Source organism: Schistocerca serialis, chromosome 2 (assembly GCF_023864345.2).
Source record: "Schistocerca serialis cubense isolate TAMUIC-IGC-003099 chromosome 2, iqSchSeri2.2, whole genome shotgun sequence".
NCBI lineage: Eukaryota > Metazoa > Arthropoda > Insecta > Orthoptera > Acrididae > Schistocerca > Schistocerca serialis.
Genome location: NC_064639.1, coordinates 514,849,945 through 514,922,033, shown reverse-complemented (window position 1 = coordinate 514,922,033; position 72,089 = coordinate 514,849,945). Strand labels below are relative to the sequence as shown.

The following is a 72,089-nucleotide window of genomic DNA, read 5'->3' as shown; positions in this document are numbered from 1 at the left end:
CCTATTCTGTCTGATTAAATATCAACTGTGCCTTGACAGTGGCACGACAATGTGTCCATAGTCCCGCGGTCATTTAAAGAAGATCATAACTTGGAAAGTACTAGAGATACAGCATAGTGATATGTTGTAAAACGTTTAGAAGCTCTCAAAGTTTTTTCCTGTTATACTACTATTTCAATGTGTGCCCTACTCGTCGCTTGTAGAACATCAACGTGATATTCGAGTTTTGCCCACGTACGAATCAGTGTTTCAGCACAAACTATTCTGAGTGCTTTATTGATTCGTGCAAGACGGGAAGCAATGAAATTCACTGGTGTTCATGCGATCCTTGACGTAACCCCACACAATGATGTGTCATGGTGTGATATCGGAAGAGCGTGGGGCTATGCGACTGGACCATCGAGATCTACCCACGTCTCAAGAAACTTTCATTTAGTACATCCAAACTCCAATATGGGGGTGCAACATCATGCCAGAAGACGATGGACGGCTGCAGCTTTTCGATCTGGGCAGCAAGAACCGTTCGACCAAGTCCAGGCAAACATTTACCATTATCGATTGCTCTGCGAAGAAAAATGGGCCTATCACTCCATCGTTCATTTGGCCACACCAAACATTAAGCTTTCGGCTATCACGAATCTGTTCAAGTGTGTTGTATGGGTTTACGAAGCCCCAAACACTAATGCTGTGGCGATTCACACCTCCAGAAATGAGGAACCTTGCTTCATCTGAAAACAAGAACTTTTTCAGGTAGTCATTCTCAGCATCTGTGGAGGAAAACGCGAATGCTTGCCGGAGAGGACGATCGTTTGACTGCAATGCTTGGACCATTTGCACTTTGTACCGTACACAAAAAGGCGTAACCGCTTATGTAACGCTTTATGGACAGCTGATCTTGTTTCCTGCAATTCACATGTTGCACAACAAATTGCTTCTGGTGACTGAAATGCAGCTTGCACTCTGTTTACTCGTGATTGAGACACAGAGTGACGTGCACTTCGGCGAAAGTCTTTGACACTGTCTATCTCTTTAAAGTTTTCGAACCACCTAGTTATGCTTGTTTTCGCCGGTGGTGCACTCCCATACTGGCGTCGATAATTCCGCAGTACCGTTGTCACAGATTTAGATTCTGCATATCAGGTGACACACTGCGCCTTCTCGTGGTCTGTCGTTGTTTTGATGCACTCCAGATCAAATCCTCAACGAAGAACAAAGAAACAAATCTTTCAGAGCTGCTTAACGTTTAACAACGTACCACGATACGGCATCTCTAATAGCTTCGAAGTTCTGATTTTTTGAAATAATAGCGGGGTTTCAGGGACACCATGATTATCAACACAACATGACCGCAGCCGTAATCTGGATGCACGACGCGTGAGGTACTCAATATCCAAGGTAACACCGCGTCAAGAGTGTACGATGCTTACCTTGATCATGGAAAGCCTCTGCCGCCAGAGTTAGGTGCCGCGGGCAGTAACTTATTGATGACTGTCTGACGTTGATCGTAATGACAAGAAGACGGGATCAGAAACTCAAACTACATTTCAGATTTGGACGAAACGAACTAGTAAACAGTCATTCCATTCACAAACTCCTTCTCATCATGTGTACCAGATCCACCGCCACACACATGCACTATTGTTCATTAAGACTGTAACGTCACGAAGATAACATGGGACAAACTTCAATATGAAGTGTACTACACTTTTACATGTGTAAGTACTCTGACGGAAAAAAGTCGCAACACCAAGAGTTGGGCAACGTAAACGAAAGTTGATAGGCGTATTTCTACATCTGAAAGATGATGTCATTCAAATTTCGCACCAGTCGCATAAGAGTGGCGCTGATAGCGCCACTATAAGGATTCTATAAGATTTGCTTTAAATGCACTCTTTTTAGAGTCGTGAGCGTTAGTTGACTTCGAGATTGGACGTGGTAAGTTGATGTTAGTCAAGAATGCCTTTAAGGCGACAAAGACGCTATTATCAATACCTCATTGAGTTTGAATGAGGCCGTGTTATAGGGCTACTAGGATGTCTCTTCTGCGACATCGCAGGAAGACTTGGGAGGAATGTAGCCACTGCACATGACTACTGGCAGCGGTGGCCACGAGAATGTACGGTCACAACAAAACTGGGTTTCCGACGACATGTAGCACTATCTAGGGGGAAGACCGTCGTGTTCAGCTTATGGCTCTGGCACATCGTAATGCATATGCAGCAGCAGTTTCAGCAGAAGCTGGAACCACAATGACACAACGAACTGTTACAAATCGGTTTCTTGAAGGACAGCTCCGAGCCAGGCGCCCTGTAGTGTGCTTCCCGCCGACCGAAAACCACCGCCATCTGCGGCTTCGGTGGTGTCAAGCAAAGGCTCATTGGAGGGCAGGGTAGAGATGTACCTAATGGAAGATGGTTCTGCCTCGGTGCCAGTAGCGGCTGTGTGTTGGTTTAAAGCAGGCCAGCTGAGGGCCTGCATCCAACCTGTCTGCGTGCTCAGCACACTGGATCTACACTTGAAGCTGTGGTCTGCAGTACAATTTAGTATGACAGCTAGAGCACTCTGTTGGTTATTCCATGCACACTGACTGCAAAATTACACGTCAGTCTGGTGATTCGACCTGTCGTGCTGTCATTCATGAACAGCATTCCAGAGAGTGTTTTCCAACAACATAAACGCCCGCCCACATTCCGCTGTTGTAACCCAAAATACTCTACAGAGTATGGACATGGTGTCTTGGCCTGCTCGACATCATCGGATGCCAACTCCAGCGTCATCCACAAACAATGTTAACAGCGCCTACATAGACCGACCAAGTGCAACATGCATGGCACTCCACCCCACAAACTGACATACAGTACCTATACAACAGAATACACGTTTGAATCCTTGCATTCAAGACTCCGGCGGTTACACTGGTTATTAATGTACCAGCATTTCACATTTGCAATGTCTTATCTCGCTCTTACATTGACCATTAATACTGGAATGTATTTCTGCTTGGAAGAAAACTCAGAACTCGTATTGCTTAGCTAGTAATAAAGTTGTATAGAGTTCCTAAGGACAAAACTAAACTATAGTGTATCTATCAGGTATAACTGTGTATCTCGCATATTTGCAACAAAAATGGTTCAAATGGCTCTGAGCACTAAAAGACTTAACATCCGAGGTCATCAGTCCCCGAGAACTTAGAACTACTTAAACCTAACTAACCTAAGGACATCACACACATCCATGTCCGAGGCAGTTCCAGACTGAAGCGCCTACAACCGCTCGGCCACACCGGCCGGCAGCATATTTGCAACAACAGGCATCTGAGAAACTGAACACTAGCATCACTTCATTTACTAAAATGAATTTATTTAACATTTTGACTATCCATTGATAAGATTTACATGATTGAAAATGAAAAAGACATGATGCGTTACATTTTAAATAATTATGTATTAAACAATATAGCCTTATTCCTTAAATTCTAGGAAACAGTTTACTCTCTTCTTTCGACACAGGTGAACTTACGCTTACTACAGTTGGGCACAGTCTATACCTTATAATTTGGTGTTTTTTATCGTTGCTTGTGTCTGTAACCTGACGCCAATGACATGCCACATCAGTTCGGGTAAACTTTTTTGGAACACGTTTTGTTGAACGCTGTTGCCTCTTGCGTAATTGTTCTGCTTCTATAGTGGCTGAAGACACATTATTTTATACGTCTTCTTTCTGCTTGCAGAGTGGCTCTGCTATTGTTGATTTGAATACTAGTAGATCGTTTTGTTTATTATGGCAATATCGAAAATGTCACAGTCCCCCTCCGCATGTGATACACGAACTTTCAAATCTCCATTTCCATTTAACGGAGCATAAGACCTCAGGGATCCATCGCTAATAATATAAAAGCTTCAGAGTTCTAGAAGTTCTTTTGAATTTACACATCACAATAAAAATGAAATGCAATCAGTTAAAATAGTGTCGAGGCCGCATGTCCGTTTAAATTATTGGAGACTTGCAGTACATTATATATACATAAATAATGAACACAATTGGTTATTGAAGTATACTGGTGCTACATGCCAACTGAAATATTTGCTTTCACTCCGTTTGATTCCGTCTCTTGCAAGTGTCCACAAAGGTACACAAACACCTAATGATGCGTATTTTACACAAAGAGCATTTTCGAATTCATCAGCATGTGCAAAGAGTTTATTACATCATAACGTGATCTGCATCAGTAGGTGCGCTAGGGCGATGCCACGCCGAATCCAAGACGTCAGCTGATGACGCGATTGACGTCATTCAAGATGGCTGCTGTGACTCAGCCGATGATGCGAGTACCGTCATCCAAGATGGCGGCTTTTGGCGGGAAAGTGCCACGCCCCCTTGGCGGGAATTCCGAATTTTGGAGGGAATTTTGCTCTAAGAGCTTACTCTTGGAGCTGAGGGGAATTAGTATGTTGTTTCCCCCACTAGAGGCTGCTCATGATGTCATTCAGTTCGATTTTAATTTGCTTAAATTTGTTTCAATTTGTTTAGAGTTATTATCTACCTACAGCATTAGTGTTTTATTATCGCCACAAAGGCTGAGATATCAGTTGTCGGTGTGGACTGAGCATGATGCCGGACAGGGGGTGTTTTCATATGTGTATAACATGCACTCATTCAGCTGAGTAATGGAAGTGAGCATTAATACTTCAACATATGAAGAGGAAGAATAAGGTCTTGCGAATAAAAGCTTTGCATTACACAATGCATGGAAACATCTGTCTCTGATGGAATTGTCTGTCGTTTCTAAAACCTACATATAAGCTCCCACCACACAAGAGACAACTGCTTCCGATTCACCAGATTAAAGAACTGAGGTAGCTGGCGAATTCATCATTAGAGGGCGCCATGATAGGTCACGTGATCGTGCAGTTCAGTCCATAGGAGCACAGCATCATGATGACATCACGTGTTTTTCTCATCTGCACGTCTATCCCAGCCTCCTCTTTCCCCTGGCGGTCTGGAGGGGAAAATTGGCGGGAAATGGAATCATCCTGTTATGGGCTGCTGGAGAGAGGAATGAGTGTACTTAATTTATTTCTTGAGCAGTTTATTTAGGGACAGATTTCACCTAGTTTATTTATTACACTGATGCAAAACACTCACTCTGATGTGCTTGGAGTCACAATATACATTTCACAGACCTGGAAACTACTCGTAAATAATGCATTAAGCTCATGTGCAGAGACGCAAACAACTCGTAAATTACCGAAGTAATCCAGTACACAGTATACAGACGTGCAAACTACTCGTAGATCACCGAAATACTGCATGCAAACACGCTCACAGCGCTTAAAACACCCGAAAATAATTCAGTGCACGTAAAAAAACGCAACTTACCAGTGACTCAAACCCTGATTCTACTGGATGGAAAGCCTAAGTGCATCCCTCCCTAACACATGGAAACAGTTCAGATGCGGGAGAGGAAGGTTAGGTTAGTGTACTTTATTTATTTTGCTGGGGAAACTGACGCAAATTTCCATCCTAATTATGTAATTAATCACAAAGATCGGCCCTAATTACACAATTGTATGCACATCGCTGCACAAGGACGGCCTAAAATCGCAATATATCGCAAAACCTGACAATACCATACATCCAGTGTTATCCTGCTGGAAAAAAATTTCGTAATACCACTCGAAACAGATCCAGATATCGATCCTAATTACGTAATTAGTCACGAAGATCTGTCCTAATTACACAACTATACGCACAGCACTGCACAAGAACGGCTTAAAATCGCAAAAACTAACTATACCATACAACTGGTCTTATCTTGCTTGAAAAAAAAAATCGCAATACCGCTCCAAACTTACGCAAATATCGATCCTAATTACGTAATTTATCACAAAGATCGGACCTAATTACACCACTATATCCATAGCGCTTCACAAGGACGGCAATACTCCGCCAAAACTGCCGATACCATACAACTGGTGCTATCCCGCTGGAAAAAAAATCTCGCAGTACCACTCGAAACCAGCGACAGAAACACTCAAACTCTAACCTGCACCTACAAGCTACGGAGAAAAAGGCTAGGATGTAAGGTGCAATGTTTATTGTTTTTTGGTGGGAAATGCGTTCAACTGACTAGATGCTGGTGTTGGACAGAAATGAGTTTAAGCAAAGTGTATTACCTGCAAGCATATAGCACCTATCCCTGTTTGATGTCAGAGTTCGCTACACACGTCTACTAAAAATCACCCTACTGGCCAGCTAACCAAAGCCAATACACGCAATCACAGCTGATGGAAATAATGCCTCACAGTTATAATTACGCTTCGAAATTGTCGCGAAAAAAACCAGCACTCGTATTGAACAGGTCATAATGCATCACGTGTACTGGGGGGAAATCGTCATCTTAAAAGATTGCAGTTGAACGTGCGTTCTTTTCCATGTACAATCACAAACCACCGAAAATCAACTTACAAGATGGAGCTACTCAGCTGACAGCCTCGCGGCCCGTGCTGGTCGCCGCCCGCATCGATATGATTGCGCTTCGCCAACACGAAAGCAGGTATAGTTAACTAGGAGGTAAAAGGGTGGCTTTCCCCAAATGCATTTTGCTCGTCTAAAGTATAGTGGCGCAGCCGCCCCTAATGGCTAGGAGGCGCCGGTGTCACAGACTAAACAGGTCCCCATTGTCTCTCGTTCTGAGATGGAAAACACTTTTTTAACGTCACATAGGACACTCCAGCAGGGACCGAGGCAGAACCGCGCGCTCGTAGGGAACTCGCCCGCCGTTCTGCACGCTATTATTTAAAATCAACTCGACTCCTATAGTAAAGCAACTTTTGAAAAAAAAACATTCGCTACGATAATAAATGTCTACTTTCCACGAAAATAGGCGAAGTCCATTTTCATTTAGTTTTGTGAGAAAAATATTCCACATTTGGAGATTGTTTGCTCTAATTTCTGTGGGATGGAGGTGACTGGATACAATCGAGTACAGTGCTATAATACGCCTCCCGATCAGTGCATTGGGGCTAGGTGCTGGCAGCTGTACTACATTTACAAGCATTTTTAGAACACAGAACGATGGGTTACATCGTGATCGCATGGAGAGAACTGACATAAAATCGATAGAATTGCGAAAAATGATGGGGGGATAGGTATAAATTGGCCGAATATACACCGAAATGGTATGGTGTAATGACAACACTGTATTTCGTACAGAATTTTTTGATTAGTTATTTTTCTGTTTCTGCAGTTATGACTACAGTTCATGCTGAACTAAAACAGGACATTTAAAAAATTAAAGCAATCAAGTCAGCCAGTAAAAGATCTGTTATACAGTAACTCTGGCTAAAGATGATGCACTACTAACATTTGACGCTTGAGCTTTAAGCTCGTAAAATACATAAACAGACAAAAAATTTAAAAGTGTTCCAAGGTACAGATGAAAACTTAGCAGGTCACAGTTTCATGAAAATACATGGCTATGGTTGACTTTTCGAAATTATTATTCTGAAAAGTTTACCTTTGTCCCACGTACCTCAACCTGAAGGGCCTAGAGGCCGAACTGCTGTAGTTCGCATTACAACTGTTACACTGAATTTTGTAGATATCAACACTATCGTATTTGTCAATCTCATGTTTTAAGTTCTTATTTAATTTAAATCGTAGCTTCTCTTTAGTTTTAAAAGAGTCTTTAATCTCAAAAGGTTTAAAAATGTTGGCCACTTTCTGAGATAAATGATCGAAATAAAGAATCGTGACTCTCTTAGCATTCTGCATGGCATTCTCATTTACAATTTTGTACTGTTTCTCTTGAGTATTAATACAGGCTGTTTCAAAAAGAATATACCTCTTACAAAGTACTATGTTGTCAAAACTATACATCGCTGCTCCACGGCTCGGTTAATGGAGGAACAAATCCGTTATGTAGTTTATATTCAATGCCACTAGATGTCTGTTGTCTTCTGTTTGCTTGGTTACCGTAAAATGTTGCAAAGCGCCTTCTCCGCAGCAAAAATAATTTTGTGTTCTCGAGTTCGGACGTGTGATATTGTGATTACTGTTAAAGACGTTTCAGATGAGGCAACAAACTAAGACAACTTCATTATTCAACAAGATGGCGCACCCGTCTCTGGAGTCACTGATTACGCGAATATCTGAATGAAATTCTACCGAGCTGTTGGATTGATTAACAAACAACTTAGCACTTCCAGAATGAGATTTTCACTCTACAGCGGAGTGTGCGCTGATATGAAACTTCCTGGCATATTAAAACTGTGTGCCGGACCGAGACTCGAACTCGGGACCTTTGCCTTTCGCGGGCAAGTGCTCTGCCAACTGAGATACCCAAGCACGACTCACGCCCCGTCCTCATAGCTTTACTTCCGCCAGTACCTCGTCTCCTACCTTCCAAATTTTACAGAAGCTCTCCTGCGAACTTTGCAAGACCAGCTGTTTTATGATATTCAGCTCAATAGGTCTGTCTTATTTATTCACAGACCTTTAAATGCTCTCATTAGAAACGCCGAACGGTATATAGCGAGAATTAATATCAAAATATCCCTGTTGTCGGCTTCCTGCTCACTTCAAAGACATTCCTACCCTACTGCTTCATGATACAGAGATCGAGAAATTCCAATTCACTGTTTGTTTCCTATTCTACCGTTAATTCGTTAATATCATAAAACTCATTATATTTATTTGCAATTTCTGTAACTTCCCTTTCCTTTCCATCGATCAAAAGTAGTGTATCATCCACATAGTGCTTATAGTATAAGATTTTATCCCTGGGATATTGCTAATTAATGAGAATTATTTTTTCTAGATGATTGATGAAAACATCTCCTATGGTTCCAGGTGTACTGGAACCAATAGCCAGCCAATTTTTTGCATATAACATTTATTATTAAAAGAAAACAAATTATATTTTAGAAAACGTTATATGAAGTTCAATAAAGTCAATAATATCCTTTTGAGATAATCTTTTTTACTCTATCAAATTTCCTTTAATGACCTCAATGGCCTCATTGACAGGGGCATTCATATAAATATCTTTAACTTCTAAAGGTGTGAGGTGGGAAGTGTTAACCATAGGCTTATTCTTGATCTCTTTAATCAAAGCTGAATTGCTCAGAATTGAAAAACTAACTTCAAAGATGCAAAACTTTTTTAAATATTTTTTTTAGCTTCCTAGCAATTTAACGTAAAAGGCACTTCGTAGAATTGACAATTGGCCTGATCAGGTGATTCTCTTTGAGAATTTTTAATTGGGATCTAATCCGTGGAGCCTTCAGATTCATGACAGAGCAACTTATTTTTTTCTTTCGGTCAGTATTAAGACATTCTTTTTAACAACTTTTTAAACTCTGCTGGTATCTTTTTCATATCCCTAGCAACTTTGGTAATACTGTTTTCCAAAAAGAACTTTAGCGTTTTGTTGGCATACTGCTGTTCACTAACTGTAAGGGTAGTGAAAGGTGTCTGACTCAGCCACCTTTCATAGGAGTATTTTTTGTAACGATTAACTTAGTTTCACCTAGTCAAGTAGATTACTTTTCCGTCTTTTATGCTATTGGCTTATTATGTAAACATGCCTGGAAGAAGGATTGTATGGTTAACCAACCTGATTGATTTTATTTCCTTTTATCTTGTATCAGCATTCTGTGTTAGCTTCCTCTCTTCTCGGGACACGGTCTGTATCCCAGATGCTTACTAAACACACAACAACACACCAAAGATACTTGTGTGGATCACATTGTGTGGGAGTGTGCCATTAGACAAGATGTTACAGACCAGGACAGGAACACATTTGGAAATACAACGGCCTATAATATAATAATGAATGAGGAACTGTGGCATAAGCTGAACTCGCTTTCAGCTAAGATATCAGCTTATGAACTGCAAGCCTACATGGCTGAGAGACAGCCAAGAAGAGGCCTTACGTCATAATAAAAAGACGTGCTGCCACAGAACACCCATCTGCAACGACCTTTTGGAAGCAGTGAGGAGATGAGTCTCAGTGAGGACCAAGAAAGATTTACTGAGACCCTCACTGCCTTGTCCCAATCTCTACACCTTGTGTGGTACAGCAGCACAGCCACTGTCAATCCGAGCTGCACCTCAGAGCGCCAGGGTCTAACCATCCAGACAAATGAGAGTTCCATCTTGTTTCTAAATACCAGGTACAGTAGTGCAATGTAGTGTTGTGTAGTGTAGTGTAGTACTGTGTAGTATAGAGTCGTAGTAGTGTACTCCAGGATTATAAGTTCCAAATTTCTGGTCTACCAGTACTGCACAGTGTAACAGACAAGCAATGAGTGCCTTCTGGATTCCGGATGAACAGATATCTCTGTGCCAAAGGGTAGTATGCAGACTGTTTTAGTTAATATCGTTATTTTTTGTTTTAATGTAGTTGTTCTATGTAGGTCCCCCCCCCCCCCCCTCCATTAAATAGCATAATGGTTAGTTAATACCAACACATCTAAAATTATGTTAAAATATTATGTGCTTTATATATGCCAGTTTATGTGCAACATTCGGTTTTCTAGTTCAAGTAGATAACAGACTAGAAGAATACAGCTAATAAATAAATATATATGTTAACTTTCCCATAATCTAATTATAGTTATCACTGTGATGTAAGAGTGTGTGATTAACGGAGAGGACATTTGCAATAATAGAATCAGTGTAGATTTATTTCTTGGTTCTCATTTAGAAGCCTAGGAACGTCCATTGAATATCAAAGCCGCTTAGTGGCGTGACCGGACTGGAGACAATTGTTTGTCCAGCTCTCTTTAAAAAGTTCGTCATTGAGACCAATGTTTGAAGCGTGGAATTTTCCACTGCACTTCTGTTTGATAAACCGGTGGGAGGCTGAGTAATAGGCTATAGCATTCTTGGAATTCACCCGATTGCGCAAAGCGTCTGGCGGCATGAGGTCTTTTTCGTGACAATTGGCTTGCAGTTAACCCCATTCAGGGAGGCTGCAGCACAGCACAGGACAGTGATGTTTTCGAAAGGGTTTCGTAAGAGTACGAGGTAAGTCACTGTCAGACAGTTTGATGAGTAACACGTGCTGCTCTGGAGCACACTTAGGATAAAATATTTTGGCTGGGAATCTGTTTAGCCGTTTTGTTTGATAATAAAGTTAATTCATGCAGTTAATAAATTCAGTTATCAAGGCAATTATGTAGGTAAAGTAATTAATAAATTGACTTGTCAAGGGAGTTATATATGTAAATTTCACGTGTGTGAATTTTATCGGATTTCAACTTAGTTTTTCTAAGAGAGACATGTTTTTCATTGGCCAGAGTGAATTATCACAAGCCAGGTTTGACGGCAACCTCTCTCAGTTCGTAGGAATTGTTGCTGAGTTCATATTTTAGTGTCTTCCTTGCGCTGCTTGGGTTTTTAATCCATTCACAATAGGAACCATGTCCAATCTTTCTGAATGCGCGATGCTTTGCTGACACAATAACGTCCATAGAATTTGTTAAGAAATCAAGTCTCATAAGAAACTATAATACTGATGTAATTTTTGCTCGTTAAATGATTTCTGAATTCGAGAAGATTGCATGTCACCTTAATAAATGCCCTTTTTCATGGAGTATGATTCGCGAGTCTTCTCGCATAAGTGCTTTCCACCATTACTTTCCACCCCCTGCCGACATGCTAAATTCCCGGGTTCGATTCCCGGCGGGGTCAGGGATTTTCTCTGCCTTGTGATGGCTGGGTGTTGTGTGATGTCCTTAGGTTAGTTAGGTTTAAGTAGTTCTAAGTTCTAGGGGACTGATGACCATAGATGTTAAGTCCCATAGTGCTCAGAGCCATTTGAACCATTTTTGACATGCTAGAAAACGACGTTTTAAATCATCAATGAAATTTGTACCCTGATATCTTAAGCTGAAGACATTTAGTCAGATTCTGCCGTACGTTTTAGATAAATCCTAGAGTCAAATCTCATTATATTCTCAATATTGCAGTGTCTGCATTCCAGTATCGTATTTATCTGCCGATACTAAGCAGTGACTATAAGTTAAAATGTCCTTATCTGCACGGGAACTACATAGCGTGTGTGCGAGTTCAGGTTGAGACGCACGAACGACGACATACGGAAGTTTGGGTCTAGCTATAGGTCGTGCCCGGATAGGCAAAGCGCTAAGGCGGCTGCTCGCATAAAACAGGAAATCGGGGTTCGGGTCTCGGTCCGTGACAATTTTTCACTGTCGTCATTCCCTTATACAGCTGATGGTTGTTTGTATTCGCAACTGAAAATACATTTCTTGCGTTTAACAGCGGCTGTAGTAGCGGCGTGTCTGTTCCTTTAGACATGCATGTGCGCATTGTTCATCTCAACAACACAGGCATTGCAATATCGTATTTATCTACTGACACCAGGCAGCGACTTTCAATTAAAATGTCCTCCCCTGTAAAGGAATTAAATAATGTGTTTACAAATACAGGCTGTGACGTAGAAACGAGAAGATATGGAATATTGTGTCTGCCCGTCGGTCATGCAAGGATAGCCAAAGCGGTTAATGCGATCGCTCACGTAACGCGAGTAATCCGTGTTCGAGTCCCGGTGTGGCACAACTTTTCATTGCCATCATTCTCTTATACAGCTGATGGTTGTTCGTCTTCGCAACTGCGAATACATTTCGTGTATATCATTATAAATTCCATTACTGACTTCAGATGAGATTGCACCTAGTGGAATTTACTAGTGGGAAGGCACTGCCTGCTTTTGATAGGAAGCAAAATAGCTCCACCAAGTCTATTAGATGGTGCGAAAGGTGTATGCCGTATTTGGCATAGAACTTAGGTGAAATCTAATTAAAAGAATGGGCTCTTTTATCTGGTGGTGCTGTAAGGATTTTTCTGATATCACGCTGTTTTTTGTTAGTTATTAAACTTGGTGAAGTATCTAATATGTAAAGTTTCTCTTACAGGACATCACGCAATTCCAAGTGCAGTGTACTGCCTTAGAGGACCTGAAAATGGAAACTAAAGTGCAGAGTACCGGTACTGATTTAGAGAATGGCCAGGGGGAAAGGATTGAGGCACAAATACCAAATTATATGCATATTTTGGCAAAAGCGAGGGCGTCATGGAAGAAACTAGAAATGAGATAAGCAAAGTCAAGAAAGAGTTAGAAACAGTGAATCAGTGGAGTGAAGGCCCTAGCCACACATATGTCTTTTTTCAGTGGAGTGAAGGAGTAAATAAAAAGATAGCTGAGGTGGCAGGAAACCAGGCCAAGGCAGCTGAAGGGATAGAGAACAATACAATAATTTTGGAAGATGAGTTCGATTTGGAAGAGGTTTGCGCTGCTTGATCGAATGCAGTTATATTAAGTCATATGTGAAATCGTCAGAGAACAGACTGAATTGCTAAAGAACTTGTTTCAGCAAGTTCTACAACACGATGATGTGTTAATCCAATGAGGAGGGGAGACAGCAAAAATTTCAGAGAAGGTAGTGTTGCTGACCACCGCCATTGAGCAACTTTGTCACCACACAGATGAGAACTCTGACTGAACTTGTCTCACCGCAGTAGGTGGCAGTGAAAAAGTGCGGTCGATGCTACGATTCAAATAGAATCAAACTCAGATAAATAGAAAGCATAGGGAAAGCAGTGCATAAGCTGCAACGGATCGTGGACCACAATCAAATGTGGGAAGGACAGCACAATGCTGCATTTAGTACAGGAAAAAAGTGAATGTGTAGTGAACCAGAAGAGCTGAATAAATTACAGGAAAGGTTATGTCAACTTTGTGGGTCGTCAGCGCAAACTAAGCCAAAGAAACCACGCAAGTTGACTGATTTGGATGAAGACGAGACCCAATGTCATTTCGTCACGATCCACAAGTACGGATTGTTTCCTGGCCTCATGATTGAGCAACACTTGCATATTTGGCTTGATCACTGTCACAAAGCACTGTCCATGTCGTGGTCCCCTCTAATGAAGATAAATTTCGTCTGTGGGCATTTACAAGAAGAGTCGGTCACTGTAGTGTGATTAATAATGCAAGATTGTAAAACATAGCAACATTTCAAGCACACATTTCTATCTGAGTTCTAGTCTAAGAGTACCCAGGGCCAGGTAAACATGAGTATTCGCATGATGGCAGCGTATAGTGTGTCAGACTATAGTAATTCGATCCAGTATTTGAAGGTAATGATTAAGCGAAATGCATACCTTAATTTGCTGTATGATATGGCAGCAGTAATGAGGATATGCTTGACCAAGCAGCCTCATGGCCTCGAAATGGTCATAGCTGGGAGATGCATGAATGATGTAAGGGCATTTCAGTGTCTCTTACCAGGACCGTCGAAATGAGGAACAAGTGCCAGTACAGCAAGTTGGAAATAATTTGTGTTTGGACCATCGTTGAGAGGGATGGAGAGACTGGCATCCTTGCTGTCAATTGAATAGGATTGATACAAGGATAACTGTAGTCTCAGGAGAGGCCATTGGTCACAAAGAGGCTCTTACAATGATAGTTGTGACTTTGTGATATACGAGAAAGGAGAGGGACGTGAAGCAACACCAGAAATTGTGGAAGTATGGACGGCTGATTTGAGAATGTCGTGAATGAAATCAGTAATGCAAGGAATTGACTGGAGAGGCCTGAGCTGGTTAATAGTGTAAATAATAAGCAGCTACCTGGTTATTGTACGTTTATTACACATTACTTTTGAAGAGATAAGGGAAGTACTGTTAAGAGAGGAGGTTGATATGGAGATACCAGTATATAGTGTACTTGGAGTAAGATTTAGCAGTAAATAAAGGTATCACATCCTGTACACCGGTAGTCAGGTGTCTGTGATGAGCAATAGCGTTGATGAGGACTGTCTTGGGGAGGAAGAATGGCCTGAATTTCCGATGTAGCAGATGTAAGGTAGAGAAGCAGTAACAGTAAAAGCAGTTTAAGTCAAGAGTCAAGCTCAGATCAATGTAGTGTGGCAGTCGTGAGCAGAGTGGGTAAACTTCTAAACTATTTTGTTCATGACAGTAGATGCGATCCTAGGTTTGTACTTTCTAAATTACTACAAAACGAAAATAAACGTTGATATGAGGCTGATCGTGACAGGTACTTACAGTGAGTCATTCATGTCGTATTTTAAGGAGTTTGTGGAAAAGGGCGTTCTAGAAAATGACTGTTCAAAGCCTTCAATTGATGTGGCATGAACCTTACCATTTAGAGAAAACATGTTGTCAGCTGCCTCCATTAGAGGTTTAAACACTGTGAGTCCTGAAAAAGGAATTAATGAGAAGCAGGACTTGATTAAAGTGGTAAATAATAAATTAGGACACCTTGAGTCAGTATTTTGGTAGCACATTGTGACATTTTTTCAGAAATGCCAGGGACTAATTTAATGTTAAATAGCAGCAAAAGCACTTCTTATGTCCATATAGATCCCATTAAAACATAATGGGCTAATCAATGAAGAGGTTTGTGTTATGGCTGCACAGGGCATTATTGAAACTGCGACTAGTTTCTACAGCAATATGTTATTATGTGTACCAAAGAAAGACAGATCAATATGCTTGGTAATTGGCTCATGCCAGATTAATACTATTACAGAATCAGTAATGCCTGTTCAAAAACATTAGAAGAACTGTTACAATGTTTCCATGGTGGGAAGTTACTCACCTCCATGGATTTGAGTCTGAGTTATTGGCAGGTGAAAGTGCAACTGGATTGTCACCGTAATACCACATACCTGTGTTTTGGGCGTTGCTACCAGTTCAAAGAGTTACCGCTGGGACTGATTGTGTTGTCAGCCACCCTCATTACATGTTTAAACACAGTGATTTCTTAAATCTGAGGAAGAAGGTGACAATGGATGTGATCATGTTCTAATCACTGCAAGATCATGGCAAGAGCATAATGAGACCTGAGACTGTTGCTAAAAGCATTCAAAGACCGTGGGATAACTGTCAACCTTGTTAAATTAGAGCTTGAGTATAAGGAAGTCAATTTCCTCAGGCAAATGACTTCATCAGAAGGATTTTGTCCCAACTCAGAGGAGGTCTAGGCCGTTAGCAATTATGTAGTACAAAAAACTAAGTGACAGGTTAGCATCTTTTTTTGGATTAATAAATATCTACAAATGATTCATGTAGATGACCATATCTATGACGAGGCATCACTTCGTAGGAAAGAATACATTTGGAACTGGGATGAAGAAGCACAGTGAGAATTCATGCCATTGAAGGAAGCATTAATCAACACTCCCACATTGGGACATTCTGACAGAGAGAGAGAGAGAGAGTTCTGTTTTCTGTTGAATAGCTCCCATATTGAATTGGTGTTTATCTATTCTAGGAGGTAGAGTGTTATGGTGACTAGATGCTTGCATTTGCAAATAGCATCCTGTCTAAGTCTGAATGAAATTACTTCATTATGGCACTCGAAGTCCTGGCTACTGCGTAGGAATTTATGGGGTTTCTATTCTTCCTGTTCTGTGGCTACAAAAGGCTGCAGTTTTTGATGACTGCCAAGTTGATGCATGGACACTTGGTGCACAGCTCACTATATCTCCAAGAGCTTTGATTTAGAATCATGAAGGTACTAATGATGGACAAGGTGATGGCACATGCAATGTCATGTGCACCCGTAGGACTGACAGTTGAAATCAAAAGAGATCTACATGTGATGTTTGGTGTTGTTCAATAGTAATAACTTTGATTTGTTTTAAATTGGCTTATAGATCATGAGTCGTTATGTATGTAGTTAGGTAGATCTAATAGTTGTTGATTTTTTATATGTTGTAGAGGGTGAAGGATGAAGGATAGTAGTGATGATCATTTAGTGTATTAGACAATTGGTAGTGTAGTTTGTGATATTAGATTGATGTGAAAAATACAATGAAAAGATGATCCACTCTTGCATTAGTGGGAGTCAGGTACACCGCAATGATAGAGCCGGTAGGAAGTTGTGTGGTCTTGTTTTGTGTTTTTGTTTAATGATGAGTCGAATATTAGTGGGACTATGGTGTTGGTCTTTTAAACTACAGAGACCTTTCGTTGTCATAAGTGGAACCTCACTATCCTAAGTGCTGAAGTGTTTGGTTTGTTTAAAAGCTAGGTTTTAGGAACATCATGAAATATTTCTCTTGGAAAGATAATGTTTGTAAATAGTTAAACAGGCGTTTGCCTCTGGTATGTATAACACCAAGAGAGAGAGAAAGAAATGAGAGGCCGCTCAGTTACAGCTTGTAATAAAGTTTGTATATTGTTTGGTATGTAATGAAGACTTATTCTTCTTCTTCAGTTCCCTTATGTTTTCAAGTATCAGAGTAGCCTCTCACTATCCATTTCTCCCATTCTACTCTTGTCTCATACAGTCTCTTCGTTTCCATGATTGTTTTTCCACGCCTTTGAACCAGATTCTCGATGCCTCAGTCACCACATTCATTGGTTTCTTCTGACTGGTCTCCTCTCGTATCCTTTCATTTCTAACTCTGCCTCTTCTGATCTTTCCTACTGCCCTCCTCATGAACCTCATTCCTGTGGCAGTAACTCTACTCAGTTGTTTCTCTTATAGTGCCAAACTCTCCACACCATATGCTATCGCTTGTACCATGATTGCGTGATTGCACTGTAACTTTAGTTTTCATGCTTCCATTCTTCCTTCACTAAATAGTATGTTACTGAGATATTCAGAACTGTCTACATTTCCGAGAGGAATTCCGTTACAGTGTGTATTGAAGTCTTCTTCCTGTTTGTTCTGTTTTGGAACCCACTTTACTTTGCTTTTTTCTGCATTCACTACCATTCCCTTTCTCTTCAGTTCTTCATACCATTCCACTACAGCCTGCTGAAGTCTTTCTGGTGTGTCACCCATCAATAGTGTATCATTTGCGTAAAGCGTAGAGCAATGTTTACAGATAGGCTGGTCTCCACATTCCAAGTTTTGTTCTGTGAGTTCAACCCTTGCGTGTCTTTTCTTCCCCCCCCCCCCCCCCCCCCCTTTTTTTTTTTACTTCATCTCGGACGGCATTAAATAGTACTTGGAGGTGAAGCGAGGTGAAGAGGAGAGTTAGTGGAATGAGAAAAATGCAGGAGGGGTACATTTTAAGGAACTCTGGTGCTGAAATGAATAGTCGAACAGAAGAGAGAGTAGGTATAATTACGTGCCAGCAGCCTGAAATGAAACTGAGAGGATAGGGACCAGTCAATTAAAGAATAACGGTTGTTAATTTGGACTTAGAGATGGAAGTGTCCTACATTCAAGTGCACAAACCAACTGAAGATTCCAACATTACTAGATAAAGAAGAATTCTATGTACCATTACACTGGGGTTGCCAAGTAAACCTCCTCTGGGGCACTTTTGCTAGCCAGAGGTTGCCAAGTAAACCTCCACTGGGACACTTTTACTGGCTGGTAACAGCACTATGCAGTCAATTTATTTCGAGAGAACTTCGATAGAGATATGCCAGCTGGCTAAGGGCAGCTCTTGTGACCTTGGGGCACTGACGGGTCCATACATTCCTGCCGCCATAGGCGCTCCACACAAAGGACTCTCCACTAGGATGACTAAGGATGCCACGTGTCAGGCAGCATCCATACCTCCTTACTGACTGTGAGTTCCATAATGATAACCGGGCTAAGAAGAACTATTTCACAGATTATACACTAGTGGTCAAAAGTAAACGCACACCTCCAAATACATACGTTTTTCATATTAGGTGTATTGTGCTGCCACCTACTGCCAGGTACTCCATATTAGCGACCTCAGTAATCATTAGACATCGTGAGAGAGCAGACTTCGAACGTGGTCAGGTGATTTGGAGTCACTTGTGTCATACAACTGTACGTGAGATTTACACACTCCTAAACATCCCTAGGCTCACTGTTTCCGATGTGATAGTGAAGTGAAAACGTGAAGGGACGCGCACAGCACCAAAGCGTACAGGCCGAACTCGTCTGTTGACTGACAGAGACCGCCGACAGTTGAAGAGGACCGTAATGTGTAATAGGTAGACATCTACCCAGATCATCACACAGGAATTTCAAACTGCATCAGGATCCACTACAAGTATTATGGCAGTTAGACGGGGGGTGAGAAAACTTGGATTTCATGGCCGAGCGGCTGATCACAAGCCACACATCACGCCGGTAAATGTCAAACGACGCCTCGCTTGGGGGTGGGGGTAAGGAGCGTAAACATTGACGATTGAACAGTGGAAAAACGTTGTGCGGAGTGACGAATCACGGTACACAATGTGGCAATCCGATGGCACTGTGTGGGCATGGTGAATGCCCGGTGAACTTCATCTGCCAACGTGTGTAGTATCAACAGTAAAATTCGGAGCCTGTGGTGTTATGGTGTGGTCGTGTTTTTCATGGAGGGGGCTTGCACCCCTTGTTGTTTAGCGTGGAACTATCACAGCGCAGGCCTATATTGATGTTTTAAGCACCTTTTTGCTTCCCACTGTTGAAGAGCAATTCGGGGTTGGCGATTGCATCTTTCAACATGATCAAGCACCTGTTCATAATGCACGGCCTGTGGCGGAGTGGCTACACGACAATAACATCCCTGTAATGGAGTGGGTTGGGTTGTTTGTTGGAAGAGACCAAACAGCGAGGTCATCGGTCTCATAGGATTAGAGAAGGATGGGGAAGGAAGTCGGCCGTGCCCTTTCAAAGGAACCATCCCGGCATTTGCCTAGAGCGATTTAGGGAAATCACGGAAAACCTAAATCAGGATGGCCGGACGCGGGATTGAACCATCGTCCTCCCGAATGCGAGTCCAGTATGCTAACCTCTGCGCCACCTCGCTCAATAGTGTAATGGAGTGGTCTGCACAGAGTCCTTACCTGAATCCTGTAGAACACCTTTGGAATGTTTCGGAACATCGACTTCGTACCAGGCCCCAACAACAGACATCGATACCTCTCCTCAGTGCAGCACTCCGCGAAGAATGGGCTGCCATTCCCCAAGAAACCTTCCAGCGCCTGATTGAACGTATGCCTGAGAGAGTGGAAGCTGTCATCATGGCTAAGGGTGGACCAACACCAAGTTGAATTCCAGCATTACCGATGGAGGGAGCCACAAACTTGTAAGTCATTTTCAGCCAGGTGTTCGGATACTTTTGATCACATAGTGTATGTTGTGCTGGGAAAGCCTTAACTAAATGCCCCATGGACTGGCGCTGGCCTAATGTTCATGGTGTAAACAAGAGACTTATATTGAGATATGCTGAACCTATACTTTTTTTAGATTGACCTCTGATGTGGGTAGTAAGAACAGTAATTGACTATCTGTGCTACCAATTTCTACCGGCTTGGATTTAGTTCATTAAATACAAAAGATACCTTTCATGTAAATCAAGAATGAATTGATTGGTTTCCATTGCCTGTCTAGAGGGAGTAGTGCTTGTGAGTTGAACTTTTCCACGTGGAGCTCATGGACATGACTTTAGTGTGTGGTGGCAGTGTGGAGCCTCTGAGGACACACTTTTTAGTGAAGAGAAGGGGTAGTCCACTGCAAATAGCAAGATTACAGACGTTTATGATCAGCAATTAATGAATCAATATCGAGTAATGGTAGCGACAACTGAAAGACAGCGATGTGTAGTTGATGAAATAATGCTTTCGATCTCGTGTAGCCTGGGTGTGACTTTCTATGGGACTAATGAGACAGACTGTGTGAAAACCACATTTTTACGTCGTTTAACAATCTCTACGTGAAGTATTTCCCAGTACTCATAGTAAGATGTGACGTCATACCTGATAACCATTTCAACGCCCTTGCCCATTTCAGCTCAGTGCGACGTGTGTGAAAGTTGTTGTAATATGAAGAGACTAGGTCATAAACTGCGTTATGCTTCATGATGACTGTAGGGGTTGTGTTGATTCTGTAATGTTCTCTTTCCGTGTTAGGTAAATGAACTTTAATTATGTAGTTAATGATATATTTTCACATTTTTTCCTTGTAAATTCAGTCAAATGAGCACTTTGTACACAAGCATTTAATCCTCATTTTGGGTTAAGTGCTGTAATTTGATCTTTGTGACATCATTCATTGTGTTAGGAGTACGTTTCACCTTGTCGGCATATTTTTTTGCATAACGATGAATGATGAGAGGAACAGACACACGCACATTGATACTGAGTGTCCTTATGTAATCCTCTGAACACAGTTGTAACTGACCATAATTAGTACAATGTTAGACCTATACAGGATAGACATTAATAAAACTGACAAACAGCAGCGAAGGACTCCTGACTGCAAATGGACGGAAAAAGGTCCTATAAACATATGTCTAGAAATTGACAGTATGTATGCAACGACAAGAAATCTTTCCAGGACACAGTAAAGAGCTGCATCGAATCTTTGTCACAACAGATGTTCAAAGTGGCCTCCATGTGATGCAATGCACACGTTCACACGTCGCATCACGTACTGCCGTCCTTTGCTTTGCACCATGTTGGCACGCCACTTGGCTAGAGCTTGTACTAGGGTTCGTCTCAATGTCCTGTAGAACCCGATCCTCCAAATCTGGTGACCGCACAGTCTGCTGCCTCCCCGCAAGTTCGTCTGTCTGAAAGGACTCGTCATCACACAAACACCCGGAAAGGGCTTGCAATGTTGTGTGATGTGGTTGGTATCTGTGATGGTACTTGTTTTAGTATCGCCCATCTGCTTCGCTGTACACAAACACCGTCTCAGCTTGTTCCTGGCATGAATACCAAACCATTCTGCTGATTATAGTACGTTGCGTCAATCACGTAGCCTGCAACATATAAGAACACATGGCAAGTGGTCAGAGGAATTTTCAGTCGTCAGTGCCATGTACCGTGTTCATAGGACCTTTCTTCCTCCATTTCCAGTCCAGCATCCGTCCCTGCAGTTTGTCGATTTTATTAATATTCACCCTGTATATTTAGATAAAGTTTATCAAACCTTTTGCAGATATTGACTTTGCCTATTTGTCTTCTATGTTCTAATGAGACGGAAGCATGTTTCACCTTGCCTGTTAACATTCATTTCCAGTGACGTTTGCTGGTGTATGTAGACATATGACATAGATACATGATCTGCTACCCATCCTTAGTATATAATCAAGTTTTTTGAACTGATGTATAAAGCACATTCCTTTTTTGGGAATAACAGTTTTGAAGAATTATGTAATTGGTAGTGTCATATTCTGTTTGTAAGTCATGTATTGGCCTGAATGAAGGCAAGAAAAAATCTCCTTTTGCTGTAAATTTTGTAATCATTCCGGACCTCAAGGATTGACGTTCTCCTTGGGCTCCCATCACTGTGTAAGGACGAATAACGAAAGATAAAAATCGCTATACCACTGTAAGAGGCCCATGATTAAGGAATTTGTTGTTAGCGCATTCGAGCAGATGTAATTTCGGTGGGTTGCTCACGCGCTGCCTGCGATATGTAAGGTATAAGAGAATCTCAGATCAAAGAGCAGTGTTGACTGCAGTAGGAACTGTGTAGCTGTAGCAGTAAGTTGTTGCTAGCGAGCAGTCTGGTCTAGTCTGGTGTATCGTGTTGGCTGGGCCGGTAGTGTGCAGCGAGCGGTATAATATAAGGTAAAAGCAGCCTCGCGCATATGTAGTATTGTTAAATCAAGTCCCATGTAAATGTTTTAAAAAAATCTCGTAATAATAATCTTTCTCATAAAAAGTAACTTCTGACGATCATTCATTTCAATTTAAAGAATTTACTAATTTCTCCAATCCATGGTCATGCCGATTATTGCAAAGAAAAACCAGTTGTTCCTTTTATAAATGATAAATCTATCGGCCAGCATTGCACTGGGCTGTGCCACAAAAATTTATTGTAAGAGCAGATATATATGCGTTATCCGGCGACTTCATTGAGGTAAGAATTTTCTCTTTTTTATTCAGAATGATCTTTCAGGGCCATGACGCAGCACTGCTGACGTCCAAAATTCACCAGTTTAAATTCACGGTCATTATTGAAAGGTTATAAGTGAGCGACAATTTTATTGAGAGGTTAATCACATTGTATTATTGGTAGGTTACGGAATTTTTACTATTGAGAGGTTACACTAAATGTGAATACTATTCTTATTATTTTTTATTTTTTTGTGGGGAAGTTACACCACGTCATATAATAACAGGTCCAGCGCCTTTTTCCTTCCCAGCATTCGAATAACGAAAGGTGTGCCTATGCCATCTTTCATGGAAGTATTACTTGTAACGGACGTTATAGGATAAGATTGCTTCTCTGCTATTTGCTTATCATATAACCGTGATTGAGAGAAGGATTGTATGGGGAACCAGCTTAACTGATTTTATTTCCATTTGTCTCATATAAGCATTCATGTCACCTTTACCGATAACCTAATCATATTTAGCTCTCTGAAATATGGATGTGTGGTTAATTGAGAGAATCAATATAGCTTTCTTTGTTCTCAGTACAGAATCGTGGGAACGTCCGTTGAATTTTTAATCTACAAATCTGGCGTGCGGTGTGAATCTTGTTAGTAGTTTTGTTTTATAATGTAGGTTAATTCATTTATCTAGGAAGTAGCGAAATTTTGAGTGTGTGAATTTTATTGGTTTTCAACCCACTTATTGGAAGGGTGACTTATTTTTCATTGGACACCTCCGTTAGGCGCTTCCCACGCCCGGATTCCCGGGTTCGATTCCCGGCGGGGTCAGGGATTTTCTCTGCCTCGTGATGGCTGGGTGTTGTGTGCTGTCCTTAGGTTAGTTAGGTTTAAGTAGTTCTAAGTTCTAGGGTACTGAGGACCATAGATGTTAAGTCCCATAGTGCTCAGAGTCATTAGGACACCTCCGTTAGGATTTCTCCACTGTGTTCTGCAGATTTTCTTTAACAGAGCGGACAGTCACAAGCCAGATTTGATTTTTTCAGACAGTGCTAATAGACAGATAACTGTATCTGCAAAAAGTCTCAAGTTGATATCTATATTGTCTTCTCACGTCTGTACCATACAATTCGTAGGAATTACTGGTGAATTCATCTTATAATATCTTCCTTCCACTGCTGTAATGAGTGCCTGGGTTTTTGATGCAGTCACAAAAGCATCCACGTGCCACGTTTCTGAATGAACTATCTTCTACTGACACAATAATGTCCATAGAATTTGTTAAATCAGCCAGTATGAGGAATCGTAATACAAGATGATTTTGCTCGCCAAATGATTTCTAAACCCGTTTTAATAATTCTTTTGTGGTGTATGGTTTGCTAGTCTTTCTACCCATGCGCTTTGCACTGTTACTTTCAACCTCTTGTGATTAGTGAGAGGCCGGCCAGGCTGGCCGAGCGGTTCTAGGCGCTACAGTCTGGAACCGCGCGACCACTACGGTCGCAGGTTCGAATCCTGCCTCTGGCATGGATGTGTGTGATGTCCTTAGGTTAGTTAGATTTAAGTAGTTCTACGTTCTAGGGGACTGATGACCACAGAAGTTAAGTCCCATAGTGCTCAGAGCCATTTTTTTTTATTAGTGAGAGTAGACGACCTGCTTGAAAAATGTCCTTTTAAATTGTCAGTGATAACTCATGCTGAACTCATTTAGTCAGAATCCGTTGAGCGTATTAGGTAAACCATAGGGTCAAACCTCTTCGTATTCTCTTACTGATTTCAGACGACATTGCACTCAGTGGAATTTACCACCAGAAGGGCACTGCCTGCTCTTGATAGGAAGCACAATAACTCCACCGAGCCCATTAGATATGGTGAAAGTATGAGTATTTAGAATAGTGCTGGAGTTCGGAATTGTGGTTAAATCTGATTAAAAAACTACAATCATCTTTTAGTAGGCTTGGTCAGCCTTGGTGATGAACGCTTTGTTAGTATTAAGTTTGTCGTTAATAGAAGTGCGGTTGTATAATCTTTACTGTTAATACTGCCCTTAACGGCTGTAGCCAGTTTATATCCCACATGTCGTTATTAGTGCCACAGGCTATGGAGAGTGTAGTTAGATACTTCTGCAGTAGTGTCCAATTTACTGAATCTTTTCGAAGTAGTTTTTACTAGAATATAAGCATATATTTTTTCTTCGAGATAACTCATCACACAATTTTTTTTTTCCAAGTATTTTCCTGTTTACCTGCCAATGAACCGAAATCTGCCATCTCGTTATGTGATCGTTGTATTTCATATCCGTACAAGTTGTTACACACGCTTGACTGGTTCAACTTGTAACTCGCTGATATTGTAGTCGTATTATATTACATTTTTTTCATCTTGCGAGATGCACAATTTTACATTGTCCAACATTTAAAGCAAGTTGTCAGTCTCTGTGACACTCGAAATCTTATCAAGTTGTGACTGAATATTTGTGCAACTTTTTTGAGACAGTGCTAATAGGTAGATAACTGTATCTGCAAAAGTCTGAAGTTGATATCTATATTGTGCTTCACGTCTATACCATACAACATGAACAGCAGGGGTCCCAATACTCTTTCTTGGAGCGCACCTAGTAATACTTGTACATCTGTCTAACATAACATGCTACGGCCTTCCCACCAATAAATCATCAATCCATTTACTTATTTTTTGGTCGAACTTGTTGTAATCTTCTAGATAAAGAGGAGGAGCTACTCAGCTATAAACTGAACACATACCGAGAACCTTCGCTACCTAAGCATGTTTTAATACACATTTGTTCGCTGTGATCAAAATCGTGGTCATAATGACAGAAGGAAAAAGGAAGCAAAATGTGTATTATTCCTCGTTTATCCTTCATGTAAACACACAGTAATAAATGTGTTATATGTAGCACTTAGAGCGAGAGTCTAGTGGGATAGATTAGGTCTCTTTCACGGTGTCTTCACAGATAGAACCAGGCACTAGTCAACAGATAACCTTTGGAATGTCTGTGTAATGAACCAAAAAACGTTTTTGATAAATAAAAGAACCACGTTATTTTAATCATGTAAGATGCCAACTTATTAAAATAGGTATACACAAAGATAAAACTATTAGTAATACAGCTGAAGTAATATGCATCTGTAGCAGAACCTCTGTCGTGTCTGAAGTGTTCATAGCAGTGTGTAAGTCTTAAGACATATTTGGGAGAAGCAGTTACGCTAAACTCTTGTAAAGAAATCTGCTAAAATTAGCTTCCACATTTAAATAATGACATAAACTTCCTTTCATACTATCCCGGCAGTAATTTATACAATGTGACGTCGTGTGAAAAAGAAAACGTTTGCTATCGTGGAGGTCATCAAACGGAATTACAAATAAAAGTTAGTGTTTCATTAAAAAGTTGTTAGGACTTATTTGAAATGTTTTATTTCTGTTTCACGGCCTTTGATCGGCAAACAAATAATCTTCTGACATTTTATGTGCTCAAAATGAATGGGATAATGTCACATGTCAATCCCTCGATACAGGTCCAATCTTTTTAAAGCCTTCTAAGTGGTACGGGTTCATCACAGCCTCCTTCGTGCAGGATTCGCACATCTGAAACAGAAAACAACGTTACGGTCATAACAGGTACCAGCAGATTGAAGATAATATTAAACCAGGATAAAGATCAACGAAAATCATACAAAAAAGAAGAGAGAGATTGAAATTGGCTCATCTTGTGTGGCTCCATGGCATCTGTATGGCACGCTGTGTTTGGCAACGAGAGCACCCATACCACGGGGGAGAGGGTGGCAAGGAAAAAATAAAGTCTAGTCATGTATTTTTCTTTCAAGAAAATGATTTAAAAGTCGGTATTAAACAGTTTTTTAACAGGGTCGGAACTGGAATTTTTGTGCCTAATTACAAGTTACCATTCTTCCAAAATGTTAAAAATATTCCATATTCCGTACCCTGCCCCCCCCCCGCCCCCTTTCCCCTTACAAACTACCATATGGGCGCCCTTGTCTGGAGGCGTATCCTAAAAACTGATATGATACCTGACTTCCAATGCTTTGGTGTAGTCAGGAGTGATACAGTTGTTAAGGTAAGTTTCATTTACATTTAAATGTTTAAATACCGATGAGCCTAAACTTTATGACCACTGCACACCGCGAGACTGTATGTTGTCCACTGGCGTTGTGGCCACGTGACAGAGTAAGGAAAATACTATGTACGTTCAAGTTATAACACCTCCGATTTTTATTCCTCAGGACTGGAAACAAAAATATACGGTTTGCTTTAAAATGCGCGTGCACTCGTTGTGTGACAGAGATGGCAGCACTGTACGACACACAGAACTCCAGTGGCAGTGACGAGAGTGAAAACTTTTTGATACACAATGTGGCGAAAAGTATTCTTCATGTGGGTGCCACGAATGCTGGGAGACGAACACAAGGTTGAGCGCATGGCCTGTTTTCAGGCCTTGTCGATGGGTGATGATAGAATGAATGGAACTTTCTTTTCATCGCTTATGGTAGTGTATGAGTCATGGATGCGATTTTCCAGTGATTAAACCAGACTTCTAAAAAAATAGTTCAAATGGCTCTAAGCGCTATGGGACTTAACATTTGAGGTCATCAGTCCCCTAGACTTAGAAATACTTAAACCTAACTAACCTAAGTATATCAAACACATCCATGCCCGAGGCAGGATTCGAACCTGCGACCGTAGCAGCAGCGCGGTTCCGGACTGAAGCGCGAGGCTCCTAAATAAGCGTTTGAGCGGCCGTGGAAACATGGCGACGACATTATGAGAAATGTGGGTGGCTGCAGCAAGATTAAAGCGAGAAGTGATACAAGCTTCACAGTGTTCGGCTGAATTATTCCTGAGAAAAAATCGGGGGTGTTTTAACTTGAATTCGTATATCAGTGCAACGAGTGGGAAATCATTCTAGTGAGGATGTGTGTCGCGAAAGGGAAAATACAGCGACATAAACGACTTTGACACCAAGAGAGGATTGTCACGGCCCGGCGTCTGGGAGCGAGCATCACGGAAACGGCGAAACTGTTCAGCTATTTGCATGCTAATGTCTTGCGGACCTATGGTAAGTGGTTGAAGAATGGTGAAATCTTGAACAGGTGACAAGGTGTTGCAAGTTCACTCCACTTCACAGAATGTGCAGGCCAGAGGCTTGTAGAGCAGGATATGGGTCGATGTGCGGCAGATCTGACGGCAGGGTACAATGTTGGTGTTGGCACAAGGGTTTCGGAGCACATTGTTCAGCGCACATTGTTAAATACACAGACGACACCCATGTGTTTCCATATTGGCCCATTGACCCAACTACATCGCCAGTCACTTTTGCAATGGGCTCGAAGTCATCGAGATTGGTCCGTGGATCAACGAAAACGTGTCGCCTGGTAGGACGAATCAAGTGTCTCGTTTCACCAGGTCGATGGTCATGTCCACATGCGCTGTCACCCAGGTAAAAGACTGCTCAGAGGATGAACTGTGACGCAAGCTGATGGTGCAGTATTATGCTATAAGAGACATTCACCTGGGCTTCCATGTGACCTGTTGTAGTAATCGAAGGCACCATGAGAGCGGTGGAATATGTGAACACTATTGCTGACCATCTGCACCACTTCAAGCTTGATGTCTATCGCAACGGTTAACACATCTTCCAGCAACTTAAATGTCAGTGTCAGAAGGCCAGAATCGAGCCGCAGTGGTTTGAGGAGTATGGTAGTGAACTCACGTTGATTTATTGGCCACCAAATGCGCTGATCTGAGACCAGCGGAACACACCTAGGACGCTATCGTGCAGCACCTTCGCACTTACAAATCACTGGTCAGTAATTTATGGGAACTGTGTGAGCTGTGTGAAGACGTCTGGCGCCACACACCTCTGGAAACGTAACAAGGACTTGACGATTCGATGCCATGCAGAATCAATGTTGCATTGCGTTCCAAAGGTGGACCAACTAATACAAGTGTCTGGTTTCACCAGGTCATAATGTTAAGGCTCATCAATGTATTTTGAGTTGTGAAGGGCGAGTGCTCCTTGCCGATTTCTTCTTTTTACTTTTAATTGATGTCGTCGCCATTTTTGGCTCATCAGGACTGTACACAACAACAACTAGCTGAAAACAGAGTCTACGAAGAGATGGGCTCCACAACAGGCAAACGCCTAATACTTGAAGTACAGAAGAAGAATTGAAAAACGATTATTAAGCTTTGACGTACCGTGTACGAAAAGGTAGTTAGAGATGGAGCACAGAGTTCGTTTATGGAAAGTACGGGAAAGGAATCTTGGAGCCCCCATTACAAAGAATCGTCCTGGCGTCTGTCTTTAGAAATCTGGCGGATTATGGGCAACCTAAAGCGGGACTGCTCGGCTCTGTGATCTGAAATCCTTCCAAATACGAGCAATTCGTCCCCTCGCTCGGTACAGATAAGAGAGGACACTGAGTAAGTGTTACTCTGAGGTGAAAAAGTTGACACTTGAGAGAAAATCATAGCGATTCATATCCAGTTCTGCTTATTTTGAGTCTGTATCCAGTTCTTCACATTTTTTCTCCATGTAAACTTGTGGGCCAGGTTATCTAACCCAATACAGGTTTTCAGTTTGTTACTGACTGCCAAATGTGTTTCATTTAGTTTTGCCTTTGTTATGATTATCTCATTGGCTACTTGGCTACATTGTACCAAGAAGCCTTCATGTCACTGGTGAAGAATTGTAAGTGTAGGTTATTGTCCCAGTTAACAGTGGATACTTTTCTTGCATTCTGCCTGGTTTAAGTCCCTTTATTAGTTGACTGCAAGTAATTTTTCTTGAAAACGTACTTTACTGAAGATGTAACTTAGATCTCTCACAAAATCTTGTATGTACTGTAGGTTACTGTGACTGTAGGTTACTGGGAACTGCTGCATATCCTGTGGGAGCTGAGACAAGAAGAAGCAATGTTTGGGCTTTGGTGATGGGAGCCATGGTGGGGTGTTGGAAAATGACTGTATTGTGAGGAGCAGCGCCAAGACTGTAGCTGACAGGACCGATTGATGGGGAGAATGCACTTCTGCTTTGGATAGAAGGCGTCAGTTAAAGTTGCCTTGGGACAGCAAGTGGGATGCATGGAAATCAAGGGAGGCTGGTATCAGTGCTGCACCAGTCCAGTGTTTGGAAGGATTGGGTGGACGATGCACAGTGTTGACTTGATCTTCGAGGTAAGAAAAGTAAAGTCGTTGGAAAGGTTCAGCCACCTACCCTAACCTAACTTAACCTAACCTGTGTATGTTAGGTATACTTGATACGTGTAGACGACTTGAATGGGGGTGTGCAGCATAGCATTATGTTTGCGCTGTATGACGATGAGGGAAGGGAGATTGTGAAACCTGCCTAAGTGGAAACATTCATCCACCTAACCTAACATAACCTAACCTAAACTGTCCTCTACTCCTCTTAAATAGCGTTAAGGGAGCCACCGAGCTTAACCTCTGTGTCCGACGGACGGATCATTATCAACAGTGTCATATGTCGTCACTGTGTTAGGCCCGAGGCCCCGGTTAGGCCAGCGCCACTGTAGCTAAGTTAACGCCGGCACGCTGACTCAGCGCGTTCGGTCACAGGGTTAGCTGCCCTATGCAATAAAAAAAACTGAGTTAATGGATCAACGACGAACTGAAACGGGTGTCTTGTGACGTCCGCACCGAGCACATGCAACGAACGAAAAAACGAACAAAAAAGGGAACAGCGCGCTGGCTTGTCAAGTTGGGGGGCCCGGGTTCTATTCCCGGCTGCGTTAGAAATTTTTTTCCTCTGCTCAGGGGCTTGGTGTTTGTGTCGTCTTCAACATCAGCATTTCATCCTCACCGACGCGTAAGTCGTCGAAGTGGCCTCACCTAAGAAGACTTGAACCAGGCGATCAGGTCTGACCGCCGGGAGGCCCTCGCCACACGGCGTTTTATTTTCATTTCCATAAGGCACTGTGGAGAGATTTGCAGTTTAATCCAGGACACTGATGCAAAGTATGGTGACTAAGAACTTAACGCCACCACCTTGCCTTTCCTTTGCCAGAGAGGCAAAGCTGCCAACAGCACATGACATACACTGGTGGTTACCCATTCAAGCACCGACCATGCCCAACGTTGCTTAACTTCCGTGATCTCTCTATCAGAGACATTACTTGTTTATTGATTTCTCTCACATAGGGGGCGGCTGGCAACAGACGTATTATCGCTCATTAGTCAAATGACATACATATTGTTTTCTTAAATATCAAATATCTGTATGGTGCGAAAACTGGCAGTTGATCCTAAATAACGAAAAGTGTGAGGTCATCCACATGAGTGCTGAAAGGAATCCGTTAAACTTCGGTTAAACGATAAGTCAGTCAAATCTAAAGGCCGTAAATTCAATTAAATACGTAGGAATTACAATTACGAACAACTTAAACTAGAAGGAACACATAGAAAATGTTGTGGGGAAGGCTAACCAAAGACTGCGTTTTATTGGCAGGACGCTTAGAAAATGCAACAGATCTACTAAGGAGACTGCCTACACTACGCTTGTCTGTCCCCTTTTAGAATACTGGTGCGCTGTGTGAGTTCCTTACCAGATAGGATTGACGGAATACATCGAAAAAGTTCAAAGAAGGGCAGCACGTTTTGTATTATGGCGAAACAGGGGAGAGAGTCTCACTGAAATGATACAGGATTTGGGGTGGACATCACTAAAACAAAGGCGTTTTCCATTGCGGCAGAATCTTATCACTCAAATTCCAATAACTACCTTTCTCCTCCGAAAGCGAAAATATTTTGTTGACACCAACCTACATAGGGAGAAGCTATCACCATGATAAAATAAGGGAAATCAGAGCTCGTACGGAAATATATGCAGGGCTATTACAAATGATTGAAGCGATTTCATAAATTCTCTGTAGCTCCATTCATTGGCATATGGTCACGACACACCACAGATACATAGAAAAACTCATAAAGTTTTGTTCGGCTGAAGCCGCACTTCAGGTTTCCGCCGCCAGAGCGCTCGAGAGCGCAGTGAGACAAAATGGCGACAGGAGCCGAGAAAGCGTATGTCGTGCTTGAAATGCACTCACATCAGTCAATCATAACAGTGCAACGACACTTCAGGACGAAGTTCAACAAAGATCCACCAACTGCTAACTCCATTCGGCGATGGTATGCGCAGTTTAAAGCTTCTGGATGCCTCTGTAAGGGGAAATCAACGGGTCGGCCTGCAGTGAGCGAAGAAACGGTTGAACGCGTGCGGGCAAGTTTCATGCGTAGCCTGCGGAAGTCGACGAATAAAGCAAGCAGGGAGCTAAACGTACCACAGCCGACGGTTTGGAAAATCTTACGGAAAAGGCTAAAGCAGAAGCATTTCTTAAACAGGAGATTGGAAAACCAATTGATCGGTCGTGGTGGAGATCATGATCAACAATTCATGTCATGGCCTCCACGCTCTCCCGACTTAACCCCATGCGATTTCTTTCTGTGGGGTTATGTGAAAGATTCAGTGTTTAAACCTCCTCTTCCAAGAAACGTGCCAGAACTGCGAACTCGAATCAACGATGCTTTCGAACTCATTGATGGGGACATGCTGCGCCGAGTGTGGGAGGAACTTGATTATCGGCTTGATGTCTGCCGAATCACTAAAGGGGCACATAGCGAACATTTGTGAATGCCTAAAAAAACTTTTTGAGTTTTTGTATGTGTGTGCAAAGCATTGTGAAAATATCTCAAATAATAAAGTTATTGTAGAGCTGTGAAATCGCTTCAATCATTTGTAATAACCCTGTAGGTGTTCGTTCTTTCAGCGAGCTGTACGATATTTGAATAATAGAGAATTGTGAAGGTGGTTCGATGAACCCTTTGCCAGGCATTTAAATGTGATTTGCAGAGTATTCATGTAGATGTAGACGTAGAAAATAATAGGAGTCAAAAATAATTCCATCTGATAATGTACACATAAAAAACACTAATGGCAGTGGTGTGACTGGTGTTAAACTGATGAGGATCACGACGACGCATCTGTCAAGCAGCTTGATTTCAGCTCCCAGTGGATGATACATGGTAACGAAGGAGAGAAGTATGGATGGAGCACCTTGGAACTATATCAGTGGTGATGTTGCCAATGACTGCCGTTAAAGCGGAGTTTCTAAGTACGGTTTTCTGCAATTCCTACACCAAAGAAGATGAAGTAAATATTCCAAATTTGGAATTAAGAACAGCTTCCAAAATGAATAACTTGAACGTAGATACCCGCGGTGTAACGAACGAACTTAAATAATTTGATAAATGCAAGGCTTCTGGTCCAGATTGTATACCAAGTAGGTTCCCTTCAGGATATGTTACTATGATAGCTCCATACTTAGCAATCATATACAAGTTCTCACGACGAAAGATCCGTACATAAAGACTGGCAGTAATAGGGGTAGTCTCTCGAATTACAGACCCACATCACTGACGTCGAGACAACTAGTTTTTTACTCACACTAAACAATGAGTGCTATAGACAGGGAATCTCAAACTGATTCCACATTTCTAGATTTCCAGAAGCTTTCGACATTGTTCCTCACAAGTGCCTCTTATTCAAATTGCGTGTCTATGGAGTATCGTCTCAGCTGTGGGACTGGATTCGTGTTTTCCTGTCAGAAAGGTCACAGTTGGTAGTAATTGACAGAAAGTTATAGAGTAAAACAGAAATATTATCTGGTGTTCCCCAAGGAAGTGTTATAGACCCTCTGCTAATCTATGCTAAAGATTTAGGAGGCAATGTGAGCATCCTTGTTACATTGTTTTCAGATGATGCTGTCGTGTATTGTATAGTAAAGTCATCAGAAGATAAAAACCGATTGCAAAATGATTTGGACAAGGTATCGGTATAGTTCAAAGTGTCAGTTGATCGTAAAAAATATAAATTGTCAAGTCATCCACATGGGTACTAAATGGAGTCCGCTAAATTTCGGTTAGTCGATAAATCACGTAAATCTAAAGGCTGTCAATTAACTAAATCTCTAGGAATTACAGTTCAAAACAAGTTAAACTGAAACGATCGCATACATACTGTTGTGGGGAAGGAGAACCAAAGACTGCGTTTAATTGGCAGAACATTTACGCAACAAAAATTCGACTGCTTACACTGCCCTTGTCCGTCCTCTTCTGGACTATTGCTGCACGTGTAGGATCATTATCAGACAGGACTGATGGAGAACACCGAAAAACTTCAAAGAAGGACAGCTCATCTTGTGTTATCATGAAATACGGAAGAGTGTGTCACTGATATGATACATGTGTTACTGTGACATTCATAAAAACAAAGTGGTTTTTGTTGCGTTCACGACATTCCAATTACCAGCTTTCTCCTCCGAATGAGTAGATATTTTGTTGACGCCTACCTACATAGTCAGAAATGATTACGGTAATAAAATAATATAAATCAGAGCTCATACGGAGAAATTTAAGTATTCGTTTTTGCCGGTGCGCCTTTATCAAATGGAATGGTAGAGAAATAGTTTGAAAGATGTTCGATGAACCCTCTGCCAAGCACTTAAGTATGAATTACAGGGTAATCATACAGATGTAAATGGAGATGTAGATCTGGGAAGTAGTATAATACATACAAATGGGACGCCGAGTTAGAAAGTGGGAATACGATGTTCGGCTGGGAAACGGGGTGTATAAATGGATGCCAAACCACGAAGGAACAGGGCTAGGTCACGAGGCTGGGAGAGGTAGTGGAGCATTGGTCCAGGGAAAGGATGTTAGGACTAGGGCTATAGCTCGTAGGACGTGTAAATGTCAGGACAGGTTTCCAGGTTTGGAAAGAGCCTTTTGAAGTTGCGTTGGGACTGGATATGGACGGTGTGGTAATGAAAGGACGCGTTGGTATAGGCGCAGCAGGAGCCCACGATTGAGTAAACAACTGGGTTATGATGTTTGGCTCTGCAGCATGTACAGGATTTGCGTGGATGTTCGAGAATTTTAGAAGAGAGGAGAATTTTGTCAACTGATAGAGAATATGTGTAGGAGAATGTGGGGGATGCGGAAGACAGGGCGGAATGAGAGGCATTCTAGGACAAGTGTGGAATGGTAAATTTTGGGAGTGTGGTGGGGAACATCAGGCTACGGGGAAAGTAAAACCGCGGTGAAAGTCCAGACACGACAAGAACAGAAGTAAGTGATGCAGATGCTCGACTCACCTGAGGCGGCGCGGCCCAGGCTCTTGTCGCACTCAAAGACGCATTCGTTGGCGTAGGTCTTGTTGTCGGAGCCGCAGAGGGGGCGGTAGATGCGGGGGCAGGCGCACACGTCTCTGCCGCGGCCGCGGAGGTGCTTCGCGGACGCCGAGCTCAGCGCCGCCACCAGCAGCAGCACCGTCAAGCACACGATTGTCTTCCTGCGGTACACAAATGACACATGTGAATAGTGTCACCGAGGACCTTCATGACAGTCTCCTGCATCTCTTGAAGACAGGTTGACTGCCAACGACAAGAAGATTATCGAATACAATCTACAATGTGTAATCTACAACACAATCCCGAATGAATCACTACTCAGAGGATGTACAGGACAATAGTATACAAACAGTTTTGTATTCATATTACAGTGATAGCATACAAACTGCGCCAAAAGCGTTTCAATTACACTGAGGTGACAACATTCAAAATGGTTCAAATGGCTCTGAGCACTATGGTACTTAACTTCTGAGGTCATGAGTCCCCTAAAACTCAGAACTACTTAAACCTAACTAACCTAAGGACATCACACCACACATCCATGCCCGAGGCAGGATTCGAACCTGCGACCGTAGCGGTCGCGCGTTTCCAGACTGTAGCGCCTAGAACCGCTCGGCCACCCCGGCCGGCAGGTGACAACATTCATGCGATACCTTTTTCCGGTCTTAGTGCAGCAATTCGACGTGGAATGGTCTCAACAAGTCCTCAGAAGTCCCTGCAGAAATACTGACCCACTATGCCTCTTCAGCAGTCCCTAAGTGGAAAGTGTTGCCAGTGCAGGATTTCGTGCACCAACTGACATCTCGATTATGTCCCATAAATGTTCGATGGGATTCGCGTCGGACGATCTGGGTGGCAAGATCATTCGCTTGAACTGTCCAAAACGTTCTTCAAACGGATCGCGATCAATTATGACCCGGTGACAAGGCGCTTTGTCATCTATAAATATTTCTTTGTTGTTTGGGAAGTCCAAGAACTGCTGCAAATGGTCAGTGACCAGTTCAGTTGGACCAGAGGACCCAGTCCATCCCATGGAAACACAGCTCACACCATTATGGAGCCACTACCAGCTTGCAACAGTACCTCTTTGACAATTTGGGTCCATGGCTTCGTGGGGTCTGCGCCGCACTCGAACCCTACCATCAGGACATATCAACTGAAACTGGGACTCATCTGACCAGACTACGGTTTTCCAGGATCCTCTGCTACATATGTAGTAGCTCACTGAAACAGGGAATTTTTTCAGATAGACTGAAATACGCTATTGTTAAACCATTGCATAAAAAAGTGGATAGATCTGATACTAACAACTACCGCCCAATCTCACTTCTGACAGCTTTATCCAAAATTCTTCAAAAAATAATGAATTCAAGAGTAGCATCACATATCTGTAAAAATGAAATACTAACAAAATATCAGTTTGGCTTTCAGAATGGCTTTTCAACAGAAAATGCTATATATGCTTTCACTGATCAAATATTGAATGCATTGAATAACCGAACATCACCCATTTGGATATTCTGTGATATCTCAAAGGCTTTTGATCGTGTAGATCATGAAATTCTTTTAGGTAAGCTTAAGTATTGTGGTATGAGTGAGACAGTGCACAAGTGATTTAATTCATACTTAACTGGAAGAATGCAGAAGGTTGAAATTAACAGTACAGTCAGTAAAAACCAGCAGGGCCCTCTAACTGGGGAGGTATCAAGAATGGCGTCCCACAGTGTTTGGTCTTAGGTTCCTTACTGTTCTTAATATATATAAACGACTTGCCACTCTATATTCATGAAGATGCAAAGCTGATGACACAAGTATAGTAATCACACCCAACAAGCAAGAATCAGCTGAGGAAATAGCAAATAATGTCTTTCAGAAAATTAAGTGGTTCTCTGCAAATGGACTCTTGCTAAATTTTGAGAAAACCCAGTTTATACAATTCTGTACAGTAAATGGCATAACACCATTGATAAATATAGACTTTCATATGGCATCATATTGTGGGCCAATTCGTGATTAAGAGAGAGAGTATTCATTGCACAAGTACATGTAATCGGAATAATAGCTGGAACCCACCTTGCACATTGCAAACATTTATTTAAGGATCTCGGGATATTCACAGTACCTTCGCAATACATATATTCACTTATGAAATTTGTCATTAATAACTCATCCCAATCCAAAAATAACAGCGAACACTAGGAAGAAATGATGATCTTCACTATTGTGGATTAAATCTCATTGTGGCATAGAAAGGGGTGAATTACGCTGCCACAAAAATCTTTGGTCATTTTCCAAATAGTATTTAAAGTCTGACAGATAGGCAACCAACATTTAAAAGCAGATTAAGAGAATTTTTGAATGACAAATCCTTGCAATCAACAGATAATTTCTTAGATATGAAGTAGTAACTGAAAAAAAGCTTTTTATTTTGTGTAAAGAAAACTTATGTTAAAGTGATAGAATGACATATTCCACATCGCTACGAAATGTTGTATTCATGATCTATGGAACAAGGATTAATGTATGTATGTATGTACCAGCTATAGTACCAAGGCAGCAGATCAAATGTCAGTGGCAGCAAATAAATAAAGCAGTAAAATTTATTAATGACCGATTTCGGATGTGTGGCATATATTTTCTAATTTTCTACAAAATGCTAAAATTTGTTCTTGCTGATACTGACATGTAAACCCTACATGAAATCTATATATGTACTCGAAGTGGTGAAATACAATTAGCTGTGAAGCCACCACTTCATCACGGAGACTTTACAAAGAGTTTATAGTATGAGGGCATGCTGAAAAGTAATGCCTTCGAATTTTTGTGGGAAAGTCTTAAACTTTTTGAATAAAACAAACGTTATTAACATTGTAGATCTTTATTATTCATGTCTACAAATTTGCTTCTCTCTGGCGCTAGTGGGCTCCAAATTGCAGCGTTTAACATGTCACTATGTGTAACTTAGCTTTGTCGGTGTTTGAGAAACAGCGTGCTGTCATCGAGTTTCGAATTCGAAAATTTCGTCTACATAAGATGCAGCCGCTCCTTCAGCAGCGCTGCGACATCTGCAACAATCCGACGCTTTGGTTTCATTGTCATTGATCATCCGCTACATAGTCCCTCCTTCGCCCTATCTGATTTTCTTCTGTTTCCAAAACTTAATGAGTCCTTTTGCATTTCCCCCCTTTGCCTTTCCTCACTCCCTCTCGTGTTCGCCTTGTCCCCCTCCCTCCTATGAGTCCTCTCCCTCCATCGGCTCCCCTGCCCCCGCCCTTGCTTTTTCCTCTCCTCCTTTTTTCCTCTAATCTGTCCGAGTTTTCCCCCTGCCCCCTCCCATCTTCCCTAGGCTGAGGTGTGTTATCTCCGTGCCAACCTTTTAGTGCAGTATTTTAGGTGAGTGTTAAGTGTTGTGCGTCTTTTCCGACGTGTAGCGAACAGAAACCATACTGTCGGGGGGGGGGGGGGGGGGGTGTGATTTTTTATGCGAATAGAAATTAGACTGTCGCCGTGTTTTTTAATTAAATATTTACTATTGTACCTGTCTACTTACTGTGTTTTTTAATTATCATCTCCTACTCTTGTTTTATATTTTAATTTCCACAAATTTCCGCCATTTTTTAAAAAAATTAAAAAGTCACCGTTTTTATCCCCTGCTTTTATTATCTTATTGTGTTTTATAATTCTATACGCTGAAGAGCGGCGTACTAATCTGCTGCCAACCCGCTCCCTTGGGGGTGGGGGGGGGGGGGGGGGGGAGGGGGGAATTGAAAACCAATGAAGGAAAAAAAAAGAACTTCACTCTGATAGTGATGAAATGGCAAAGGCAGAGGTGATGTTATCGCTCCATCAACAAAGTAAAATATTCTACAGTCACGGTATCAACAAACTGGTTTCTCAATGGAATAAATTTGCTCGTCATCAGGCTGGCTATGTTGAGAAAAAGATATTTAGAAATAAACAATAAAGATGTAGAATGTTAATGAAGTCTATTTTGTTTAATAAGCTTTAAGAGTTTTGACATCAAAAATTCGGATGTATTACTTTAGAGCATGCCCTCGTATAAGCTGGTACGTAAAATTAGCAGTCAGAACGGAAAAGTGTGGGGTTGAAATAACATGTACGACAATAAAAAGTAACCTTATGAAACCAATCAGCAGTGTTTGTGATGTCGTTCCTACCTTATGTCGAGAGCTATTCTTTACTGTGCATACGTGAAGGAGAGTATTGTCTATTGATAGATGATTTGCTATACTTAGTTCATTCGACTGTGGCTTCCACAGTTGCAATCGTTGCCGGTTTATTGTGAAGTAGCTGTCGCTAAGCGGGAAAAACCGCCGATTAGACCACTGTTACCGAGGTCCAAACTACGGTTTCGAGCGTTTAGTGACACTTACTTCACAATTTTACACGACTTTACTCCCGGAAACCTTTTTTGTTAATTTAAAATGAATGCTTAACAACTGTACCAGCCATGTAATAAATTTTACTGCGCAAATGTGATCGTGTGCGGCACACATTTACCGATATAATTTTCAGGATCAGATAATGCAATGCAACAGTGAACAATGCGTGTGTCCATCGATTTGTGGTGTAATCAGTGGTTACTATGTACAGAAGTGTTATCGTATCTCGACACCGCTTAGTGATACCACATGTCACACTGCGCCATTGCCCTTTGAAGTCACAAGATATATCGACTGATGAAATAATGATCTGGAAAAGATGAGACCTTGTCTGGAGACAGTGATTGACTCTTTTGTTTGCGCATTTAATATTTTTATTGCCGCAGTCACATGAAGGTTTTGTTCTGCTTATCGTAATCGGTATAATTGCATCCTGTGTCTTACACAGTCTGACAAAGCCTTCCTTGGAGCCCATCCTGACACTGTTTCAGTTACTATGATGACGGTCTAAGTTGGCCGGAGCCGGTGAATACCATAAAACATATTTCTGTTGCTGCGTCAGTCCAAATAATAAATTTAGTAACAAAGTAATAATTGTAAGTATGAATTTGGTCCGTGTGAAACTTTGTGAAGCAGAAAACTCGTGAAAAACTGAGAACATCTGAATGACGCTATAGCCTACCGCATTTCAAACAGAGGAAGGAATAATACAAATAAACTAGAAAATTCACAAGTGTAAGTCGGAGGTGCTGAAGCGCACACCAAACCGACATGCTTGCCACGTGTCAGTTGTTTGAATGAAACATTCACTCTGCAGCGAAGTGTGCGCTGATATAAACCTTCCATGACCTTTGACTTTCACGGTCAAGTGCTCTACAGCAATACCGCTCGAGAACACTTGCCCGCGAAAGAAGAAGATCCCGAGTTCGAGTCTCGGTCCGGCACGCGATGTTAATCTTTTAGGAAGTTTCATGTCAGATACTTCCTACAGCGCTCATACAACGTAATCACAATATTGATTGTATAAGTGTAAGTCATTTTCTTGCCAAGATTTCTGTAAATAGCGAAAATAAACATGACAGTTAATCTCTGCAAAACAAAGCTCATTGTGCAATTGCATATCTGCTACCCACCGAACAGCGACATGGTGCAAAAAGACCTGTAGCTTGGGGCCCGACTCAGTCCCCAGTTTTCTTTTTAATTTTTAAGCAACAGAATTTAATAGGTTTCTATGTGTTCACAGAAAATCGACCGATAGTCGGTGTTAGCATTCTAAGTACTGGTGTACGCGCAACTGGAAGGGTGAGCTCTTTCGCGCATTATTAAGTCAAAGATCTTGCTGCCTGTTGTTCCTCGCTACTTGTTCACTTTCTGCGTCATATTCTTGTCATCGATTGTTCTCGAAACGGATATTTCCAAATGAGGCAACCGATATGCAAAGATAAGGACATCTGGATAGCTGACAGCACTCAAAATTTTAAAATGACATATTTATCAGCACAAAAGATGCCTCATTAGGTTGAAGATGTTGATCTGTGGTGTTAATGACATTTTGCTGTTGAAATATATCGAACAAATGAAGGTCATATGTTCACTTACAAAGAGACACGCAGAATACGTTGCCACTGTTCGACAGATAGACTTCTTCACAAGGGAGCACGCAGAATGCGTTGCCACTGTTCGACATATAAACTTCTTCACAACCGACTAAATAATCATGTTTAAGCGACTTTGCATATTCATATTATCGTGATACTTTCAGTCAGTCGATGGATGTCGTGTTATAAGTACATAATTTGCTTTAAATGTAGGGAAACAACCCGCTGAGAAAAAATATATACATCGCAGAGTGATGAATACTTTGTATATGCTTTTTATACAGCCATTTAGCTCATTATTTTTGTTCTGTTATAGTAATACGTCGAATATCATGATATAAACAGTTCAGACATAACATAAAATTTTATATTACTGACCATACCGCAATTTTCAGGTACTAACCAAAGGAATGTATCTCTCTAACAGAGAAAAAACAAAAAACAAAAAAAGCAAAAGAAATCAAAAAACGTATCTATCTATCTATCCATCAATGCGGCTCAGGGATTGTTAACGATCATGATTTAAGGTTAGGGCGTAGTAGTTGTGCTTCACTACTAAACTCATATCTGAGAAGAGTGAGCTTGCAAATCAGTTATTTTGACTTAAATTTTCCGTAGATTTCCTAAGTGATTTAGTGCCAAAGCCGGAATGGTTACTGCAATCTTGTCCATGTTGAAGCCCTAAGCGTCTATAATGACTTTTACGTCGACGGTATGCTACTTTCTAACATTCTTTTTTTTTAAATGTAGCATGAAGTTATGAAAAATCCTCCTATAACGAGGCTGTACTCTGATTTTTTTTCCACTCTGTTTCTCTCCTCTGAGATCTTCCTTTAGAGGTGCTCAAAACTCATAAAAATAATTAGATTGCAGTGAGGAAAACAAGTAAGTTTATATCCTCTTACATGATTTCCTAACATTGTAACTTCTTGAATAAATGGATATCTGGCGTAGTGGCAGATGCACTTGTGGAAACTGCACAAGACAGTGTGTTTAATGAAGATTTATCCTATTTCACAATACTGTATCTTCTACATGCATTGGAACATTTGGATTGGTATTCTGATTGAGGAATCAACAAGCCATAAAATGTAAACATTTAAGTGTTGTCTACACTAGAAGATATAATTATATTTTTATTTATTTATTGTCCTTTCTTTCAGGATATACATACAGAGGGCAATACTAGTTTTTAACAATTGCGAAGATACTCTAAATTTTTTGTTAGAAGATAATACCTTCAACGCAGACAATTTCATATCTGACGTAGTAACGGATGTAGTTGTCAAAACGATGTGGGCTGATCATCGCAGAAGTAGAGAAATAGTAATAGTCACCATACTACTGACAAAGTGAATGGATGTAGCCCTCGAAACTTTGTTGGTTAGTTCACTCCGGATGCGACTGCAACGCAGAGAGCCCATTATTCATCTCGATGGATTCCACATCGACGTTACTGTCGAGGTAAATACTGGCTTCAGTTGTTATACGCGACGATGAAAGCAGTGAAAGTGATCGACAGTTCTGGTTCTACTGGATTGGTGCATAAGTTCGTAGCATTTTTCCGTAAGTTTAATAAACACAACAGATACACATAACAGAGACTTAAGTCATCAATAAAATATCGTGCTTTACTACTTACAACATTCTGCCAACGCGGTAGTAGCTTTTCGATTCCACGACTATAAATATCATGTGGTTTTTAGGCGAAGAACTCGTCGAGCCAGGGTCGGAGCGTATTTTCAGCCAGAAAGAAGGTTCCTTGAAGGTTGTTCGACAGGGAGCGGAGAAGGTGAAAATCTAAGGGCGCAAGATCGGGTGTATAACGTGGGTGTGGAATGGCTTCCCAACCCAACTCCTGTACAGCGTTTTTTGGCAGTCTAGCAGACTGTGGGCGGACGCTGTCGCGGGGTAGCATCACTTCAAGCATTCTGGTCGTTGTTCTCGGATTGCGTCTGCAAGACGTCTCAGTTGTTGCCAATAAACGTCAGCAGTGATGGTTACACCTCGGGAAAGCTATTAGCAGTTTACCACACCGTCACTGTCCCACCAGATGTGTATCATTGCCTTTTGTGGTCTTTGTACGTGGAGTTGATGCTATTTTTTGGCTCAACAATTCCTTTCTTTTCCTTATTTTAGCGTAAAGACACCATTTCTCATCACCAGTTGGGATACAGGACAGAAATGGTCGGTGTTGTTCACGATCCAACTGATGACGAGCAAGCAAAATGGCCACCCACTGACTTCTGTGACTTTGGCTTAGAGCATGAGGTATCCATAGACTCGATTTTTGAGCCTTCCCTATTTGAATGAAAATGTTGCACGATGGTGGAATGATCATAGTTCATCACATTTGCCAGTTCTCGAGTACTGTGACGTGGTTCGATGTGGATTAATGAGTTCAAACGATCTTCAGCAAACCCCAAGATCTCCCTGAACGTGGAGAGTCACTAATACAAAGCGATCATCCTTAAAACTGGAAAGCCGTTTTCGTGCTCAGTCCAGTAGCATTATCCCCATACATGGAGCAAATGATTCTGGTTACCTCCGGTGCTGCCACTCTTCTACTGAAATCAAACAGAAGAATACATCAAAAATTTTTCGATTTCTCCCCTCGGCACTCGATGTTCTAGCGTCCAAGCTCAAATAGCAACAGTGAACTATAAATAAAAAATTACAGTGGATAAATAAACCCATAGCATCCAAAATACCAATATGCAAAACAAAAACGCTACTCACTTACGCACCAAACTAATACATTCGAAGTCATCGTTATGGGCCATATTTTTTGGCGAGAGGGGGGCGAGGCATCGTAGTGTGGTGCCGCCTTATCGCTAAACACGATATCGTTTACGCCATATCTCGCCGTACAGCGCTTGACGACTGAACAACACGTAGCTTACGCTGACGCAGAATTTACTGGATCAGAACGTCAAAGGCAGAACTTTCAATTCCGTTGTAGTCGAAGGCATAAAAGCAGTTCTGTGCTGATGTTATATGTATATTAGAGTTGACTTTGCTCTTGAATGATGAGAGAGCCACATGCAGAGTTACGTTTCGTGCTGTGGAAAAAAGAAGAACGAGCAGGACTCAGTGTCCCATCGCCGACGAGGTCATTGGAAAGGGAATCAGGCAAGTCATTTTTGAAATTAATCGTTCTAGAGTTTGTCTTAAGCGATTTAGCGAAATCACAGAGAACCTATGTACTGATTTTCAGAGAGCGAACTGAACCTCCCGCCTCCCGCAGGCTAGTCCATTGTCTTGATCACCGCGAACGTCCCCCCTCTTCCTCCACCCCCACTTCCCACCTGGTTTCGATTCTGTGGCGAAACATTGTAACATCGATAGCGAGCGTGACTCACGCCCTTCGGCGGACTGCTGGGAAATCCACGAATCAGTACTCATGTGTACTATCTACAAGATATCTCCAAATCAAGGAGATAAAAGAAATGGAAAAGAGGTTTCTTGGCGCCAATACTTTGCGTACGTTTTAACAATACATAAATTCAGCTGTGGAAAACATTATTACATTACTGAATGCAATTAACATAGCTCTCAAACTGATGGTTATTTAGCAGAGAATAGCACTTCAACTGTCATGGTCCTTTTGGACTGTTTAGTTGGTCAATTACTTTAGATTGCACTGTTATTGGGATCATAAATTGGCGAGTCACTACTTCAAAGAATGTCGTCACGAGTCTAAGTAGCCGGGATCAGCATGGGCGTTCGAATAAATTTATCATGGTGGTAGGTGAGGAGATTGGGGGGGGGGGGGGGAGGGGGCGGACGAGAACAAAACTCTGTCATTTTTTGTATGAATGAGTTGATCAGTTTCGAGATATGCCGTGTGGTAAGAACTAAATTTCATAGTCGAAATAAAAAACTTAATATATCCCAAAGAATGGATAGTTATCTACTCAATATCTGAATAGAAGTTCCGTATTCCAGATTCCCCCGGGAAGGGAAAGGTGGGGGGGGGGGGGGAGTTGGCATGTGCAGGGGAGTTAAAAAAATGGCTCTGAGCACTATGGGACTTAACATCTATGGTCATCAGTCCCCTAGAACTTAGAACTACTTAAACCTAACTAACCTAAGGACATCACACAAGACCCAGTCATCACGAAGCAGAGAAAATCCCTGATCCCGCCGGGAATCGAACCCGGGACCCCGGGCGCGGGAAGCGAGAACGCTACCGCACGACCACCAGCTGCGGACAGGGGAGTTCTCCCTCTCGCCTCCCCTTCCGGGCGCCTATACCTCCAGCTACTCATCTTTTCAGTTAGGCATGACAGACCTTCGCAACATTAATACAGTGAACGTAGGGGTGCTACAATGAAGTATACTGTGCAGCTAACCTGCAACCTTATCTGTGTACCCCCTGCTTCTTCCAATGTTTTACCAAACAACTCAAAGTAGAGTAAAAATCTCGTATCGTTTGCCGTTTTTCCGGCGGCGGGCCTTTCAGTGACACAATAATCTCGATATGCAATGTATTTTTACTCCTTAATTTCTTGTCAGGCCCGTAAAAGATCTAGATCACTAAATTTGTCTTTTATGTAGGCTGTACTAGCAAAAAATAGCATCGTTCTGTTTAAAATGAATTAATTTAACGCCCATATCTCTGTGATTAATGGCGTTGCGAATGGACGTTGCTCCTTGTTTCATGTTCCTCTGGCTACTACTCATCAAGGAGAAAATAAATTATAAATATCTTTAACGAGTTAAAGGTTGATTGAGGTAAAAGAATTAGGCGCATAATTCGGTGTACACTATTCGAAAAATGGGTATGGCTCAGCGAGCAATCGAGTTACTTGTGTTTCTTGAAGTTTTCCCGAATGACTGAATATTCCATCATTTTTCGAGAGTGCATCCGGGATTATATTAAATCTTATTCCGATATTCGGCTGGCGACATGTTACCTTTCTCAAGATGAGCCGCTTGCAAGATTTTTTAAAAATTCTTGGAAACGACTCATCTTGAGGAAGGCTGAAATGTTGTCAGCCGAAATATCGGAACAAGACCAGTGTGGCCAGAACTCCCAGTTGGTGCACATCGACAGTGCAGAAAGATATGTATATAGCTTCTTTTCTGTGTTTACTTCGTAGATTCTTACTTAAATTGCGTGTGAGTTTCGTATAGGAGGTGTAATTTCGAGTTTTAGTTACTGTAATCGTAAATTCAGGCAGATTGTAGAGCAGTCATTAGGCATTTGTACAGGTTAGTTCATACATTCTTTGCGTGTTTCCCTTGTGTTATCTAGGCACGGACTCGTGTTTCAGTATCTGATGTTCAAATCGATTAGAATGGACAGGGACTGTGATTGGTGTGTTTGGATGAGAGCTAAGTTGGCATCCCTTCACTCACAGCTGCAGGCGGCGCTGACTTCGGTCGCGCAGCTTGAGGCTGTTGCCAATGGGGAGCCGGACTTGGCTATCACGGGGATGTCAAAATCGTCCCGTCTGTCCTCAGATCGGTCTGCCGCTGTGGTTGCCCCGGTTGCCGTCCGCAATGGGGCTGAGCCCTCGCCTGTGGTTGATTGGGAGGTCGTTCCAAGGCGTGGCAGGCAGCGAAAGACGTCCCCGAAGGCTGATCAGAAAACCTCCCCAGTGCGTCTGACAAACAGGTTTCAGGTACTGTCTCTGGCAGAGCCAGATGCAGCTGCCTGCCCTGTTTCAGAGAATGATTCTCAGCCTTCAAGGTCCGGGCAATCGCATAGGGTGGGCTTATTGGTAGTTGGGAGCTCCAATGTTAGGCGCGTAATGGGGCCCCTTAGGGATATGGCGGCTAAGGTGGGGAAGAAATCCAGTGTGCACTCCGTGTGCATTCCGGGTGGAGTCATTCCTGATGTGGAAAGGGTCCTTCCAGATGCTATGAAGAGCACAGGGTGCAGCCAGCTGCAGGTGGTAGCACATGTCGGCACTAATGACGTGTGTCGCTTTGGATCTGAGGAAATTGTCGCTGGATTCCAGCGGCTACCTGATTTGGTGAAGGCTGCCGGTCTTGCTTACGAGATGAAGGGAGAGCTCACCATCTGCAGCATCGTTGACAGAACCGACTGCGGACCTTTGGTGCAAAGCTGGGTGGAGGGTCTGAATCAGAGGCTCAGACGGTTTTGCGACTGTGTTGGCTGCAGATTCCTTGACTTGCGCCATAGGGTGGTGGGGTTTCGGGTTCCGCTGAATAGGTCAGAAGTTCACTACACTCAGCTGGCGGCTACACGGATAGCGGAGGCTGTGTGGCGTGGACTGGGCGGTTTTTTAGGTTAGAAGGCCTCGGGAAAGCACGGGTTGGGCTGCAATCTCAAAGGGTGCATGGCAAATACAGGACGTGCTTTGGATCAAGGAACAGTCGGAATTGTAGTTGTAAATTGTTGTAGTTGTGCTGGGAAAGTCCGTGAGCTTCAAGCTGAAATCGTTATAGGTACAGAAAGCTGGCTAAAGTCTGAAATAAGTTCTGCAGAAATTTTTACGAAGTCTCAGACGGTGTTCAGGAAAGATAGATTAGGCAGAATCGGTGGTGGAGTGGTTGTGTTTGTCAGTAGTGGTTTATCTTGTAGTGAAGTCAAAGTAGATACTCCGTGCGAATTGGTATGGGTGGAGCTTATACTTAACAGCCGAACTAAGTTAATAATTGGCTCCTTCTGCCGATCCCCAGACTCCGATGATATAGTTGCTGAACAGTTCAGAGAAAATTTGAGTCTCGAAACAAATAAATACCCCACTCATACGGTTATAGTTGGTGGGGACTTCAACCTTCCCTCGATATGTTGGCAAAAATACTTGTTGAAAACCGGTGGTAGGCAGAAAACATCTTCCGAGATTGTCCTAAATGATTTCTCCGAAAATTATTTCGAGCAGTTAGTCCCCGAACCCACGCGAATTGTAAATGATTGCGAAAACACACTTGACCTCTTAGCCACAAACAATCCAGAGCTAATAGAGAGCATCATGACTGATACAGGGATTAGTGATCACAAGGTCGATGTAGCTAGGCTCAATACCGTTTCTTCCAAATCCACCAGAAACAAACGCAAAATAATTTTATTTGAAAAAGCGGATAAAGTGTCACTAGAAGCCTTCCTAAGAGAGAATCTCCATTCCTTCCGAACTGACTATGCAAATGTAGACGAGATGTGGCTCAAATTCAAAGATATAGTAGCAACAGCAATTGAGAGATTCATACCTCGTAAATTGGTAAGAGATGGAACTGATCCCCCATGGTACACCAAACAGGTCCGAACGCTGTTGCAGAGGCAATGGAAAAAGCATGCGAAGTTCAGAAGAACGCGAAATCCCGAAGATTGGCTAAAATTTACAGACGCGCGAAATTTGGCACGGACTTCATTGCGAAATGCCTTTAATAGGTTCCACAACGAAACATTGTCTCGAAATTTGGTAGAAAATTCGAAGAAATTCTGGTCGTATGTAAAGTACACAAAAAAAGGCTCTGAGCACTATGGGACTCAACATCTGTGGTCATCAGTCCCCTAGAACTTAGAACTACTTAAACCTAACTAACCTAAGGACATCACACACATCCATGCCCGAGGCAGGATTCGAACCTGCGACCGTAGCGGTCACGTGGTTCCAAACTGACGCGCCTAGAACCGCACGGCCGGCTAAAGTACACAAGCGGCAAGACGCAGTCAATACCTTCGCTGCGAAGTGCCGATGGTACTGTTACCGACGACAGTGCCGCTAAAGCGGAGTTATTGAACGCAGTTTTTCGAAATTCCTTCACCAGGGAAGATGAATGGAATGTTCCAGAATTTGAAACATGAACAGCTGCTAGCATGAGTCTCTTACAAGTAGATACCTTAGGGGTTACGAAGCAACTCAAATCGCTTGATACGGGCAAGTCTTCAGTTCCAGATTGTATATCGATTGGGTTCCTTTCAGATTACGCTGATACAATAGCTCCCTACTTAGCAATCATATACAAACGCTCGCTCACCGATAGATCTGCAACTGCAGATTGGAAAATTGCGCAGGTCGCACCAGTGTTTAAGAAGGGTATTAGAAGTAATCCATCGAACTACAGACCTATATCACTGACGTCGGTTTGCAGTACGGTTTTGGAGCATATACTGTATTCAAACATTATGAATCACCTCGAAGGGAACGATCTATTGATACGTAATCAGCATGGTTTCAGAAAACATCGTTCTTGTGCAACGCAGCTAGCTCTTTATTCGCACGAAGTAATGGCCGCTATCGACAGGGGATCTCAAGTTGATTCCGTATTTCTAGATTTCCGGAAAGCTTTTGACACCGTTCCTCACAAGCGACTTCTAATCAAGCTGCGGGCCTATGGGGTATCGACTCAGTTGTGCGACTGGATTCGTGATTTCCTGTCAGGAAGGTCGCAGTTCGTAGTAATAGACGGCAAACCACCGAGTAAAACTGAAGTGATATCAGGTGTTTCCCAGGGAAGCGTCTGGGACCTCTGCTGTTCCTGATCTATGTAAATGACCTGGGTGACAATCTGAGCAGTTCTCTAAGGTTGTTCGCAGATGATGCTGTAATTTACCGTCTAGTAAGGTCATCCGAAGACCAGTATCAGTTGCAAAGCGATTTAGAAAAGATTGCTGTATGGTGTGGCAGGTGGCAGTTGACGCTAAATAACGAAAAGTGTGAGGTGATCCACATGAGTTCCAAAGGAAATCCGTTGGAATTCGATTACTCGATAAATAGTATAATTCTCAAGGCTGTCAATTCTACTAAGTACCTGGGTGTTAAAATTACGAACAACTTCAGTTGGAAAGACCACATGGATAATATTGTGGGGAAGGCGAGCCAAAGGTTGCGTTTCAATGGCAGGACACTTAGAAGATGCAACAAGTCCACTAAAGAGACCGCTTACACTACACTCGTTCGTCCTCTGTTAGAATATTGCTGCGCGGTGTGGGATCCTTATCAGGTGGGATTGACGGAGGACATCGACAGGGTGCAAAAAAGGGCAGCTCGTTTTGTATTATCACGTAATAGGGGAGAGAGTGTGGCAGATATGATACGCGAGTTGGGATGGAAGTCTTTAAAGCAAAGACGTTTTCCGTCGCGGCGAGATCTATTTACGAAATTTCAGTCACCAACTTTCTCTTCCGAATGCGAAAATATTTTGTTGAGCCCAACCTACATAGGCAGGAATGATCATCAAAATAAAATAAGAGATATCGGAGCTCGAACAGAAAGGTTTAGGTGTTCGTTTTTCCCGCGCGCTCTTCGGGAGTGGAATGGTAGAGAGATAGTATGATAGTGGTTCGACGAACCCTCTGCCAAGCACTTAAATTTGAATTGCAGAGTAATCATGTAGATGTAGAAGAATTGATAATATTTCAGGTGCACTCCCGAATAGTAATGGAGATACATGTTTTGGGAATTGCTGGCAGAGATAGGAAAACAAACAAATGGATCAGGAAACGGGCTGGAGAGGATGACGTAAGTAATTATGTCCGTAATGAAAATTAAATGGAAGTGGACAGAACGTGAATGCAGATGAATAATAGATGGACCTAGGAAGTTCTTCGCTGCGCTCTAAGAGATGAGAGCAACTAATGGATTGTGGGTGTTTGTTATTACACGCAGGAGTGACATGGACATGTACATTCACCTCAATGCGCGGGAAAGTCTGGTGGAGGGTTTTAACAGCTCTGAATATCAAGGGTGTTTCAAAGTCTTTACAGAAACGTCTAGGGGCGGTAGATCACGTCATGGTGCGCAACTTTCGTTGCAGATAGTATTTTCACTGACGCTTCCTGGCAGCTCCGGGAGTCGATTAAGACCGATTACATATATCTACATCTACATGGATACTCTGCAAATCACGTTTAAATGCCTGCCAAAGGGTTCATCGAACCACCTACACAATTCTCTATTATTCCAATCTCGTATAGCGCGCGGAAAGAAAGACCACATATATATTTCCGTACGAGCTCTGATTTTCCCTTATTTTATCGTGGTGATCGTTTCTCCCTATGCAGGTCGGTGTCAACAAAATATTTCTCTTTCGGAGGAGAAAGTTGGTGATTGGAATTTCGTGAGAAGTTCCGTCGCAACTAAAAACGCCTTTCTTTTAATGATGTCATCCCAAATCACGTATCATTTCAATGAGACTCTCTCCCATAATTCGCGATAATAGAAAACGTGCTGCCCTTCTTTGAACTTTTTCGATGTACTCCGACAGACCTGTCTGGTAAGGATCCCACACTGCGCACCAGTATTCTAAAAGAGGACAGACAAGCGTAGTTTAGGCAGTCTCCTTAGTAGATCTGTTGCATTTTCTAAGTGTCCTGCCAATAAAATGCAGTCTTTGATTAGCCCTCCTTACAACATTTTCTGTGTGTTCCTTCAAATGGTTCATATGGCTCTAAGCACTATAGGAATTAACATCTGGGGTCATCAGTCCCCTAGACTTAGAACTACTTAAACCTAACTAACCTAAGGACATCTCACACAGCCATACCCGAGTGAGGATTCGAACCTGCGACCGTAGCAGCTGTGCGGTTCCGGAGTGAAGCACCTAGAACCGCTCGGTCACAGCGGCCGGCATGTGTTCCTTCTAGTTTAAGTTGTTCGTAACTGTAATTACTAGGTATTTAGTTGAATTTACGGTTTTTAGATTTGACTGATTTATCGTGTAATCGAAGTTTAACGGATTCCTTTTAGCACTCATGTGGATGACCTCACACTTTTCGTTGTTTAGGGTCAATTGCCACTTTTCGCACCATTCAGATATCTTTTCTAAATCATTTGGTGTTTGTTTTGATCTTCTGATGACTTTATTAGTCGATAAACGACAGCGTCACCTGCAACCAGCCAAAGACAGCTGCTCAGATTGTCTCCCAAATCGTTTATATAGATAAAGAACAGCAAAGGGCCTATAACACTACCTTGCGGAACGCCTGAAATCACTTCTGTTTTACTCGATGACTTTTCGTCAATTACTATGAACTGTGACCTCTCTAACAGGAAGTCACAAATCCAGTCACATAACTAAGATGATATTCCATAACCACGGAATTACACTATAAGCCGCTTGTATGGTACAGTGTCAAAAGCCTTCTGGAAATCCAGAAATACAGAATCGATCTGAAATCCCTTGTCAATTGCGCTCAACACTTCATGCGAATAAAGAGTTAGTTGTGTTTCACAAGAACGGTGTTTTCTAAACCCACGTTGACTGTGCGTCAATAGACAGTTTACTTCGAGGTAATTCATAATGTTCGAACACAATATATGTTCCAGAATCCTGCTGCATATCGACGTTTCTGATTTGGGCGTGTAATTAAGTGGATTACTCCTACTACCTTTCTTGAATATTGGTGTGACCTGTGCAACTTTCCGGTCTTTCGGTACGGATGTTTCGGCGAGCGAACGGTTGTATATGATTGTCAAGTATGGAGCTAATGCATCAGCATACTCTGAAAGGAACCTAACTGGTGTACAGTCTGGACCAGAAGACTTGCTTTTATTAAGTGATTTAAGTTGCTTCACTACTCCGAAGATATTTACTTCTATGTTACTCATGTTGGCAGCTGTTTTTGATTCGAATTCTGGAATATTTACCTCGTCTTCTTTTGTGAAGGCATTTCGGAAGGCTGTGTTCAGTAACTCTGCTTTGGAAGCACTGTCTTCGATAGTATCTCCATTGCTATCGCGCAGAGAAGGCATTGATTGTTTCTTGCCGCTAACATACTTCACATACGCCTTTGAGAGGCGCAGGTTGTAGGCAGTCTGCGACGCTCACATACGGTGTGAGGTGCCTTTCGTCCATCATCTGCTCTGCGTGAAAGGAGGTAGGTGAAGCGAATTTAAAATTCCTGATTCGCTTCTAAAATACATTTCTCACCTTACAAACACGGATCCTTATGGTCTAGAGTCGCTGGAAGGCAGCAGGCAATATACTGTCTCTAACAAAAGTTGTTCCTCATGACGTGATCTGTCATCCCAAGGCGTTTGATGCAATGACTTTGAAACACCCTGAACAACTAGATGTAAGCACTGTGAGCAAATCTTAGTCACCTCCAGCAGACATCGCTCTGATACTACTGCCTCTAGCCTTGGTAATAGCTGTCGTCATCCTGGAAAACGGGAATGTCGACGGCCTACTCGTCACAAAGATGTAGATGAAAAGGCAGCTCTTGGTCACCAAGAATGTTGAAACAAACATTCTGTAGTAGAGACGGCGTAAGAAGGTCCTTGACATCTCGCAGCACATTTGCCAGCTTTCAGCTGCGAAGCGCTAACGGTAGCAGGTGAAAACAGGAGCCGTTTGCAGGGCTGCGGCAACACTGAGGTGTTGCCATAGAGACGTTTACAAAATCGCGTTATGTTATTGGTAGAGATAGTAGGCCCGTAAAACTGCCGCACCCAGCCTACTACAACTATCAGGGATCAAATTACAGTTACTCAACTATAGTTTATGTTGACTGTAACCTCAATAAGTGGACGCAAGTCATGGTACGAAAACAGCTCCAAGACTTCGCCAACACCCTCACTGGACCGTCGGTGCACTCGACACCTTGCGTCATTTTGAAAGAGGAAAAATGCGCAGCTCGTCGAACTACACAATACGTCTCCATTCAGCTGCTCTTCTGTTTCTGTGCTGTTTGGTCCAGTGAAGGCGAGCACACGTATGAGGGATGTTCAAAACGAAGGTTTCTAAACATCACTGTGGGTATAATTGAAGTCTTTATTCAACAGTAATCACCAGAGGCCTGAGCGGGATTATCCCACTGTTTCATGAGCTGAAGGGTTCCGTGTTCGTAGAGCTCCTGTCGCTGTGATAGGAGCCAGTGTCCTACCGTGGTCTTCATTTTCCGAGTTCAAGTGCTTCCCCTAGAGATGTTTTTTTGGCGGACCAAACACATGGAAGTCGCAGGGCGATATGTCTGGGCTGCAGGGTGGATGCTCAAACTACTCCCACTTGAACTATGCTGTAACATTTTGTGTGACCTTGGAGACGTCTTGAAGCGCGTTATTGCGGAGCAGAATCACTCTCTCCATGAGGAGCCCAGATCGTTTCCTCTTGGTGCACTTGCGTAGGCTACCGAGCATCTCACAGTACATGCCATTGTTCATAGTTTATTCATGCTCGAGGACTTCAATGAGCATCGGACATCGGACGTCCAAAAAGACGACGAACATTACCTTGCTGCTGAGGTCCCTAGATGTGTCACTACGTTATCCAAGAGCGCCATTTGCAAATTTCAGTCGGGCTGTTTGTTACGACGTTTCGTACCTTTCATCTGAACTCATTATACATCACTTAAGTCGGCGGCGAAGGGTACACGACTGCCTGGCACCAGTCAGTTATTCATCATCTACAGCGCTGTATAGCGACCACTGTGCTCTTTTAACGGAGTGACTAAAATTTTGCATGAGTAATTGCATTAATGGGCCCTTTATGTTTCTGGAACACCTACTGCAGTTTCAACCAAACTTGCTACACCTATCACTTATTAAATGAAAATATTACTGTAGGGTAAGAATCTCCTAGCACGCCTATGGTTAGGGGCGGATTGTCTGGAACACTTAGAGCAATTTCACCCACTATTAGTACTCATATGACATACTATTTGGGGAAACAATATTGTCAGGTAACTATTTGTAGCACTTTAGGAGTGATAGTGTAGTGGGAGGGGATCACACGTAACAATAAGCGTAAACAACGTAAATGAGTGCCTATATTTTAGTTTTCAAAGATTCTAGACTGACTGGAGTCAGTCCCATTGACGTAACATTTCCATCTTCAATGTTGAAGTTGGAAGGGACTGATATACAAAACAGTACTACAGATTGAATTTGAGATCATCTTATTTCTCCCACTGAAGAATTTATTTATTCTAGCTTCTGGAGGGAGGAATTAAAATGTTGCTATAATCAGATTTTATGGTAAATTACTATTACACTGAATTAGTGAATGTTTTACTATATTCTTTCTGTAATGTTCTTATATTTTTAAAAACCTTAACGTAAAACTTATTTTTTTAGCCTGTCCATTTCCTGTCTTCTAGTAGACTGAGATATTAAATAACCTGACAGTCCCCGGTAATCAGATTGTGCTTAATAAAGTGAAGGCAACTGACGTTGTTTGGAGCGATCGATCTGTCGGATGGAGTCGTAAGTTATGGCGATGCACAAAAACAAATGGAGAGTGATCTCCTAGGTATTTAAAAAAACATCGATCTGTGTTCAAAGTTATATCTGTGGTTTCTCCAACACAACAGTGCTACTGGGCAAATGTTTTCTGAATGTAGTTGTGCAGCAAACCTGCTAGGCGAATATCGACGCGCCATTCTTTACACAGGCTCAGGACAGTCCGCTCGCAACTTAAAGGATCTGCTACGGAGAAGAAGTGACTGGAGCGCTTCGATTTCCACTGAAACTTAGAAGAATGCTTCTAATACTACTTTCTGAAAGATACACAAGCAAGTAAAGTGAGTAAAGCGTATTTCGGAATACTGTGTGCTAAAAGAGTGGAACTAGAAGAAACTTGGGGTTCAGAGGATGACACGACTTGTTTGAGTGGCTGAATTGGAAACAACGTGTTTGAAACGTTGACGACTCTCTGAGTTGTTCGGGACCGTATTCCACAATCATATAAACAGGCAGTCTTCCATTTTGTTGTTTCATGTTCAAATTTTCACTTTTACTAACTGGCTTTCGGCTGCTCGGTTATAGTAGCATTACATCTTTGAATATAATTGCTTACTTACTATCTAATCTCTTTGAGTCCTGCTCCTCCAGTATGCGACCAAGGACAAGGGTAAAAAACAGATGACACTGATTTTGTAACTAGCTCTGTACATTTTTATGAGCCTATCATTTCCCGAAAAAGTGGACGTTTTCCTTAAGCTAGGCGTTAACTACCGTACAATCAAAACTGTTTAAAAGATGGATTATTTTATCGCACTGTTAATGGTGTAATGTTTTAAAACCGTTTATTTAGTCAACAATTGTAAAAAGAACTCGTAAAAATAAGAAGTCATTTTCTCAACTCATTATCAGTGGTTCTGTTAACGAGTGTAACAGTCATTTTGAATTTTACCTTGCATTGCTACTGTGTTCACTTGCATCTCCTTTACTATGATGGGTCTCTTGGACCCAATTTGCTTTTCTCTCCTATTTTTTAGTGATTCAGAGTACAAAAACGCTTGAAATAGAATTGTGTTGTATATATAAAATTATGGATTTGAGTAGATTTTTGTTTGTTTTGCTACTTAAGGAATTTAGAAAAAATTCTTAGATTTAAGTTCAAGATCGAAAATGAATACAAGGGATGAATTTACACGAACAATGTAGAAATCGAATTAACACTATTTTATTGTTTACCAAGAACTGTGTAATGGCGAATTAGGAAGAACAATGAAATTTAAGAAACTCACAATCAGGCATGATGATTTAAATAAATACCATTGAAGCAAACTTACGTAGTGAACTGAGAGTCTCCACAATTTAGTTTTAACATGTTGTATCCAAATGTCTTTTTAATTTATCGGGCTATTACATGCAACCTTTACAAATTGGAATGTTTTTTAGACGTAAACACTTAGAGAATTTGCAACAAATATATTCAGTTTTACTATCTTTACAACCATAGCACTTTCCTTGCTTAGGGACTGTACTCAGCTTGTCACTTTCATCTTCCTGTCGCTTGAGTTCAATCAGTCTGTTCACAAATTTTTGAGAGGTTGGTTGATATGCTTACTGCTAGCCCTCTGCAGTAACTGGCCTTTGATTAGAGTTTTCCCAAGAGAATTCAGAAAGTCTTTTCTATTCGTCTCTCACTGGTTGTCTGCTCTGAAAATGACGATGCATGCTACATTCAATGCTCAAAAGAATAAGGCCAAAGATCATCTCTAATTGTTCTTGCTACATCATAGGTGGCGCAAATTTTGTCAGCTGATAAGATCCATCTGGTTGATCTCCTAAATAAACTTCCACATTTGTGGTGTAAGCTGTTCTTGCATCAGCTTTCATTCCATATTTGCCAGATTTGGAAGGAATGTACATCCGAAAACTACAGCGTCCTCGAAATATTACAAGCATTTCATCTTCAGTCACATACTATGCAAGAGAAAAGTGCGCCTTGCAGTTTTTTTGTGAACAAATGAAACATATTTCTTATAGGAGTCAATTTATCCTGTTTCCGTCTGTCGGATCTAGTTGACTATCATTAAATCTTAGACACTGTTCCAGAAAGCTAAATCTCGGTAGAGTCATTGTAGAATAGACTATCTTGAATCCCAGACTGCTTCTAAATTCACCGTACCAGTCTTGCATATTCCACTCAAATATATCAGACCAATAAAGGTTGAAATGGCTCTGAGCACTATGAGACTAAACATCTGAGGTCATCAGTCCCCTAGACCTTAGAACTACTTAAACCTAACTAACCTAAGGACATCACACATCCATGCCCGAGGCAGGATTCGAACCTGCGACCGTAGCAGCGGCGCGGTTCCGGAATGAAGCGCCTAGAACCGCTCGGTCATACCGGCCGGCACCAATAAAGGCTCCGATTTCAACTTTATCTGTCTCATGAATAAAGGACTAAGAAGAAGAGTATCTAGAATTAGCACACCTGATGCATAGTTTAGTACATGTCACTACTTCATCCATAATTTCACCAGTGAAAAACAACTCTCATATTTCTATATCTGTCTTTTTATCCTTTGCAGTTCCCTTCACACCTCGAATATCTGATACAAGATTATGTGATGTAGTCCTGTAATGGGGACAAGGAATGTCTTTGATCCATTTGGTATGATTGTTCTTGCCAAAGAAATATTTATTATATCTGCTTTGTATCACAGTCATCCTTACTTTCTTCACTTTCTGTATCATGTTTACTATACAGTTCAAAGTCTGAGTCTACACCTTTTCGCCTGATTTAGCAATGTATAGTCTTCTGTCTCATCAGTTTTAGCCCTCTCCTGAAATGAGCAGGCTGATTCAGCGTACTGAACGTGTGCTAAAATCGCATTTGTGTTATAAAAAAAGATACCTGCAGACCCTAACAGTACTTACCTGCTAGATTCCGTCGGGTCTGGCAGACCAAAACACGTCAGAATCACTCTTAGACAATGGACTTCAACCCGCCCTCAACAATCAAATTTCATAACAGTGAAAAATAACGAAATTATCAACACGGGTACAGTGTTGTAAACCTAACAAAAACTAATGGCCAGTCTAATCCGGGTCTCGATGACCCAACACTAACAATGAAGGGTAGATTCTGTACCGAGGAAAAAGACGTTGCTGTTTATGCTTTCATTCCTTAGTATCATTAGCCTTCAGATAATACCATATTTATTTTCTTGGAATTATTAACCGGTACACCAAACAAATTTGATACATTGTATGTTAGAATACATATCATCAAAGAAGTAATTTGACAGATTTATTCTTCATTACGATGAAAGCAATCGAGAAAGTGAAATAGTTACTTGACGTGGGCTAATGACACAAAAATTATAACAAAGGAGTTACTATGGATTGTTTTGTATATGAATTATTCACGTGATGAGCGGAAAGATTACGGGTGAGATACCTTTCAGGCGCATTTACAATATTCATGCACAATTTTCGAAGATTACACGTCACGTTCAGTACAGTAATGTACATTACATGTTTAACTTGCGGAAAACATACATACAAATTGTGAAGTGTCAGAATACTTTTCTTACAGACATCACTGTTTTTTTCTAAAACGACATTAATATTAATTAATTTGTTTTAAAATAGAAAACGAGGTTATGGTAGCAGCAAGTGATGTAGACATACGGTAACTACTGTTGCTATATATTGAGCGAAGATGGTAAATAAAATTGTGCAACGACGTTGACTGGATAAGATTCGTAATATTTTGTTTCTATCTATCAGCTTCAGTCAACATATAGAAGTAGTTGTTAAGGTGTGTCTGCTTCTCTTGCCGCTACCATAACCTCGTTTCCTATTTTAAAACAAATTAACTAAAATTAACTTCGTTTTAGAAGAGACGGAATCTGCACAGTTTCTGTCATGGACGATTGCTTTTAACGACAACCGCAGTTTTAACGAGCATATAACGGCAGCAACTTACTGTAATGTTCTTATAAAAAAAAAAGACGTTGGCAAACAGCGCAGACATCTACAGCTTTTACTCATCACCTGTAGTTCTAGACCCATATAGAGATCATAATACAATTTTGTAGCAATCATGGTATTTTGCTACGAGAGTTGGAAGTTTAATAGTGGCAGGTATTCATTTACAGCTCGTACAAAACAGATAAGTGTTTCAAAGTTTTAATGACCTTCAAAGTGGTCACCAGCTTTGTGTACCCATTGCCAGCTATGTGGAAGTCGTAGGATACTCTTAACAGTGCCAGTTGTGTTGAGACAGTTCGAGCACCGTGGTATATTTCCCGACGAATTTGCAGCAATCCTGAAGCGAATGCCGTGAGTGTTTCCTTCATTTCAGAAATCTAGTTGAACTTACGAGAGCGTAAGTCAAGGCTGTGCAGTAGGTGTTATAGCACTTGGCAACCCCATCAGACAAACAAATCAGTAACAGCTTGCACTGTACGTGCTTGAGCATTGTCCTACAAAATGATGATCAGGTCCTGCAGCAAGTGTCATCACTTCTGTCTCCGTCCTGTTCATTTTTGGAACACAGCCTACGACCAGCTTAGAGACTGAAGTGATGACGCTTTCTGCAGGACCTGACTATCATTTTGCAGGACAATGCTCAAGCACGTACAGTGCAGGCTGTTACTGATTGGTTTGACTGATGGGGCTGCTAAGTGCTATACCACCTACTGCACTCCCTTGACTTAAGCCCTCATGAGTTCAACTCGATTTCTAAACTGAAGGAAACACTTCACGGCATTCGCACCAGAACTGCTACAAATTCGTCGGGCAATAGACCGCGCCGCTCGAACTGTCAACACAACTGGCGCTGCTGGGCTGGTCGAGAATATTCTATGAATATGCTTTGAAGGCCAGATTCTTCTACGTAAATGATGGGCTGGTCGAGAATATTCTATGAATATGCTTTGAAGGCCAGTAAAACTTTGAAACGCGTATCTATTTGGTACGTGCTGTAAATAAATAGTTGCCACTACTGAAGTTCCAGCCCTCGTATAATTTTAATTAGACATCCATGACTCAGAACGGGTGACGTATAACTGCACAATTGTTGAAGAGGAAATAAGTTAGCAAACATAAACATCACATCAGCTTAATGTCAGGCACGAGTGGGGCTGCATTGTTAGCTTTTTAAAGAAATAGCGGCTACTGGACATCACGTGACCAAGTCCGATCGTATATGTTGCGCACTCTTAAGGGCTGGCTGACTGAAGAGCGGCTTCCATTTTCGAGGACACGTTATTTACGTTTAGCTGCTTAAACTAACACAGAGAGAATTTCAGCAAGGTATGTGGGAGCGCTATTGACAAGTGCGACTGGTTAAAATGGAGGAGAAGAGGACAAAAACACACACACACACACACACACACACACACACACACACACATACATACATACAAACACAGAGTGAGAGGGAAAGAAAGAGGGAGAAAAGAGAGAGCGAGAGGCTACACTCACCTGTCCATATTGATTCTGCCCTTTCAGCAGTCGTTCGGTGAACGAAGATATGAAGTTCTGCGACCTGTGCGCTCATTTAAGTACCAGCAGACGGCAGCGGTGTGTGTGTGTGTGTGTGTGTGTGTGTGTGTGTGTGTGTGTTATCAGATAGGCGCCCGGCGATAAGTCATGGCGTAGCGATCAAACGACGTGTCGTTCACTGATTGGCTGGCTAATCTCGACAGTGTCACGCAGTGTCACCATCATTATGCAGTAGACAGGTAGTTCGTGGAATGTATGAAAACTTCTGTCATGATTCATGCTTACGTAGTGCGTGTGACTTTACTATTCACCGATGAGAAGCTAAAATCAGTTACCTCCTCATACATATTGCGAGACTGACGTGAGTCACACTCGAAACGAAATCAGAGAGCCAGATTAATGTCCGTTGGTCTGGTGAGGCGATCAGTCTTAGTTGTTAGGCTTTTTCCCAGATTCTTCTACGTAAATGATGGGCTGGTCGAGAATATTCTATGAAGTGTACCGTCTAACAAGATCATACATAATTCTCTAATGCGAATATTCTAGAGTACTGGTCCAGTGTTTGGCTTCCGTATCTAGTAAATCTGGCAGCTGATGCTAAGGAATTTGGAAATTCCCTACTAAAATCGTGACAGGTCGGTGCAGCGAATACCTAAGTATAATAGAAATGCTTGTGAAACTTAAATGGCAATCGCTGGGATAAAAGCGACCTTCTTCTAACGAAATCTTGTTGGGAAGGTCTAGAGGACTAGATGTCTGTAGCTCGATTCTACAGCCACAATTTTTCTATGCATCTATCGTTGTAATTTGGAGAAAAAGATTACAGACTAGAGACTACGGAGCACATAAAGACATTAACTTTCCCCAGTCCACGCACGAAAGGAATACTACGTGAATTGCCGACATTGGTACAAAACACCATCCGCCATGTACTGTACAACAGCTTGTGGAGTTCGTACGTAGAGGTAAATGTAAGTCTCACTTCATCTCTAAAACCCTGTAAATAAATAATACAAACACCTGTAAACAAACACTGTAAACAAACACTACAAACGAACGAAAACGCACAGAACAGAAGTTAAGCAGTTCAAGCATAGAGTGTACACGACTTTCGCCTCAATTTAGCAACAGGAATGGTATCACGCTACACACGAAATGAGTGTTCGTCAAATGTGACCCACGAAAACAGGATTAAAGCCAACAAAAAACAAAAAAAATCACTCCGTCTTCAGGCCACAAGTGGCCCACCGGGACCATCCGACCGCCGTGTCATCCTCAGCTGAGGATGCGGATAGGAGGGGCAGGTGGTCAGCACACCGCTCTCCTCGTCGTTATGATGGTTTTCTGTGACCAGAGCCGCTACTGTTTGGTCGAGTAGCTCCTCAGTTGACAACACGAGGCTGAGTGCACCCCGAAAAATGGCAGCACCACACGGCGGCCAGGACGGTTACCCATCCTAGTGCCGGCCACGCCCAACAGTGCTTAACTTCGGTGATCTGACGGGAACCGGTGTGTCCACTGCGGCAAGGCCGTTATCCTAAACCCAACAAAGAGAAGGTAAAAATAATCTGAAGAGATCAACTGCCGAGAAAGCGAACGTGAAATAGATTTGCAAGTGTGTAAATCCAATCTGCAACAATGAGATATCTGATTTAATTTCAGCGAATCTCGGTAATTTTCTAATAGTCCGACTTAATGAATTAATCTGTGTATCTGTGAAGCTCTCGTGCTGACAAAAAGAAGTCTAGGAATAGATTTGTAAGTCTATAAGTTCAATCTGCAATAATAATAGTCAGACATAATGAATTAACGAAAATGTTCGCTGAATACAATTATTTAGTAAGTCGTTTTATTAATTCGGGAGGTTATTCATACGAGGGCGTGCTGAAAAGTAACGCTTCCCAATTTTTTTTCTTGAAACTATTAAAGATATTTAAATGAAACAAATTTTATTGACTTCCTACATCTTTATTACTCATGTCTACGTGTTTATTTCTCAACATAGTCACCCTGGTGAGGAACACATTTCTCCCAACGAGGGGCCAGTTTCTTTATACTGTCACCGTAGGTTGTTTCACTTCGTTGACGGAGCCACCTCCTCATCTATGACTGCACCGCTCTAACAGTATCAAAAGCGAAGTCTCGAAGACGTTCTTTAAGTTTTGGAAACAGATGAAAATCGAATGGGGTCAAGTCGGGGCTGTATGGGGAACGATCGACAACAGTGAACCCAAGGCATCGGGTTGTTGCAGATGTCTCAGCGCTCGTGTGTTGCCTGACATTTTTATGCTGAAAGAGAGGGTGCTCAATGTGCGGACGAGTTCTTTGAATTTGTGCTTTCAGTTTTCTGAGAGTCTCGCAGCACCTCGCAGAGTTGTGGTGGTGCCTTTAGGCATGAATTCCAAATGCACCACACCTTGAAGATCCCAAAACATTGTGAGATTGACTTTGCTTACTGATGGCAAAGCATTGGACTTTTTTGGCGTCGGTCATTGTTTGTGTCGGAACTCCACAGAAGCTCTCTTGTTTTTGGGGTCAAAATGGTGAACCTAGCTTTCATCACGTGTCGCAATGTTGTTAAAGAATCCATCACTCTCACGCTGAAAAAGCACAAGAAATTGTTAACAGATGTCCATTCTCCTCTCTTTCGTATCAAGACATATTTTCGGGGCACATACTGAGCACACAATTCTCTGTACCGCAGTTATGCGATGATGGCCTGTGGACCCTCTCGTGATATGCTACACTTATCTGAGAGCTGTGTATGTTATATGACGATTTTCTCTGATGAGTTCATCAACCTGATTTCGATGAGTATAGTCCGTTGCTGTATGCGGACGTCCACTCCGAGCCTGTCTTAAACGTTGAGGTTAGCACCACCGTTTTCTTCAGTATGAGCACGAACGACCCAACGTTGCACATTGCTGATGTCGATACAATCATAACCGTACACAGCTTTCATTTTTATATGGATATCAAATGGATACACGTTTTCTTCGCTTAGAAACTAGATTACAACACGCTGTTTCTCACGCACCGACATAGTTACGTTACACACCGCCATGTTACATACAACAATTCTGAAATCCGTTCTGGCAGAGCGCTGCATATTGCTTCAGCGAAGCGGAAAAGCCGACCGAGCAACATGCATGACATGTAATACCGCAACACACATTGAGAACACAATTAAAAAATTCTCAAGGATTAGTTTTCTGCACGCCCTCGATCATATTTACTGATATTGTGAACATTAAATGTATTTTTACGCCTGGTAAAACACAGTCATCCACATCAGAAAAATTTTATTTGTAGGTGCCTAGCCATTGTCCATCCAATAAGCCAAATATCTAAATAATACAATATTGCCAGGAAAAGTACAACATATTTTTGGTAAACAACCCCAATCAAATTTGTCTTGAACAATGTTTTTGTAATATCTCAATTAAGTTCTCCTCGATTGACAAATAAAGTTTCACGGGAGTAAAAGAAATAGCAGTCAAATGAAAACGAGACAGATGGGAAATAGTAAACAAAGTGTTTATTATTTCAAAAGTAATCACCATAACGATTAATGAATTGATGCCACTGTGGCACAAAACGGTCAACGTCTTCATGGAAAAATGGCTGCGGTTGTCTAGGGAGACATGGTTGTACACAGGCGTTCACCTCTTTGTGCGAAGAAATCGACGCCTACCAGTATTTTTCTTCGGGCTCCAAAAATGTGGAAATGGCATAGATATCGCTGTCGTATGAAGGATGTGTAGAGACTTCACAGCGTAGCTTCTGCAACGCAATCGAAACAACCTTCGCAACATACAGGCCCGCTGCAGAACTTTCTGTGGAAAGCCCACATCCTCCATACAGTTCTGTTCACTACCCACGCGATTCCCATGTTTTTGGAGCCATGTAGAAAGACATTCGTAGCCGCCGATTTCCTTCGAACGAAGACGTGCACGTCTGGGTACAATCATAGTTTCCTATGAAGGCACTGATCGTCTTGCCTCAACTGGGATACCTGTATTTATAGTTATGGCATTTATTTTTGAAATAATAACCAGTTTCCGTAGTTTTTTTCCATCTGTCTCGTTTTCATTTCACTGCCCCTTATAAACATCTGTTTGATAACATTAGTCGTGTCTTCCTATGGAACATTTAACTTTAGCCACCCAGTTTGAAATGTATACTTATACCGCCTCTTGCGGTTGTGATTGACGGAGCTTTTTCTAATTAATCTGTCATTTGTTTCTAAAGCTATAACGTTGCAAGTTTCTCATTATTTTAGAACTACCGCTACTTGTCAAGTAATTCTCTGTCAGTAATCTATCTGTTTCTTTGTCCTATTACAGGCTGAAGAATCTGGGCTTTACTGGTATAAAGTTATTCCGTAGAGGGGAACATGCCATCTCTGGTTCGGCAACTGGAGGAACGGTAAAAGAAGAAAGCTCAGCTACGGTGTACGCTCACTTACTTGACATACTGCCGATATACCTCGACGCTTCCGATACGTCGGGAGGTGAGGAGGCTGTTTCGCTCTCCGCACGCTCTCTCGTATTTACAGCCGTGTGGAACCAGCAGTTTTACGAGATCGGATCCATCGGATTCGACGATTACTGCCGACAACTAGCAGCAATCTGTTCCAGTTCATTTATGTATTAATAATGAATTCCTGTGTTGTGACTGGAGTAAGGCTGATGATATGTTCAGAAATATGGATTTCGGTGGAGAGATGTCGACTAATAAACACAAGAGGAAGGTTGCTAGCTTCCAAAAGCATAGGGAAAAGGCATACAACGAAGGCTTTCACCACCAGATAACTTTTCTGCTGGTAAGTCTCCTGGGTTGTGTGGTCGTGTTCCACGAAACTTTTGCGTGAAGTTTCGTTCAGAGCTGCGCTGGACATCTACAGAGGTGACCCTTGTTCCGCTGAGACTTTCCGACTGACGGTTTATTGAACGGTGTGTTATTGTATCACGTTTATGTTATACACTAAAGCGCCAATGAAATTCGTATAGGCGTGCCTATTCAAATACAGAGATACGTAAACAGGCAGAATACGGCGCTGCGGTCAGCAATGCCTATGTAAGACAAGGTTCAAATGGCTCTGAGCACTATGCGACTCAACTGCTGTTAAGACAAGGGTCTGGCGCAGTTGTCAGATCGGTTACTGCTGCTACAATGGCAGGTTATCATGATTTGAGTTTGAACTTGGTGTTATAGTCGGTGCACGAGCGATAGGACACAGCATCTCCGATGTTTTCCTCTTACGCCCATCTCACGAGTATACGGTGAATATCAGGAATCCGGTTAAACATCAAATCTCCGACATCGCTGCGGCCGGAAAAAGATCCTGCAAGAACGGGACCGACGATGACTGGAGAGTCTCGTTAAATGTAACAGAAGTGCAACCCTTCCGCAGATTGCTGCAGATTTGAATGCTGCGTCATCAACAATTGCCAGCGTCTGAACCATTCAACGAAACATCATCGACCTGGGCTTTCGGAGCCGGAGGCCCACACGTCTACCCTTGACGACTGCACGAGACAAAACTGTACGTCTCGCCTGGGCCCGTCAACACCGACATTGGACTGTTGATGATTGGAAGCATATTGCCTGGTCGGACGAGTCTCGTTTCAAATTATATGGAGCGGATGGACGAGTACGGGTATGGAGACAACATTATGAATCCATTTACCCTTCATGTTAGCAGGGGACTGTTCAATATGGTGGAGGCTCTGTAATGATATGGAGCGTGTACAGGTGGAGTGATTGGTACCGCTCATACGTCTAGATACGATTTTGACAGGTGACACGTACGTAAGCGTCGTGTGTGATCACCTGCATCCACTGAAGTCCATTCTGCATTCCCACTAACTTGGGCAATGCCAGAAGAACAATGAGACACCCCACTGTCCAGAATTGCTACAGAGTGGCTCCAGGAACACTATTTTGAGTTTAAACACTTCCGCTGATCACCTAACTCCTCAGACATGAACATTATTGAGCATATCTGGGATGCCTTGCAACGCGGTGTTTAGAAGAGATCTCCACACCCTCGTACCCCTACGGATTTATGGACAGGTCTCCAGGATTCATTGTGTCAATTTCCTCCAGCACTACTTCAGACATTAGTCGAGTCCATGCCACGTCATGTTGTGACACTTCTGCATGCTCGCGGTGTTCTACACGATATTAGGCAGGTGTCCCAGTTTCTTTGGCTCCTCAGCATAGCAAGTGAGAATGAATATGAATTATACTTTAGCTGAGGTTTATGCATTTTGAAATAGGTTTTGAATCTTCGTTAATATCCCTCGAGAAACAAGGCAATGGTTAAACTTAATGATAGCCCCGCGAGGGAGCCGAGCGGTCTTAGGCGTCTTGTCACGGTTCACGCGGCTCTCCCCGTCGATAGCGTACGTTGGTTTAAGTTAGATTAAGTAGTGTATAAGCTTAGGGATCGATGACCTAAGCAGTTTAGTCCCATAGGATCATACCACAAATTTTTTAAAACTGATGTTAGCATTCTTAAAAATAAACGCGTCTAAGCTGCTAGTTTTATTAGAGTTCATCAGAATAGTAAGAAATTCAACATTCAAAGAGGAGCCAGACAAGAAGATTTCATGTAACCAAAACTATTCACAGCAGTCGCACAGCAAATACTCAGACACCTAAACTCAGAAAACTATGAAGTAGCGCGTGTTAATGGAACGCATTTGAGCAACCTTCCTTCGGCTGATGACACTGCGGTATTTTCCTCGAGTGCAAGTGAACTTCGATGAGACGGGGAAGAACTTAATAAGTTTTGAAAGCACGCCTGATATAAATTGCAATAAGACTAAAATAATGTGTAACCAATATAGTGAAATAAATACTTCTGCAACGAAGTCATAGAACCATTTTATGAGTTCTGTGTACACGTGATGCGTGGCGTTTCGACTCTCGAGCGCTGGCACTGAGTGAAGCAACCTGCAAAATTAATGTCCACCTACCTCAGTATAGCGTTTGTTCACCGTCCGTTGCTCTGCATTCGTACATACTACGCAAATAATGTTAAAAGCAGCGTTGAAGGAAACCATCGTCCATACTTACGACTGCAAAGTCTGCGTAACTCAGGTAACAAAATGAACCTGTAAATCTCTAGTAATAACAGGCATAAGGTGATCCTTCCTTCCTTCATTGAAAATGTCCTCTTATCGATACTAATGGTTTTTATTGTCTTTTACCTATGATGTCAACATGCCCACAATTCCGTCGATAGCACATCCACTAATAGTTCATGCAGCTAATGTCACACGCAAGACAGCCAGCATCGTACGAAGTCCAACCCGAAATATTACGACATTAATACAGTCAATACTCTGCTACGAAATGAGTTTCATACTCGGTCCTTTTCAGTGGATTCTTCTAATTAAGATGCTCGCCAAAAATGTTCTGTAAACGCAAACTGAACACGCCACACAGAATTCCTTACAAAGGCCGACAGTCTCACACGTGAGTTTCTCTACAACAGACACTCCAAAATCTCCCAAACTTTACAGAACTGTCTGTAACTGCATCTGCTTGCATGGCGATACAAACCGAACGCGATATAACACTTTTCTTCATTTTACAAATATTTTTTTCGGGCACGTATAACATGACCTTCTCGTCCGGCAGCTAGTCCACGACTGACAATGTCGTTGCTTTCAGGGCATATAACTCATTCCAATGCGCGGGAAAGACTTCACTCTCATTGGTTGATCAAAATGAACAGCCAATCAGATCAATCTTTCATGATAATATTCGCGCTCAAACTGCTTTACTCCAATCAACATTCGCAGATGCATCTACGTCATCTCATGCTGCAAGTATTAAAAAAAATGTTCCAACGAAACAAACGAAATGAAAACTAAGAGAATACTATGCTTGAAACATCCTTTAGAATTGATCGTCCTCTTACTACCTTTCTGGCTGCCTTATTACAAAGCGAACGCTCATAGACATACGTCATCCGCCAGTTAGGGAGATTCACAGTTTTTTTCGTGACTCCTGGTGGCGTAACACTTGCTAGCTACGTAAGGTGTAATACAATATAGAATTGAAATTTGACTTATGTCCCACATACATACTCACACTCACTCTCATTTACTCTCACCCTAACACAAAATATAAATATAAACATTTAAGCTGTTATTTCCGTTACAAACGAAAAATTATCGAAAGTTTAGAACTGAAAATCTTTATAAATTAAATCAGCACACTAAGAGTGCTATTACTGTATTCAGATAACAAAAGAAATATAACTTATTATTACTATCTGAATTTATTTTCTTAAGTGTCGGTTAAGTACTTTTTTAATAGGTTTTTACATCTCTGAAACCGTTATAGGTAGCGGTATCAAATTTCGACACAAAGCTCGTCTGAATAACAAAAGGTCATGTACTAAATTTGGAATAAAATAGCTAATATTTAACGTAGTTACTTAGTTTCTTAGGTGAAGTGAATAAGTGATTTTAGTAGGTGACACAGTGAGCATTCTCAAGGTCCGCTTTAGCGACAGGTGGGGCTATGACACATACGGCAGGCCACATGCTGGCCGCACCAAACGCTACTATACTGCAGGCTCCCAAAACAGTTTGCCAATTGTAATAAACCTACTGCAAGAATCTGCAGTCGCGTAATAGCTGCGACGCTACACACTGCTTACCAAAAACAATTGAAGCACCCAGAACAGGAGGAGCAAAACAAATGAAAGTTCACGGGTTAACAGAGTGTGTGCTGTTTTTGCGGTGATCACAAAATCGATCCAAATTTACAAAGAAATTGTCTTTGTGATCCCATTCATGAGCAACTGACCTGCTGAATACTGCCACCACGACACTGTCGCGTAAGAGCTAAAACACAAGTATTCAGGATGTCGTTGACATACTGTTGTGACGGCAGAATTCCCTCAATTATTACCAGCCGCGACTTGAAGTCATACCCGATGGCTTCTGACACCATGACGCCAGTAGTGACACCACTGTGCCTCTCCAAAACATTAGAAGAAAGTGACCTCTCCCCAGATCTCTGTGGCACTCGCCAACAGTGGTCATTCAGCGTAGTGCAGAACCGCAGTTGATTGCCGAACACAGTGCGATGCCACTCGTCAGTGGTTCATACTTCCCAGTCACGCCACTTCTTCAAACGCAGCCGTTTGTGTTGTGGTGTTAACGGCAGCTTGCACATGGCATCGCATTTCTCGGATGTTGGACGAAGATGTGAAGGGTTTACGGTGTGCTTGGTGCACAATACGGGGATCCTCCATTATGATGGTCAGATGTCATCGCGTAGATGCTTGACAGCGACTGTGCTAGTCCTTAAGTTCCCAAGCTGTGCAGCCGACCGAAGTGGCCGTGCGGTTCTAGGCGCTGCAGTCTGGAACCGCGAGACCACTACGGTCACAGGTTCGAATCCTGCCTCGGGCATGGATGTGTGTGATGTCCTTAGGTTAGTTAGGTTTAACTAGTTCTAAGTTCTAGGGGACTAATGACCTCAGAAGTTGAGTCCCATAGTGCTCAGAGCCATTTGAACCATTTTTTGAACCAAGCTGTGCAACATCGGGCCACTGGCACGTCCGAATGTTCCACAAATCTGGATACTGCGCTGTTCAATCAGCTGGCCAAATGGAGACTCACAAAGAGGCCACTTCCAAACTCTTTCAGACTCTGAGAACGCTGTCTGAGTAGCCGGCGTCTGTGCCCTTGACAGTGATCAGTCAACATCTGACACTATTCGCGCCCTCTATATACCCTACCAGGCCTGGTAACAACAGTAATACACTTGGTAGCCATTCTACATGTCACAGGGAACTATCGTTCTAATCATTAACACACCCACCGTTGGTGTGTACAGGGTGTGTCCGGAAAATAAGTTGATAAATCCTTGCAATTCATAGAAAATAAAAGTACAAACGAGTATTATTATTTAAATTAATACCCTTGGTCGTCAATATACTTTTTCCATCCATTCTGCCAGCTCTGAAAGGCCTCCTCGAACACAGTGACAGGAACCTCCGTCATACACCTTGACGCAGCACCTTTCACAGCATCTACCATCCCAAAATGATGGCCCTTTAAGCTTTTCTTTAGAAGCTGCTGGTGTCAGATGGGGACTATATGGTGGCTCGGACAGGAATGTTACACCGTGCCTGGCCAGGAACTCGCTAACAATGAAGTCGGTAGCAGATGGCGCGTTGCTGTGAAGGAGTTGCCAGTTTCCACCGATCTTCATCCTCACGCGAAGCACACAGTTTCGCAGCCTTTGTAGGGCTTTCTAGTAAAATTGATTGTTGACAGTCTGTCCCAGCGGACAACGCCTTTGGAACAAAAAAAGACGATGAGCGTCGCCTTCATCCGGGGCTCTGTCATCCTTATCTTTTTTGACTTCAGGGAAGTCTTCGTGTGCCACTTGGCACATTATCTTTTTGATTCAGGGCTGTATTCAAAAACCCATGTTTCGTCCTCCATTATTACGTTATCCAAAAAATTCGTGTCACTTTCGCAACTATCGAAAAGATCACACACGACTGTTAAACCACCAGCCTTTGGTTCATCCGACAGCACTTCCTGAACTATCTTTGCACAGACCTACCGCACGGCCAAATGTTCAGTAAGAATTTCTTGCGTAACAGTTTTCGGTATGTTACACTGTTCTGTTGTCATTCACACAATGAAGCGTCGGTGTGAGTCCAAAACGACCTTCACTTGCCGCAAATTCTCGTCAACACGAAATGTGGACAAGAGTGCAAGCCGTTGTTCATCGTCGATGTCATCTCTCCCCTTCCGGAACGCCTTGCGCCACTGGTAAATCATGTTCTGGGACGTCGCATTATCCCCATAAGGTTTTTCAAAGTATTGTGACGGTCTCGGAGCCTGATTCCCCTAACTTAACACAAAATTCAGTGGCACTTCTCTGTTCAGTGAATTGTGGCATTTTGATCTCCCAACGTATCACTCGAATGCAGATACACTCTACGAGCAATCCGCACTGGGTAACGGCCAGCTGGCAACTGGTGAGTAACACGTTGCCTTCCCAAGATCCCCTCCCCACTCCACACACCAACACTGCCACCACCAGACGTAACACTGCACCCTTCTGAGTTGGCAAAAAACAATCACGCAACTTACTTTCCTGACACGCTCTGTAACTGTACGAAGTTAAATTGGCATCCGACTATGTTTCTGGATCCCTAACTTTTTTTGTCAGGCAGTGTGTTTAGAATAGTTGAAGACACCAACTGGTTGGACAGAAAAATGAATAAACAGCAGGGTGAAAATGGACTAGCAAGTGTCTTCAAAACTAATCTTCTGATGTGTCTAAAAGGAAAGTTTGTCATTGGCATGTATTAGCACTTTTGGCTCGTGTCAGCGAGAACTGAACTTTTAAAACGAACATC

At 42.1% G+C, this 72,089-nt stretch overlaps 1 protein-coding gene across 1 annotated transcript; it reads right to left on the bottom strand.

Annotated features, from left to right (window-relative positions):
• Positions 1-26,317: 26,317 nt before the first annotated feature.
• Positions 26,318-60,693, bottom strand: LOC126455622 (turripeptide Lol9.1-like). The gene is made up of 3 exons (XM_050091386.1): positions 60,656-60,693; positions 35,033-35,229; positions 26,318-26,429 (listed from the first exon to the last, which is right to left on the bottom strand). The coding sequence occupies exons 1-3, from the start codon at positions 60,661-60,663 to the stop codon at positions 26,371-26,373; spliced, it is 264 nt and encodes an 87-aa protein (XP_049947343.1). The 5' UTR covers positions 60,664-60,693; the 3' UTR covers positions 26,318-26,370.
• Between the last annotated feature and the right edge of the window lie 11,396 nt (positions 60,694-72,089).

What these genes read in the sequence shown, in the direction of transcription:
- LOC126455622 (XM_050091386.1), bottom strand. An exon ending in CCTGGGCCGCGCCGCCTCAG is followed by an intron (nt 26,430 to 35,032) that starts GTGAGTCGAGCA and finishes TTTCTGTTTCAG; the next exon opens with ATGTGCGAATCCTGCACGAA.